The 59042-nt window shown below is 35.2% G+C and overlaps 1 protein-coding gene across 5 annotated transcripts; it reads left to right on the top strand.

Moving 5' to 3' along the window:
• The first annotated feature begins 15371 nt into the window (after window positions 1-15371).
• On the top strand, window positions 15372-55274 carry LOC136029423 (JNK1/MAPK8-associated membrane protein-like). 5 transcript variants are annotated; one of them, XM_065707800.1, is made up of 7 exons: window positions 15372-15503; window positions 20527-20620; window positions 33810-34044; window positions 36481-36693; window positions 42831-43003; window positions 51660-51736; window positions 54753-55274. In XM_065707800.1, the coding sequence occupies exons 2-7, from the start codon at window positions 20587-20589 to the stop codon at window positions 54966-54968; spliced, it is 948 nt and encodes a 315-aa protein (XP_065563872.1). In that variant the 5' UTR covers window positions 15372-15503; window positions 20527-20586; the 3' UTR covers window positions 54969-55274. The 5 variants fall into 5 exon arrangements, with proteins under 5 accessions (XP_065563872.1, XP_065563874.1, XP_065563873.1 ...); XM_065707802.1 differs by lacking the exon at window positions 15372-15503 and adding an exon at window positions 15615-15742; XM_065707801.1 differs by lacking the exon at window positions 15372-15503 and adding an exon at window positions 16384-16537.
• Window positions 55275-59042: the final 3768 nt, after the last annotated feature.

Below are 59042 nucleotides of genomic sequence, written 5' to 3'. Positions count from 1 at the left end.
CATTTGTTTTGTCAATCTGTCTCTCTAACTTCATCCCATGTAGCTGTAAATTAAACAAATGTGACAAACAATAACTAGAAAAACAGGTGACAGGAGGTTAAATGCATTGAAAATATGAAATTTGAGCCATATTTCTGCACATTGGGAGGGGGATTGAGATAAAGCATAGCCTAACTTAATGATTTTCTCTTGCTATGTAGGGTAATTGGAAGGTCACTTGTATATCATGCTGTCCTTTTCAGTTTTAGTTGGATAGAAAAAATCCAAAGAAAGTCCCCTTTGAAAAGATAGGAGCCACAAAGTGAGATTGTATTTGTCAAAGCTTGGAGGTTTGTCCCTTCTGTCTGTTTAAACAAAACAGAATCTTAATTGAAGCTTTGTTCATTTCTATCTTAAGGGTGCACAACAATTATGATATAAGGTACTTTTCTTTATTCAATTGTCTTCTTTGTTGTCTAAAAGACTTTTTTTTAATCTAGATGTTTCATAAATTGCTCATTTTTACCACAAGTTCATTTGACCTACTTTGAAATCCCTGGTCTTAAAATTACACTTGACTTTGTTAAAGCTAGGAGACATAGACCTTGTGTTTGTTTAAAGAAAGTGAATAAACATTAGTAATTTGTATTGCACTAAAGCCCTAGGGCCATCACAATTCCAAACAAAAAAGAAACTTCACTTTAGAATATTCAACATTGTCTAACATAACAGAAACAAAGAAGAAAAATTATAAAATTTTACTTCTGCACTCTGCTGTCAACATGAGAAATTGTCCAAAATTTTAAAATCTTGCAAAACATTCATCCCTCATCACATTCACCAGCATCTCTCATCAAACCTACACTTCATTTCTCATCTCACTCAATCCTACAAATGCATCAAATGACCCACTCTCTCATTAGTGCTTCCATAGATATGGTCAAAGTAAGAGCCATCTTGCTTACATTTTATTATATCTAGAAGTTTTCTGTAGCTAAGTCAGTACTTAAATATTTCATACACCTTTGTAAACAACCTTAAGATGGTAAAATAGGTTGGATTATCCAAATTTTTAGTTACCACAATATATTTCAATCATTATTGTAATATAAAGGGCAGCCAATAGTAAAGGACCTGAATAAATATTTTAAGGTAATTAAAAAGGTTTATTACTCAAAAACTTGATAAAACTAAAAGGGACTTCTTAATGATTGATTACTTTAAAATATCTACATTATACACAACAATAAACCTTTGCTATAAAGGAAAAGTCAGTAAGGCCCAAAAACTATTCGATACTAATTGTGGTTTGAGACAGTTTGCTGAATGTCTGAATGATTTTAGATAGTAATGAAGATAAAATGTGGGCAAACTCAACACCAATATGCAAGTAAGTAAATATGGCAGCACTGACACATCAAGGTCTAAACTGGCAGTGCTAATTTCCACTTTGTGACCCTTTGGCCAAGAATTGCAATTAAGGGCTGGGGGCCAGAAATCTTGTGCTTTTGTACACCCTCCCTGCTTACCTTTTGCATATTTCTCCATTTGCCTATTTAGAGCTGGTTTAGATCTGTCTAACATCACTGACCCCCATTTAAATAAAATAAACAGACAATACTTGGAATCAAACCTGTACCCCATGGACAAATGATTTCTTACTAAGAGTGCTTTCCACTTAGCCAAGAACATTATTACGACCAGAGTAGAACAACTATTAAAAAAAAAAAAATATTGAAAAAAACAACAAGATGGATTTGCAGCCATTTTCACTAATCTTCAATACACATTGTATTTTACTTAGACAAGTTATTGTAAGGCAGGTGTCAACAAAGCTCCAGCAGGGATTGCTTTACTTAAGATACAAACTAGCATGGTGAATACTTAGCTGGTAAAAACCAAATACACTAGCAATGCCAGGAATTAAACCTGTACCCCTTGGACAAAGGATTCCCAAACCAGAGTGCCAACAACTTAGCAAGGAACACAAATGTGACCAGAGAACTATTATTTGAAAAAAGAAATATTGAAAAAAACTCAATTCATGGTTGTTGCCATTTTCTCTACTGTCCCATAAACAATATATTTTATTTAGACAAATTAATTTTAAGACAGGTATCAACAAAACTCCATCAGGGATTGTATTTACTTAAGATACAACAAGCAATGTGATTGCATAGCTTTGTGATATTCTAGTCTTAAATAATGATAAAAAAGCAAATTTACATTTGCTATTTGTTTTCCAAACCATTTTAAGCAAAACCATTTGCAACAGCAATACATCCATGGTTAGATTAGTGTCTATCCAAAATGCTTTACAACAGAAGGGACACATTTCTTGCAAAGCAAATACTCAGCTTTAATGCTATTCTGTGTCATCTCTAAAAAATTAAACTGTATCAGGTGTATTTTGATATAAGATACTTCTAAGACTCTTAGCAAGGGGGCAGGCATTTCTTCACAATTTATACAATGTGTAAAAGAGCACCAGGGGTGAGAATGAAAAAAAACTTTCAGGGATGGGTCTAAAGGCTAAAGTATGTTCTGGGAAGGTCTGCTTACATGGAGTACAAAGAAACTGTTTCACAGCTTTCCTCAATCCACTTTATAAGGTTTTAAAGATATGCAAAGACATTTCCTAAATTTTGAAAAAAAAATATTGATATGGCTTAAAATGCTACTTAAATAAAAGGAATTGCATTTTAAGAGCTAAAGCCAGAGTAAAAGAAACTGATAATTAAAAATTAAGGTAAATCTTGTTTTGTCAAAATTTCAATAGTATAGGTACAGACCTTTTGAGTAAGCAATTATCTAAGACTTAGAAATCAGAAAAGGATTGACATAGAAGCCTGGCAGCACCTTCCCAGAGTGTTTTTGACCCTGGATTAATTACTGAGTTTCATTCTTGTAACCTATTCCCTTTCCAAGATAATGAAAATTAGCTAAACTAGAATTTTACGTATTTTTTGCTTTGGATTCATTATTGGAAGTTCTATTTTCCTGACTTAACCCATTTCTAAGATAGCAAACAGTAGCCAAACTAGAGTTTGACCTGAAAATTTATCCATGGCCCTATAGGGTAAGGCTGAAATGTAAAAAGTTCTGACAAAGATGCAACACATCTTGAAGCATCTAGTAAGAATAGTAATTGGATTAACAATGCTTTATAACCACTAGGGTCTTGCTTCATCAAGGTTTTGTCTCTGAAGCCAAATTACCAAGCTAAGGTCAAGCCTAGGGCATCAAAAGGATGAAACAAAGATTTCCAAGTATCTACATAAGTTTTCAAAAGCATATTCAAACTCTTGACTTCCTGTCTTAAGGCCTATGTGAATCAAATTGCAGGATATAACCCAACATTTATCCAAATAGCCCTAATACGAAAAAAAAAAAAATTAAACCTTACTTTTGCGAGGCTAGAATTCTATTTGTCAGCTTATAATTCTTATTTTATATAGACTTATTTATAGCCTACGAATTCTTCTTTTCGAAATCTACGCCTGAAAAGGTCAACCAACAATTATGAATGGTAGAACCCTACGGTTAAAAACAATGACAGTTCTGGTTAAATTAGAGTTCAACCAGTCAATTGTTTCACGCAAAATCACTTTTCATGACAACCTGGTTTGTCACTGTTTCACGCAAAAACAGCGGTTGAGCTCAACCACACCGAGTGGTTGAGCTCAAACAGTCTCTTTGGTTGACGCGAAAAAAGGCCTTATTTGAGGATTGTGACGTCAATGCTATATATTTTTTTAAATGGATAAACATGTGAAATCGTTAAGTCTAGAGAAAAGACAAGGAAACTGTAAATAATAGAAATAATCTTAGCTTTTCAGTGACCTATAAGTAATATTATGCATATTCCTTAGTATCTGAAGGGTTTTTGGTGTTCTAGGCCTGTCTTGCATAGGCTAAACTTCATAAGGAGTCAGAAGAAAAGTTTTTTTGTTATTAAAAAGGTTGATTCTTAGAGAGGCAGCTATCACATTGGTGAGTTAGTCAAATGTTATTATATCAAACAGGCCTAGTTTCTAAACCATCCTATAATTATTAGTTGGAAAAAATTTAGAATGATTAGGCCAATACCTATAGCCTTTTATATAGTCTGTATTTGTTGAGATTGCTATTTAAACTGGATTTTTAGGATACACTAGGGGTAAAATTTTACTTTAGCTACTTTTAGCTATCTTTGAAAGAGGTTAGGCTAGGAAAATGAAACTTTCAGGGACGTGTCTACAGGCTAAAGTATGTCCCAGGAAGGTATTTTGAAGTACCTACTTCTACATCTTTTCCCTCTAAAGGGTCCTGAAATTTTTGGGTGCCTTATTTTTTGGTTATCAGTTTCTTTTTCTCTGGCCTTAGTTCTTAATTATTCTGGCCTTAGACAACTCCTGTTGATTGAGCTGAACTTTAAGCCATAACACTGTTTTTTTCTAATTCTAGAAATAATCTTTTATGCCACCTCATTATAGGTTAAATATATGGCTTATATTATTTATTCTCCATGAATTTTTGTTTTATTTGATTTCATTGATGTCAGTTGCTTTCTGTTAAAAATACATTTATTTTTTTTTTACATTAAGCTTCTTCTTTTGTGAAAAAATTTGAACTGTTTTTCTTTTTATATATTGTATAAAATGTAAAGGAATACCTGGCCCTTCATTTCACAGTTTCAACTGAAAGTATTTGAGGCATCTTAGATCAAAATTCATTTGACACATTTTAATGCTTTTTTTTTATAGATGACATAGGACACCATTAAAGTTTTGCATTTGCTTTGCTAAAAATTGTCTTAAAAAGTGCCAAGTTTAGAGAGTTATGTTAATATTTTTCTTGCTGATGAGTATAATTTTTTTTTAAATTCCTTCTGTTTAAAGAATTTTAGAGAGATTCTGAGCCAACCATGGGTATATTGTTGTTACAAATGATTTTTCTCAAATGGGCTTGTGGAAAACAAGTAGAACATATAATTTCTCTTTTTTTATTATTTCAAAACCAGAATATCACAAAACTAAGCTTTAATATTGCTGATTGTACCTTAAGTAAATACAATCCCTGATGGAGTTTTGTTGATACCTGTTTAAAAATTTATTTGTCTTAATGAAATACATATTGTTTGTGGGACAGCAATGAGCAACTATGACTTGAGTTATTTTTTTTTTTTTCAATATTTTCTTTTTTCCAAATAATTTTTGTTCTCTGGTGACATTTGTGTTCCTTCCTAAGTGGCTGGCACTCTAGGTTGAGAATCCTTTATCCAAAGGGCACAGGTTTAATTTCTGGCATGAGCAGTTTATTTGGTTTGGGACAAAGGTCAGTGATGTAACTCTGTAAGTTCAGCCAGAATTGGCCCAAACTTAACAGGTTACCTAGAGAAATCTGGGGTCAGTAAGCAGGAAGGACATGCAAAAGCATAGGATGACTGGCCCCTAGCTTCCTATTGCACTTCCTGTCTAAAGGATTACCTGGTCCTTTACTAGGCTTCTGACTTAGCCATAGGAGCTTTCTTTTAAACCCATTAAATATAAGTACAAAGGAAGAAATGTCAGTAAGGTGGTCCTTCCTTTTCAATGAATTTTTGATGTACAGACAACAGTGTAGGTCATAAGAATTGGCTGGTGAATGTTTTGCAAGGTTTAAAAATTTAGGGCAATTGCTCAGGTTGGCAACTGAGCACAAAAGTAAAATTTTGTGAATGGTTTTTCTTTGTGAATGTTATATTTATGTCATGTCCAGAATTTTAAAGTTAATCTTCATTGTTTTTTTTTTAATTTCCATGGCCCTAGGACTTTAGTGTATTAAAACCTACCTATGTCCATCCATTTTCTTTTAAACAGAGAGGAGTTCTATGTTTTCTAGCTTCAATAAATTTATATGCAATTTTGAGACCAGGGTTACAAAGTAGGTCAAAACTTGCAAGTGGAACTGTGATATGACTAATTAATTTGTAAGAAATGTATATCAATTTAAAGATTAAAAAATTATGTAGAAAACAAACAAGACAAATAAATAAAAGTATCCCTTTACAACCATTTAATTAAGTGTAACAAATGTAGATTATCCCTAAGATTGAAATGAACAAAGCTTCAATTATGAATCTGTTTTCTTTAAACAGACTGAAGGGACAAACCTCCAAGCTATGACAAATTCAATCTCACTTTTGATCTCTTTCCTTTTCAATAGGAACTTTCTTTGGATTTTTTTTTCAACCAAGTAAAAACAGTAGGGACATGATCAGGTATAAGTGACCTTCCACTAAGCCTACATACCCAGGGGAAAATTGTGCAGCTATACTAATAATTGGTAAATTTTTTGTTGTTCATATGTTTGATTTACAAATAAAGTGAACATACTCCTTGATGCCCTTTTTTATTTTTTACAAACATAATAAGTGCTTCAAGTACAAGTTTTTGAGCTCTTGAAAATGACCAAAGTATACTCAAATAGTTTTTGGGTATAAGAAAGCTTAAAACATTGGTCTCAAACTTACTGTTTCATTATTAATCCATTTTTTACATGTTGTATAATCTATGAGCACTGATTTTCCACAATTAAGTTGGATTAATAAATTTTACAATATTATGCTGTATTTATTCTTCTTTGATGCCAAATTTTCAATTAAGGTACGTGTTTATGGTCATTTTTGACAAAATAATGTATGTTTTTCACTGCCAAAATTTGTTAGGTTAAGTAAGGTCAAAAAGTGCTTAAACTTGAACTAGCAAAATAAGCAATTATTACATTTGTAAAGAACATACAAAAAGGCATCAAGTGGTATATTCACTTTATTTGTAAATCAAAATATGAACAACAAGAAATTCACCTCTAACATGCCTAATTTGCAAACATATAGCCCAAATTATATATTTCCAATGTTTTCTGCCACCTGTTACTTGTTTTTCCAGTTCTTGTTTTGCCACAGTTGCCTCAATTAACAGGTACAAGGGTTGAGGGATAGATTGGCAGAATCAATAGAAAATATGTAATTTCAGCTATAGATTTCCATATTAGGAGGGTTGGGGCTAAAGTAGAGCAGGGCTGCATGTAGAAAGCTATAATTATTATGTAAATTACAAAGAATCATCTTTTTTTAACAGGTTTTCTTCTATAGGTCTACAGGTCCTTCTCTTGGCTTATACCACATCAAGCATTATATAACCAAAGAAGAATAAGTAGCAAAAAGCTATATATACATAAGCACATTTTATTTAACAATGACTTCTCTAGTGCTTAACTATGATCCCTTAGTAATATTAACAAGAAACAAGGGTAAAACTGGTGCAAACAGTATTACTGGCTTTCATTTAAAGTGAATATACCACTTGATGCCTTCTTATATGCTCTTTACAAATATAATAATTTCTTCTACTGCAAATTCAGATTTAAGCACTTTTTCACCTCTTGACCTCTTAAAAATGACCTATAAATAGTGTCATTACAAATCTGTAATAGTTTAGAAACAAATTTGGGCTATATATTTGCACATCAGGGGGGTGGGGGTAAAGCATAGCATATATTATATACGTAAACTAACCATTGCTGTTTTTTTTTTTTTTAACGTGTTTGTGCACATCAAATTTTAATGAAAAGAGAAATCACCAGTGCAACAGCACACACATAAAAAAATTCAAGCAATGGTTAGTTTACATATTTAATATATGCTACACTTTACCCCCACCCCCTGATGTGCAAATATATAGCCCAAATTTGTTTCTAAACTATTACAGATTTGTAATGACCCCATATATGGGTCATTTTTAAGAGGTCAAAAAGTGCTTAAATCTGAACTTGCGGTAGAAGCGATTATTATATTTGTAAACAGCATTACAAAAGGCATCAAGTGGTATATTCACTTTATATGAAAGCCAGTAATACTGTTTGTACCAGTTTTACCCAATGGTAAAACTGGTGCAAACATAAATAGGTAACAGAAAAAGTGAAATTTAGTGTAAATGACAATCAGGAACTGGATCAAGGGGGCCAAAAACAGGGCTATATAATTGGAGTTCAAAGAACATGGTGATTTTTTAGTGAAAAAAAAACACTTCCCTGGGTAATTTAGGACTTTGAATTAATTAGCCTACCAAAATTTTCCTATCCTATGCAATTGAAATAATTTTCCCTTTTCAGAGAATTAAGACAATTTATCACAATAAAAAATATCCAAAGCATCTTGAATGGAATGACTTAAAAAGGCAAATGACAACCACAATTTGAAATCTTACAATTAAACTTCTGGCCACACAAATTGTATTAGGCTACCCAGCTCTGAAATAATTGCTGAAGCTGTATTTGCCTGTAAAATTTGAAACAGGCCCAAAGTCCTAGCCTCTTCCTTGTCAAAACTTCACATAGCATTAAAACAATATTTACACGTGACCAATGTTGTTATGATTCGCAATTAATCTTGCCGTTTTAAGTGACACATGGCCAGACAAGTATTTGTTGCTATCTTTTAGGGGTTAAACCTCGATTAGTAAAAATCCCATTGGACAAGTAAACAAACGCACCCTTCGCTTTCTGCAGATGATGCTCTACAGTCAAAATTGGTCGCACGAAAGTGCTAGCGCTATTTCATCATGTTATGGCGCTGTGGTATGTCCTACATTGAATGTAGCACTTTTTTCTTTTACTTGACCAAATTGTAGCACTTTCGTGCTATTAATGTTTCTTTTATTTTGGAGGAAACAATAAATAGTTTGAAAAAAGGTGAAGAGCTACAAAAAAAGCGCGGACCGTGCTTTCGCGTATTTGTTTTGAAAGATTGGTGCGAAATTTGATATAGCCAGATATAGGTCCTAAAAAGAAAAACAGTGGTTTTGCTAGAGGAAAATATCCATTGCATTTTGTATTAACGCCCCTGAAAAGAAATCTATGAATAATTCAGGCTGTTGATCTATGAGTTTCAATAGAAAGGATTATTTGCATTGAGCTACAGAAAATTTACGCAACACTACACAAGTTTCTACATTGGTACCACAGGCCTAGGTTAATTCTCCAGAACTTAAAAAAATAAAAGAAATTAAAATGGTGCTGTAAGGAATCTACTTGGATCTTGGGAACATTTTTTCAATCTTCAAAGAGACTTCAGAGCATAATTTAACATGGTGGTAAATCAAAATGAGATGTCACTAAGACGAGCAAGACTACGATTCGGATCTCTATCCTCAAAAGACGTTGGTTGGTTAGACCATTAATTCAAAAATTTCATGGCATGCTTAGGGGGATATTGAACTAATCAAAATGCGCTCTGAACGTCGCGCTTTCAAGAGCTCAGTTTTCATGCATCACGAAACCAAAGCTTGCACGGGCTACAAGCCCTCCGATGAGCAAACGAAATGAGAAACAAAAAGCCAACAAAACCGTAGCTAATCCTTGATGTCGGATTCAAATCTTCCTCCAGAAAATTTGAAAGTTAATTTCTTATAATAGTACGTCCAACTATCTGCTATCTGAAAAAATGAGAGAGAATTGAAAAAATGAGACTGCAGCTTTTGTGCCATCTTTCCGTTTTCGGACAAGGGGGAACAGTGAACTGAAAAATCAACTTAAAAAGCCAGACGGAAAACCATAGCATTAAACAAATAGGACGGAAATAGGACATTAAAAATAAGACGGAAATGATTGGTAAGATCTCTGACATTTTGCTACTGATTTATTATTTTCCTTGAAAGCATTTAATTTGAAAATTCTTGACTTTCAACAAAGGAGACTAGGTCCTAGCAGTGCGCTCTCTTGCCTGAGGGGGGGGGGCTCTTTGATGGATCTCTTGGACTTTCTCAGTGATTTTAAGATGGAATCCCAACCAAGAAACCTAGCTCAGGGACTAATGTGGTCTGAGACCCCTCCAAGCTCTTCCCATGTCCAACCACAGCGTAATCCTCCATCAAGAAAGAGAAATCGAATACATTCATCCCCACCTCATCTTTCTCCAGAGAAGGTACCTGATTACCGAATTGTGTAAAAAAAAAGAAAAGAAAAATGATTCGCAACCTCTGTCAAGAGAATGCTCCCTTGCAATTATAAAATTATTTTCCAACTTACAAAAGTGAATTTTGAAATAGCTTTCCGCCCAAATGGATCAATAGACTTACTTTTGCCATCTGCACTTGCTGCAGACCCAATCCTGCAAAGATCAAACTTAAACAATATTTCAGAATATCTGATTACCGCTGCATCTGGAACAAATCCTAAGTTCTCTAAATACGTCATTTATGGGGTGGATCTGTCTATAGAAGAGACAGAAATCAAACCAGAACTTATTGATACTTTAGGTGCACTAATTGAAGTCTCGACAGTAACAAGACTGGACGTCAGAAAAGATGGTAATCTGCACCTAAGCCAATCAATTCTATTTACAAGAGACAAAGAATTAATAAAGAATTCTCACTATACGGAAAAACCATCTGGTATAAACTTTACAAATCAAAGCCGTTGCAGTGTAAAATATCCCTGACCCATGGGCACACCAAAATCCATTGCAAGCAATCTCAACAATCATGCACCAACTATGGAAAATCAGACCACAAATCAGAAGGCTGTGAAAAAAAAAATGATGCAAAAACTGTAATACCAGAGGTGACTCATCTTTCCGAAAACAGCTTTGCCCTGCATGCCAGAAGAGAGTTCAAATCCTTAAATTTTCTGATAAAATAAACCTGTTATATTCAGTTGTAGCAGCTAAAATTCCTAAGCCTCACACACTAAAGCAACCTACATCAGCAACAGCACCTAGGTGGCCCTCACAACTTACACCGTTGACATCAAAATCTAAACCTCAAAAAGTACGACCAGCAAATCAGTTAATAAAAGGGATTCAACAAATAAACCAGCCTTCCCCACAACAAATTCCAACACAAAACCCGACAATACCAGCCAACAAAGGAGTGGCAGAAATTAGCTACCTATCTAACAGTTAATTTTCTCATTAACAGCAGCAATGAAAGTACAGAAATGAAAAACATTCCCACAAGAAAAGCTATCAGTATGCTACTTGGAACAAAAATATGGAAAGCAGCTATGTAGCAGCTGATGGCTATCCTTTTAGACCCAGAAACCATCCCCGATTCAAACACCAAAGCTAACCCAGTCAAACGAGCAAGAAAATACTGCAGCACAGTCAATTTGCCAAAACATAAAAAAAACTCAAAACAGAAACAAATAGAACAATTGCATGTTGTTTCACCACTGAAAACCAACAGTTCTTCAGATGAAAAAGATTTTCAGTCCCCGGCCCAAGAGAAACTAAACTCAACCAGAATGTCAGATAGCTAAAATGGACATATCCCAAATAAATGTCCTGCAATGGAATGTAGTGTCTCTTAGCAAAATAAAACTGGACGAGATAACCACTTTTATTTCAAGACAAGATGTAAATCTAATATGGCTACAGGAAACTAACCTTCATAATACGAGAAAAAAAAATAATTTCATACATACAGGAAAGACAAATAAAAAAAAATAATAATAATAAGGTGGTGTAACCCTGATAATAAGAAAAGGGATCCCACATGGTCTAGTGGCCCAAAGGTATAGACTAACGAAGTTGATACAATTGCAGTTGAAATCCTACAACATAATGGAAAACTACTCAGTCTCACTTTATAACCCAAATGGCAGAGACAGTATATTTGAAATGATCAAAGAAGTAACCCAGGATCATAAAACCATAGTTTTGGGAGACTTTAATGCTTACAGCTATTTATGGGACAATACTAAACAATAAAATTCGGCAGGGAGTTACTCAATTAGGGAGGTAACATTTGTTATTCTGTGTTCACATCTGTCTGTAAAAACCACAAAGCTTTTCTACAATGGGCGCCAGATCATGTTAGGACTGATGGGAATGAAAGAGCAGACAGAGCTGCAAAGCAGACCATCAAAATGACAGGCCCCTTTAGTGAGTGTGATTCCCTCTAGGAAGTTAAGATGATCGAAATAGTGATAAAGAACCTAAGAAATTCTCTTATGGAGAGAACAGGAACTTGTCGGGTAACTACTTTGTCACTTGTAAAACCACAAGAAGCCATTGACTAAAAATATATGAGAAACTAACAAGAAAATAAGGAGTCATCATCTTTTGTCTAAGATCTTATTATGCAGGTGTACAGTCCTATCCTGCAAGATTCTTTGGAGAAGAAGAACATTGCAACAATGAAGAGACAATTAGACATGTTCTGCTAGATTGTGATAATTATCAACATCAGAGACAAAATATAACAAAGGTATTTGCATAGAATTCTATGTTCCCCAATATTGACATACCTTCTGGAAGTATTGCTGACGAAAAAATTAGTATGCAAATTTCTCAACTTGTAGTTCACTTTTTACAAGATATAGAGGCAGATAAGAAGATATAGTCCAGTTTGTTATTTAAATTTGGTGCATTTTGAATATGAGTGCAGTGAAAAATTATTGATGACCAATGAGCACATTGGTGGGCAATTTAGTCCTTCCTTATTCCATTCAATTTTTATTGTGATTTTTTGAGAAACCATTGAATGAGAACCTAAGGGACATCTAATGTCAAGAAAGGTCCGAAATCCCGCTGCTTCTGGCTTTTAATAAATAGCTGTTGGGCTATTGTGCTGTGGTTAGGGTTGCCACTGAGGTTACGTTCGTACCATTTTTGGTACGTTTCATGTAAAATGTTACTTTTTACGTTAAGGTCCTAAACGCGGTACAATTTTTACATTTTGGAATTTATGTTACACTTTTGAATAATGAATAACTTGTACATTTTCTGAGGAATCTTTTTTTTTTTCGTGATAAAATTTTGCTTTTCCCAGTTTAATTTCAATGACATAAGTATCAATATTTTTTCACATCGCTATTTAGTATTACTACCCAATTTTTAGGATGAGAAAAGACCCACTTTGCTTACTCACATAGTAGGCTAGAATAACATTTTCTTTCATCAGACTATCATTTGCAATGATGTGAGAATTCTGAGAAAGGAGACTGATTTTGCACAATTTTATCAGTATTCACCAGCTTGCATCAGTTGAATTTGAATCTTGTTCAGTCAACAGTCACACTAAAATTATATGTAGAAGGAGCAAGCTGAAGTCAGAAGGAAAAATTAATAATAAAAACATAGGTAGGTACTAAAATAAGCTATTTTCTTTCTAAGTCATTTTGAAAATGTGATTATAAGATGATAAATGTGTTTTCCTTGAGGCGACAACCCAAACTCCCTTCCGAATGGTTGGACATAATGTCAGGTTATAAACAAAATTCGCAGTTTTTATATGGGATTATGAGCAGCTGATGCTGAGAAAATAGTTGAAACTGTCAAAATGAGCCAATATCTGGCTGTGACTAAGGCTATATCCAAACTTTAAGGACGGGGGCAAGATTAGTTAAGCTGAAATTTTTAATTTTATGCTAGGCTATTTTCAAGCATCATGGTCAGATTTTTACATCGTAACCCCTTTTCCTTTTTGAGGTCCCCTATATAACTGTAGAAATTCATTTTTTTGTTGAGTTGAATCCCATGATGACATTTTTTCTTGTTAATACAAGTTTCTGTTAACTCAACTCCGATGAAATTCAGCTTCGTCTTCGTGATAACAAGATAATTGTGAATATGAGTATTATTAGAAAGGTTATTAGGAATATAGCTAGAAAAGTGGTATCTGAAATATTTTTAGGATACTATTCTTAGAAGGAAAGGACATGAATGCTGTCAATCATCATTTGGGTTTTGTCAATCCAAAAGTCAAATTCTTTCGTTTGTTTCTTAAATACGTTTTATCTTTTGCTAACAGGCTAAACGTCGAATTTCAGACTGCAAATATAGATTAAAGTCTAGTGTTTCATCCTTTCTTCAACAAACAGAATCTAATTTCATTAGTGAAATTCAGCTGAGTGATGCAATAACCAGTTAATTTATGATTTATTTTTTAGATCCTCGAAACTTCAGAAATATACAAGATATGCATTTTGGTTCAGAATTTCAACTATACGAGCTTGAACGCATCGAAAACGGTCGAGGAGTGCCAATTGCAAGAGTTGAATAAAGTGGTTTAGGATTTTATGTCAAACTCCAATTAAAAGGCCAAGATAAAATTACGAATCAACTCAAAAGGCTCTATATCGGATGTAGTTAAATATATTTCTCCAAGCGTCATAAAGTCCGGGCAGAAAAAGTCGATTGTTCCTCTGTTTAAAATGTTTAAAGAATGCTCCCTTCATGTCGATCTTGAGACGTTAAACGCAGAGTGAGGACGTCTTCCTTTTAATATAAGTAAGGCAAATTTATAAGTCTGTAGTTAATTTTTAGAAGTGTTTTGCCAATTTAAAAGATGGAGCTGACAGTCCTTCCTAATAATTTTACCGAATTTTATGCTGACATTAACGTGTTTGCTCGATTCCAATGCTGGAGCAGAGCGTGAGTTTTCTAAGTTAAAAATAATAAAAACTGCGCTCCGCAATAGACTCAATCCGAAAATTGTTCCTGATCTTCTGCACGTCAGATGATTTATTCTTGACCCAAGCTCTTGGGAAATCCCAAATACCCTTGTAAGAACAGGAAGTTAAATATGTTCCCAAATTGCTTATTTTTGCTTCGCTGTAAAAGTATCTAATACGTTGTGTCTTATATCTGGATAAAAAGTGAGTTTTAAATTGTCTAAAGCAAATTATAGAAGTTGTTTATATAGATTTTGCTAAATATAAATGCAATCTTTACTTGTCTTCTTCTTTAAAGTGTCCTAAAATATATTGAAAGAAATGACAAATTGAAAACAAACTCAGGCACACCTTTGAAAAATTTGACCAAATGCACTCTATGCATAATACGGACCTGATTTATTTCATTCCTTTACATTCTCGAGGGGCGGGGGCTGTTAAAAAAAAGATGATTGAAAATCTATTTAATGGTTTATTTTTATTTGTTCTTTCGTGAGAACCAAGTGCCATTCAAAATTGCTCGTAATAAAAGGTCAAATCGCACCCTAATCAACTCAATCTTTTTAAATACATGGCTATTTAAGCTGCAAAAACAAAAAAGGATTCCAAATCATTAAAATTAAGAAACGAGGGGGGAGGCAACATTTTTAAATTGAGATACAAAGAGGTATATCTCAAAATTTGAAATAGACATTTTTGTTAAATAAGATAATATAAAAGATATTTTTCAAAGTATACAAACAACAACTGCCCCACCTCTAAGTGCCACTCTTAATAGCGAATTTAAGGAAACCTGCCTTGAAAACAGATTTTCTGGGCAAAAGTTACGGAAAAGGTACGTTTGTAAAAGTTTGGACGTTACAAAATTTTCTGGTCTGGTGGCAAGTCTTTCTGTATTGGCACGGTGGGTTTGACCTTAAAGACGGCTCAGGGAGGGCTCAGACGGCGTTCGTAAAGTCGTTTGCAAAGTGGGTTTGAAAGTGTTTTTCTGTAAAGTTTTCACCGCTCATTTGAGCCTTGTACTTTACGTGCGTTTGAGCAGCAAACTATTCAAATTTCTGAAGCATTTCATCTTTCCGACTTGAAGAAATAAGGAGTTTCGGGCATAAGTATAGTTTAATGAGGCATAAGGGCTTGTTACGTATCCTGTTTTCAGAATCAAGCATATCAAGATTTCCTGGTTTTTCCTATTTTCTTGTGAAGTTGACAGTGGTGCCAGAAGTCCTGGCAAGAATTCAGTCCCATAGTACCCTAGATATTTAGTGCAAAATATTGAAACTAAATTCCAAACCACTGATGTCTACTACAGTTTGCCATACTCGAGAGAGACTTCCTGCCATTCCTCCTAGTAAGCTCCTAGCCATGTCAAGGTGTTGTCAAGCCATCACTAGCCTATAACCTTCAATTTGCTGTTGACAAAACAGGCTTATCATCTTAGTCCCATCAATGTCAAATCACAGAAATTAGGAGGATTCATTCAAATAGCTATCTGGATTATTGTCCTTTGCTTTTTCTAATGAAACCATAGAAGCTAGTTGATCATATTCCTGGAAAATCTTAGGATTTATGCATTAAGCCAACCCTACTTATCTTTTTTTCATTTCCAGGTCAAGATGGAAGAAGAGCTGTTGCTCTACATACTGTAGTATCTGATATATGGTCTAAAGTCCAACCAAACAACAAAAGTAGTGTTTAACTCACCTGTAAACTGATCACCAAACTGATGACACATAACACTGCTGATCTCTTTGAATATGTTTTCAATGCAGATCCTGTCTTTGTGTTTTCCTTGAGAAGACTAGTATATGACAGGCTTTTCTCAGACTAGAGAAATCAGCATATCTTCAGTCTCCTTATTCCACATTTCCAAATCTGTTTAAAAGTTTTGCTTTGGAACTCTTTCCCAATTGATCAACTTTATGAACTTCACAAAAAAGACTAACTAAAGTTTAACTTTAATGCTTGCTCATGTAAAGGTTTATGGAAGGTTAACAAAGCAAGTTTAAGAACTTTGCAAACAACTTTACAAACTTTACAAATGCTGTCTGAGCCATTTTTTAGGTTGGTAATGCAGGAGCTAGAGATTAAACTTGGCTGAAATAACTCACTCAAGGGCTGATGCAGGGACCTTAGTTGTAAAGAGGTGTTGTTAATCCCATTATTTTTTCCTTTTTTTTGTTGGGCCAGTTGTGCCACTTAATGGATAAAACTTCCAGCAAAGGGCAAATGCTTGAAATTAGGACCCTGGAAGGTGTTTCCTGTCTCTGGATAATAAGGCCAATTAATTAAGCTGTTCCTGACCTAAGGTCCTTGTGGTGTAAGATTTCACTCTTCTCAGAGTAGAAAAAAAAAAACAATTGTATGTAGCTGTTGTGACAGGAATTGTTGCCACTGATCTTCAAAAATCAGTGTGGAGTTGGGAAAATGTTCTTACCACTTTCTTTTAAGCACATTATGAAACATTTTAGTGCCATGTATCCCAAATGTATCCACATAGTTAATGTATCCACATAGTCCTCCACACAGTTAATTGAGCTTGTAACCTTCCTCTATAGCTGTCTGCATCATTACACGAAAATTAGTCATTTATTATGTGATATATTCTTTGTCAAGGGAAATACAGTTTCTGAGAAAGTAGGCATTGCAATGACTCTTGCAATTTCCTGTGACTAAGGAATTGCTAATTCAGTTGCTGCAGAAAGTTGTCCATAAACAGGATAAATGCAAGTTGGTAAGAGATTTCAGGATCCTCTTATGCTGCTGTGTAATTAATCCTATACATTTGTTTTGGAGCTCATCTGGGCACTCTAATGTTGATTTCTAAATTTTGACACCATTCAGTCTCTTCAGTATAAAGTGGGTAAAACATTAGCTTCATTCCTCCCTCTCATGACTCTAACTTTGCTCTTAAGATCATCAGCATGTTTAAGAAAGTATATGAGATCTGCAGTTTCTGATTGGAAAGATGTTGTTGACAAACTGTGTGACAGACTAAAAACTTTACTGACAGTAACCATAGCTGGCACAAAACTGTATCTCTCAATAGCAGATAGCAAAAATAAGCTTTGCTTGAAGATTCAGAGTCTGAATTAGGATGTCCTTGAATTTTTCCTCACAACAGTACAGATAATGAATATTTCCTTTTAAATAGAATGATTGCTTTTAATTGCTCCACCCATATAGTATCACTAAATTTGTTCAATCTTATTCTTTTTGTTCCTGTGATAAAATTAATTTCTTTGGCAATTTGTTTGAAATTTGCAGAGCACTTAAAGTGAAGTTCTAAAGAAATTAATTACTTCTTTGAAAGTTGTTAGACAATTTCTTATAACAGGTATGTTGTACAGATGACACAAGGTCAAGTTTAAGGAGTGACTTGCTCAGGGAACATAGACTACAAGGGGAAAAATTTCATGGAGCATAGCAGCTCAACCTTGAAACTGGCTGTTCATAAATCAAGTTCCATCAAAACCTTACCCCCTTAAGTATTTTAATTGCTTCCCATTGCAACTAAGGTTTTTATCAACCAATCAAAGTCTGCTATCAACCAACCAAAGTCTGCTATCAAACAACTGTTTCTTTTTAAAAAAAGTCTATAATTGTTGATTTCCATTTTGAAATGGTGGATTACTAATTAACAAACAGGTGAATAGACTTCTGTATAAACACTGAAAAAGAGCATGAGTGATTTAAATGAGGTTCAGCAATCTCAGGAGCCCAAGGTTATAACAGCACATGGCTTACTTGCCAGCAGCCTAGCATAATTCCCAACTGCATTTTCACAAAACAAAATTCCCATATGGAGAGATTATCACATGTTACCTACTTATTGAGCATAAATTACTCCACATCAATGGGATTAAACCCCATAATGAATTTGTTTAGCTTTTAATACAGTATTTTTTTCATTTTACTTTATAAAATAAGTAAGTCATCCAGTTTCTATCCTCATCACAAAAAGATTTACAGCATATATTATCCTTTTGTATTACTCAAGATTATAAGAATGTTGACCCTACAGGACAAATTTCCATTTTTTTCAGGGGGGGAATATCCATTCCCCCACTGGGTTTGTCCCTGATATAAACAACTATGAGGTAGGGGGGGGGGTAGTGTAAAGTGAAATTCTTTTATTAATGATGTAAGTAAGTATTATAGAATATCTTAAAGTTGTTGATAGAATCTCATAAGCTATTTGCTACAAAATTAAGTATTCTTTGTTTTTGCTACAAAGAAAATTACAATGACAAATGACTTCTGATAGTTTCAAAATTATAATAGAAGTTAAATAGCTGAACCTTCATTGTCCTAAAAGCTCCTTTTATTATTTAGGCATCTAAAGACACTATACACATATCCATATTGATTAATGTTTAAGCCAACCACTAAAAAGATGCAGTTGGTAAACTTTATAGGCTATGTTTATCCTTACAAGTTTGAGCTTGCTGCATTGTATACAGAGTGTGGGCTAATGTGCAAAAATAGCCTAATTATTGCACAAACAAAAAACAAATTGTGTTTTATATAATTAGTAAGCCTAAAAACTCTATTATACAAAGTTTTCAGCCATTGATGCTTGTAAATTGCATGATAAAAATAAGGTAAAAAGGTAAATATTGGTGAATAGTGATGAATAATTAGAATAGAAAAAGAAGGACATCTGATTTTGTAAATATCACAAATCAGTCCTCAGAACTGGTATTAGGAAGAGGATTTCTTTCTCCCACTTTTGATCACTCTTCAAGGGGCCTTTTCTTGTGCCATGGGTCTGTGTATCATATGTCCAGGGGGGGGGGGGGGGTTCTTCCTTCTCCAGGCATGATTTTGGCAGCCATTGGTGGCTGCTCATGTGTCTCTACTGCCCCATCCCCTAGGGGGCCAGTGCTTTGAGGTTATATCTTCCACAAGCATTGGCTCAGAGGATTCACTATTAAGCAGTCCATCAGAGTTCAAGTTGAAGCATTCAATTTACTGAAAGTTACTGATTTTGACATCATTTACCAATGTACAAGTTTCTATTGTTCATCCATTTTTCCTGCTATACATCTAGTCAATGGCACTCAATCCTTAGAAGAGAGTCAACACAACATTTTACAGGAGTAAAATGTTTGGATTTACTTTCAATTAGAATAAAATGAAGTATATATTTAGACCATTTGGTTGTCTTTGAGACCCTTTTTGACAAAGGTTCTTAGCCTAACACAATGCTTCCACAGTATCTCTGCTTCTGCCTGTATAAAAACAAGGTGTCTTCAGCATAAAAGAAACTATGATTAAAGAACTGAAATATACTAAAAACACAAACTAAAAACCTATAAACCACCACCAATATTAAACTACAATTATTGCAACAATTGTAGTTTCAGCCACTATTGGCCAAAGTCTAGTTTTGTCTGTTTTCTTCATTGAGTTTTCTCTCTTTGTTTTTTTTTTGTTATGGCTGGCCAGTTCAGCTTAAGTTCTTTAATTGATTCTTGGGAATCTCTAAAACAAATTACATTAACAAAAAACAATGGTTTGTGCTTTGTGTTAACATTCATATAGTTGAACATTTTTTAAAGATTATTGAACATTCAGTTATTATCAGAATTTGCATTTTATTTTAATATTTTTGTTACTATTGGCTAGAATTAATTCTTTCCTATAAACATTCCATGAAATCGTATTGCTGTAATAAAATGTAATTACCAATTTTAGAAAATAAGATTTTATAACTTTCTTCTTTATCTTCCACCTTTGAAAAAAAGTTTGCCTCAAGTAATGTTATTGATCTATGTACTTACATACATTAATTTTCAGGGAGATGTATAGATAACCCAAATTTTTGTGAGACAGGTAAGATGTCAAGAGTTGATCAATGCTCGACTTTGCAATAGGAAGTCATGATCTTGTTCCTCCTGCTGCAAGGTTGGGCAGTTGAATTGCTACCTGTAAAAAAAAAACATATACTGAAATGTCAACTCACGGCCCTCTTCCCCATCAGTGGTTCAGGATGATCTTTATCCTTTTCTTAGTGTAATTGTTATTGTATATAATTGTCTGCATGTATAACTAAAACAACTCAGATAGTAGCCTTATTTCTTTAAATCCCTGTTTGAAGTCCCTGAATTAAATTTGTGTTTTTCTTTTTAGATTTGTTACATGAATAAGGATGCCCGTTTTTGAAGAATCATTGCATATCAAAAACATAGAATGAGCAATATTGAGTATTATTTTTATGAAAAAGGTATGTCTATTTAGAAATTGCAGCTTTTATACATAAAGGAGCTGTTCATTTAATACTCTACTCCTGACAAGAGAAAAAATTGAAAAGAAACATAAATTTCAATGATATAATGTTGACAGGTTTCATTTGTCAGCCAAACCCTATAACCCACAGCTAAATTCTGGATAAAAATATCTCAAATTGGAATGCAGTTGGTGTTCACTGGTGGTTTCTTTTCATTGAAAACAAAGGATCCAAAAGTCAAACATTGAACGAAATATTGTTTTTTGGTTAAGTTTCCTTGGTATGCAAGATTTCATTTTTTTTGGGGGGGGGATGGGAGGTCAGATTTACTTGCCTAAGGGACAAGTTCTCAAACTGTTAATTTTAGTGCCCAGAGTTTCAAATGTATCTAGTGAAAAGATATTTACCTGGAAAGAATTGCAAGAAAAAATACTTTTTTTTAAACATAAAAAAAACCTAAATTACCCTAAGAGTAATTTAAGGGTTGAAACTGCGTTGCTTATATGTATCATCCACAACAAAACCGTTTAATTACCGAATACAAAAATAAATATATCTGCAAATTACAAGTCCCTGTTTTCTGGAAAATTATACAACATATAAAAATATTGGAAGACTCAAATAACCCTTGGCTTTTGAATAAATATACCAATTTAGAAATAATCTTTCAAAAAAGTAGTGCCATTCAGCTTCCCCTCTTCAACATTGTTTACAAATATAATGATCATTACCTTAATAGTTGTGTCCCAGCCTCTGCCTAATGGGATCAGATACAGCTCTAGGCTGCATACAAAACGTTTGCTGTCTTTTTTGTAATTGACATTATTTTCTATAGTAAACCAAGTGTTGGTCAAAAGTTAGTAAAGAAAAAGAAGAAAATAATACTGAAAACCAAAAGAAGTTTCACACTTCTGCACTCTAGGTAAGCTCTCAACAATCAACTAGCTGCATGCTGTTAGCTATCCTTTGTAAAATATTCAAAATTAAATAGAAAAATAAAACACACTAAGAAACAGAACTTCAGCCCAGGGAAATTCATTGAAGGAAACAAATTGCCTGAGTATTGAAGAAGGATTCATAACCTTGTCTGATGCTAAGCCTCAGCATTTCCCGCTGTTCTTTGGTACTTTTGTTCAGTGACATTGAATGACCAAACATTTTTAGAGTAAGAGAAACTTCCCTGTGAGTTTTTTTTATCTTGAACTCATAACTTGAATTTTTTATTATAGGCTACTGTAAAGTATCTTTATAGTACTTTTAAAGTATTATTACTTTATGGTACCAAACGGCTTATTTTTTTAGTTTCTACTGTCATTTTCACTTGATTTGGGAAAACTGGCTCCAACTTTGCCCCCTCCCCCAGGATTTTTGTGAAATTACGCCCCTGTTTGCCTCCTCTTAGATATTGAAAACAAATTTCGCCTAACCCCTAAATTTTTGCTTGTTGTTGTTCCTTTGTTGGACCAGCATATCCCTCTACCATATCCAAAAAGGACCTTCAAAAATTTCCTCTAAGGAGAGATTCTAGATCATCAGCGTAAACCTGAGTGTAACCAGAATAGTGTTCAAATAGATTCACCGTGTACCCGTGACAAGGTTCTAAATATATAGAAAAGCTACTCCTCCAGGGAAACCCATTTATATTGCCTTTGACCTTTTTTTATGCTGTTTAACTCCACTACTGCTTGCCAATTCCTAACCATGTGGGAAATACATTTTTGTATAGATCTTTCATTTTTTTTTACTTCCATGGATGTCTTTGTGGATCCATAAGAATCATCGTGAAAAATCCCTTCAATGATCTGAAATATGGCTAGAGTATACTCTTAGTTCCAAGAGCTTGTTCTATACAATGTACCACTTGGCGTACGACTGTTTCTGTAGATACTAATTAAATTTGTTGCTCCATCATCAAACAGTTCGTGGTAACGAACTGTAGTAAGGAGCGACCCGGCTCAATAGTAACCAAAACTCTAAAAAATGGAATTTTGATACCAATAGCTACATCAAAAGAATCGCATTTTAATGCTGGTTTTAAATATATAAGTTTCATCAAGTTTAGTCTTACCCATCAAAAGTTACGAGCCTGAGAAAATTTGCGTTATTTTAGAAAATAAGGGGAAACGCCCCCTAAAAGTCATAGAATCTTAACGAAAATCACACCATCAGATTCAGCGTATCAGAGAACCCTACTGTAGAAGTTTCGAGCTCCTATCTACAAAAATGTGAAATTTTGCATTTTTTGCCAGAAGGCAGATCACGGATGCGTGTTTATTTTTTTTTTTTTTTTTTTTTTATTTTTTTTTTTTTTTTTTTTTTTTTCCAGGGGTGATCGTATCGACCCAGTTGTCCTAGAATGTTGCAAGAGGGCTCATTCTAACGGAAATGAAAAGTTCTAGTGCCCTTTTTAAGTGACCAAAAAAATTGGAGGGCACCTAGGCCCCCTCCCACGCTAATTATTTTCCCAAAGTCAACGGATCAAAATTCTGAGATAGCCATTTTATTCAGCGTAGTCGAAAAACCTTATAACTATGTCTTTGGGGACGACTTACTCCCCCACAGTCCCCGTGGGATGGGCAACAAGTTACAAACTTTGACCTGTGCTTACATATAGTAATGGTTATTGGGAAGTATACAGGCGTTTTCAGGAGGATTTTTTTGGTTTGGGGGAGGGGTTGAGAAGAGGGGGATATGCTGGGGGAACTTTCCTTCGAGAATTTGTAATGGGAGAAGAAAATTTCCATGAAGGGAGAGCAGGATTTACTAGCATTATTAAAAAAAAAACAATTAAAAAATAAAAGTGAAAAAGCTTTTTCAGCTGGAAGTAAGGAACAGCAATAAAACTTAAAACAAACAGAAATTATTACCCATATGAGGGGCTCACCTCCTTCTAATACCTCGCTCTTTACGCTAAAGAATTTTCGGTAATTTCAACTACTTATTCTACGGCTTTTGTGATTCAGGGGGTCATTCTTAATGAATTGGGATAAAATTTAAGCTTTAGTGTAAAGAGCGAGGTACTGACGATGGGGCGAATCCCCTCATATATGTAATAAAAACATGAGAATACAAAAGTTCTTTACGTAAGCTAATTTATAAGTTACGTAAATCTTTTACCAATAAAAAGATTCGTAAAAAATTAAAAGTTCTAGTTGCCTTTTTAATTAACCAAAAAATCGGGGGGCAACTAGGCTTCGTCCCCCGCTCTTTTTTTCTCAAAATCATTCGATCAAAATTATGAGAAAGCCATTGAGCCAAAAAAAAATATGCAAATTTCGTTTTGATTATTCCTCTGCGGAGAGCCAAAATCAAAACATGCATTGATTCAAAAACGTTCAGAAATTAAATAAAAAAAACAAGTTTTTTCAACTGAAAGTAAGGAGTGACATCAAAACTTAAAACGCACAGAAATTACTTCGTATATGAAAGAGGCTGCTTCCTCATCAACGCCCCGCTCTTTACGCTAAAGTTTTACGCTAAAATTACTTCATATACGAAGTAATTTCTGTGCGTTTTAAGTTTTGATGTCACTCCTTACTTTCAGTTGAAAAAACTTGTTTTTTTTATTTAATTTTCAGTTCAAAAGGTAGTCGCGTGATATATACATAAGATTTGAGATTGAGTATTTATTTTTCCCAGGCTTAGTTGTAAAAATGTCCCTTAATTTTAGGAATATCTTGGGAATATGGCCTAAAATGAGGCTGCTATTAGGGGATTTGAAGATATCCCTCTCTTTTTGGAGTGTGATGAGATATATCGTATAATTATCAGGGCCTTAAGAAGGTCAAAATTCATCCACGGTTTTTAGACCCAGTTCCTCTTTGTAATATGATTCACCTGCCTATCCCTTTCATTGGGCGAATTTTATAAGCAGGCATTGGGCTAGTATCTTTGGGATCGTTTATTTGTATTTTGATTATAAGGTTCATGGTTTATTCGGAGCTCTTTCTGAGTAAGCCATCTATCTCTGAGACACTTCCCAAGTGGATCAAGTTGTCCATTTTAAGAAACTTTAGTAGCTCAATACTAGCTTCTTCTGACTTATTATCTTTACTGAAACTCCTCTATAAGATTATTTTTGCCTTCTCTATTTCTTTTTTGAAGAGTTTCACCCTTCCAAATATTATTTGAGTTTTTCCTTTTTGACTTAATTCTAAAGTCCGTCAACTATTTATTTGCTCACATTTCTCCCTTAGTGTAAGGGGTGCTGCTTGATTGAAAACACCTTTCATGTCTTTCCGCTTCTCTAAGTCTTTCCGCCTCCCTTTTCTGGCCCATATCACTTTCGCATGAGTTAGAGGGTAATTTTTTTTTTTGACTTTTATTGGTTAGTATTAGATTATAAATGAGTCAATTTCTTTTTTTTCTATCTCATTAGCCTCATTTTGCTGTTTAGCTACCTTGCCATTAAATCTCATCATTTGACTATCCAAGGCTCTCTCACCAATTTTTCATGCAGAGGAGGTACCATTAAGTCATACGCTTCCTTTTTTTCTTTTTTTTATGAAAGTAGGTGTATACCCTCAAGTACACAAGATAAGGGCTTCTTCATCCTTGAAAACAAGATGATCACGCCTGTTGGATTCATATTTGAACTTCTCCATAATTCGTGATGCGCATTGGTATCTCATGCTAAACTTATGGGGATTTATTCTTTCTTATATTATTCTACTAGTTCTGTTACTTCTAGTGGAGACGTTTTTTCATCATAAGGCATATATACAGAGCTAAGTATTATATGCTACAATTTTTATTTTTAACTGTGATGGCTATAACATATTTAGAATAGTAATTGGTTATTTCCAAGTGTCTAAGCTCTTAGAATGATAAGTATATGCTCTTAGTGTGATGCTTGCCTCATTGTGTTTATTAAGGTTTGGCATGAATATCTTTGCAAAAATTCAAAGGTCTTGTACCTTTGCTATAAATGTTTGAATTTTTGCCAGCAGCCCCAAAAGCTATATGATGCAATTCTTCTGACAGCATTTTAGCCTTGAGACTCATACATTGGTATATAGCAAACTTACTTGTGGGATAAAGGTACGACTTCGCCTCCCTCGGTGGGGGGGGGGGATTATATCCTCAATTTTAACGGTCTGAGAAACAGATGTGTCCTCCTGCTGGGAGTCAGAAGCTACCCTTCTTATTTTCTTCCTCTAGGTCCACGTCAAAGGCTATATGAGCATATTTCATGCCTCTCTTGATATAAGACCTGTATATATCAATCTTTCTCGCATAAAGAACCTTTAGTGGGACACTATTAGGCTCTCTAGCCTTTCTGATGGTCTGCATTAGAGGTCCTCCAAAGTGCACTTTTTCTTTGAAGGTGCGTCTTGTGATACCCAAAAATTGTGATGCCAAGCTTGGTGTCGTAATTTATCACCATTCATCACTTGCTTCACACAAGTGGGTGTTTTTCATCCCAACAGCGGATCGTGATTGAGTACCTGCTCCAGTCTTATGAAGAAAATGTCAGGACAGAAGTAAATTCATCTTACAATATTATCACCCTGAGCATTTATAGTGATATGGATGTCCTGTTATTGTAATCTTTCGTCTGTTATCTAAGCTTTTGAATTCTCCTCATTCTGATTGATGTGACCTTAGAAGCCTCTGTGAAGCTCGTTTTTTTTTTGGTAAGACAATTTAGGCATTTTTGTTTTGTTTTTCCGTGGTTCTATTTTTAGGGAACTCCCTTTATCAAGCCTAGTCTGCAGGACTATTGGTGCCACTCAGGTGTGCTACTTTGATGCAGAGCTTGTCTCTTTCTTTGTATTTCCTTTCTTGACGAGCCTTTGTCGGTAATGTCAAGATTTTCACCATTGTTTTCCCCCTTCTTCTGGAGAACCCAAACCGCCAGCAATGGCAGGCAGCAATCGTATGTCAGAAGACAGGGGAAAGTCACTCATTACTTACCAACCTTTTACAGCAAGGAGCATCCCGTCCTCAGAACTGATACTAAGAAGAGGATTTCTTTCTCTCACATCTGAGTGCTCTTTAAGCGACCTTTTATTGCGCCGTGGGTTTGTGCTTCTCATGTCCAGGGGGGTTCTTCCTTCTCTGGGTATGGTTTCATCAGCCATTGTTGGCTGCTCTTGTGTCTCTACGGCCCCATCCCCTAGGGACTGTGAGGTTATATCTTCCACAAACATTGGCCCAGATGATTCATTGTTAAGCAGTCGATCAAAGTTCACGTTCAAGCATTGGAGCTATTTAAAGTCCCTAGTTACTGATTTTGACTTAGCGATGTACAAATTTCTATTGTTCATACATTTTTTCTGCTATACATCCAGGCAATGGGACCCAATTTCTAGAAGAGAGTCAATACAACATTTTACAGGAGTTGATTTTGAGTGAGCCTCAGTATCTCATCTCAGTCTCCCCTCTGGTTTGCCAGCCAGTGTTTATTGATAGCTTACAAAATTATATGCCAATGACAGGACAGTGTTTGCATGGCTAAAAAAAGGCTTGCACCCATGTTCTGTTTGGAGGGCTTGGGCATAGACAAAACCGAACTTTAAGTATTGTGACGCTTCCCCCAATTTTTACTCAGAATTGTGAATGCTCTGTTGCACTTCATAAAATGGTATCAACTTCTAATCCTCACAGTTTTGGTGGTGTATTTCCCAAAATACCTCAAGTCACGGTTATATACTGGGTAGGTTAGGCAATTGCTGGGTGGTAACTGAAATTAGCAGCAGTAAGCCCATATACTTTCAGGGGAAACTCTCAGGGGTTGTCGCCATTATCCTGTTGTAGACTTAGGTTGTGTAGATGGCGATGTGAGTGTCTGAAATATAATTGCTAGGAAAATAAATGGATTTTAGAGATTCAGGATTCTAGAGGTGGTTTTGTAATTTAAAATTTAGAAGACAAAAGTGTTAAAATTAAGAATGAGTAAGGAGGAAGAATTGATATGAAGTGGCGAGAAAATAGACTGGCTGGAGTATGCCACTTACCTAGGTAGCATTACTAGCAATGATAGTGGATGTGGTGAACTGTAGAAGATAGAAAATTTAGGTTTGTTGTATTTTTTTCAGCTGAAAAAAAATAGAAGATACGTGTTAGAAGTGAGATCAGGACAATATAAGTCATGATAATGACACATGCCAAGCATGATTGTGAAGCACCAGTGCTTCTAAGGGTTTGGAAGATGAGCTAGGTGTTCTCAGAGGAATTGTCAAAGGATAGTTTTAGGAAATTGTTCAAATCACTGTATATTAAACAATAAGCTGTACAAAAAATGTGACTTATTCCTTCTTCAAATTTTGTATTAATTAAAAGTTTAAGATAGTAGGATCATTTTTTTTCCGAATTAAGTATGATGACTTGTAATAAAATATGAATTTTCGTTGACCAGATTGAACCATACGGAAAGCAAGGTGTCCTTCAGTTGCAGGGAAATATGTTACGAAAAATATCAGTGAAAATGGGATTTTTGTGAAAGGAGTTACGAGTGAAGTTCCAAACAGAGTGGGGCTTCGGAGGAGGTGGGGTGTGTGTGTACCTGTGCCGACCTCAGGTGGCTAGGTACTGCAGCCAGTTGTCAGAATAAGCAGTAGTATTCATCAAAATGTATTTGTACTCATTTTCACCTGCCTAAGAGTGTGACAGAAGACTCTAAATTAGACGTGTATTCTATTTGAACATCCACACGAATTTGAAAAAATGAATACAATTTAGTAGAAATCTTCTTTCCACATCCAGATAGTTGTTGTACAATTGAAACTTTATGTTTACTTAAACAGCTATCAGATATCAAAAGCTCTTAGCAACAATAAAGCTCTGGCAGCTTGTTTGTTATGTTAATCGATGAAAAAAAAATTGTTATCGGGGCAATTATTGTTTTTCATCCGTTTGGGTAACCCCAAAACTTCATTTCTTCGGCTGCCAAAATTGGGTTTGAAAAGCATTGAAAGCTTCCTACTGCTGCGCTGATCAATCAATCAATCAATATTTATTAATTCAAATTAAAAATGTACAATAACAATATTATGCCCCAACAGAGAGCAGAGCTCGTAAGGATGAGGCAGTACAAATGCATAGAAAAAAAAAACACAACGTCTCGTCATGCTAATAATTCCAAAAAGAAAAAAAAACTAAAAAAAAACAAAAAAACATACAAGGTAGGAGATAACCGAGGAGGCCACCCCAGCATGAGAATACCACAGCAAAATACATTCTAAAATCTATTACTAATCAATCCCGACATCCAGACAAAGAACTATTTTTGAAATATGTTTTTAAAAGAAAATCGACTCGTGAAACTTCGGGACATTTCTACTAAGTTAAGTTTATTTACAATATGAGGAATCTGGTATCTGATTGAGAATCTAGCTCTTTCTGATTTGATTGGCGGAAGGCGATACTTCTTTGAGCGGATGCAGTGGGCAGGAGAAGTGGGAGTCCCAATTATACCCAAATCATGGAAATAATTTGTTGAGGATCGGATATCATAATACCACATTGCTGTATGCACGTCCTTCAATTGTTTGAGATTAAGTATATTGAGAAAAATATACAAAGTTTGGGTTTCTGACAGATTTTTAAGTCTCGCAGGGCGATGAACAAAAGTACCCATAATTCTAATTGCCTTAATTTGAATTATCTGAAGAGGTTGCAGATGGACCATAAATGTGTTGGGATAAACTATGGGGTAATAATTAAGATATGATTCAATTAGAGAATGGTATAAAAAATCTAAGAAACACCTGCTTCAATCTATGAAGACAACCTAAGTGATGGGCAAGTTTCAATCTCAAATAATCAGAATGCTTACGGAAAGATAAAAGCTCATCGAGTTTACGAAATGAATGTGCTCTTTTTATCCTACAAATTAACTCATCTATGGTAATTTTATTTATCGCCCGCTGTGACCATCCGAAAATCAGGAATTCAGTTTTAGAAATTTCGGAGCTAGGCAATCACACGCAAACCATTTATTCAAAGATTTCATTGCTGTCACCATTTTCTCAACCAACAAAGATGGGGTTTTAGCTTTTACTGTCACAGTCGTATCATCTGCAAAAATTACTGCTAAGCCATTATCTTGGGGTAAACACCTTGGGAGGTCATTTATATAGATCAAAAATGGTAATGGTCCCAATACTGATCCCTGGGGGACTCCAATATCATCAATAATGATATGGCTTGACAGATGTCCATTTATTTCTACTTGAATTTTTCGATCATGCAGGTAAGATTTTATTAGATCTAGGCCTTTACCTCTAATATCTGTGTTATTAATTTTTCCATCAAGATTTCATGGTTTAGCATATCAAATGCCTTTTTTATATCATAGAAGAGAACAGACACATGATTATCATCATTTAGTGAATCATTAATCTCTAAGATTAGCGCAGGAATAGCTTGTTCAGTGGAATGACACGACCTGAATCCAAACTGCTTTTTAGTAAATAAATTCCTTTTATTAAAATACGATACAATTCTTTTTTGAATGATCTTTTCTAGAACCTTAGATATTGGGGAAAGAATAGCTATTGGGTAATAGTTGTTTACATCTGTCTTATCACCTTTCTTATGAATTGGAATAACTCGTGCAGATTTCCATACTTCTGGAAAGATCCCTGATAATATAGATACGTATAGAATATGAAGCAATGGGACATGGATTACACAAGCAAGTTCTTTCAGAATATTTGTGGAGAGCCCATCTAGACTTAGGGAATTACCACGTTTTAGAATCGTAATTACTTTCTGGAATTCAACGAAAGTAACAGGGGCCAGGAACATACCAGAATTTTCGGATGATGGTAGATAATCTTTATATGAACCAAATAAAGATTCAGGGGATTCCAGATCAGGTAATTAAGACTTAAATTAAGGTAATTGACTTAATTGACATTAAGTCAATATTGAAGTCCCCAAGGATAAAAAATGACATTCGAAAATTTGATATCATGCTTAACATATTTTCAAATTCGTCAATAAAGTCTGCCATGCTAGATGAGGGAGGACGATAAATTACAGCAATTAAAATTTTTTCATTATTTGGTAAAAAAACATTCAACAATACAGCTTTCAAAAACCATCTCAGTATTCAGATAAACAAATTCTTCTCTCAGTCGCGCCGGAATATAATTTTTAACTAGTATTGCTAAACCACCTTGTTTTTTTTTTTATTTCTGCTTACGTGAAAGAATTAGAAATCGCTAATATTAATTTTATTTGCCTAGTTTTCATCTAAAAATGTTTCACAAACCCCAAGAATATCCGTACCCGATTCAAATAAAAAAAATTCAGTTGCACCTTGCCCACTCCTCCAACCACGACAGTTCCAAAAAGATATTCTCCTCATATTTTGGTTTTTATGAGCTATTTCATGAGAAAAAAAATTATTTGGGGGGACTAAAACAGAGTTTAAAATTCCATTATTGTCATGGGCTAGGGGCGTTTGGAATACAATACTAAAGAGGGCTGATTTTCTTTCAAATTCTTCCAGTCTAGATGCAGGGATACCATGAGCTTGATTAACCATTATCATGCATTGATCTCACGCCAAGGAGTACCCCCCCCCATGCCTCTCCCACTGAAAAATAAAAGCACTAAAACTCACAGATAATTCAACATGAAATATGAAAGAAAAAGCAACAAGGGAATCCATGGACACTGTAAGTACCAAAATGCAACAACCAAGCAAATACTCTCTCCAAACTACAGCTAAATGAACAAAACAGAAAAAAGCACACAAAAAACTTTCTTCACTCGTAAATCTGTTAATACCCTTCATTTCATTCAAATTATTCCTTCGCGCGTCCAACCAAACCTTCAGACAAATCAAATACAGAAAATAACTGGAAAAAAGGAAAACATTTCACTTTTCTATAGAACTTCCACGTCCACCCCTATGAATATCAACTCTATGAGGGATATGCGCCGAAACTGAATCCATAAAATCCTTATTTACCTTGTCAACGGTGACTTTTAGAGGCTCAGTGTTTGGACACTGGCGTATACACAAAAGTGGCGGGATTGATTTCGTCACCCGAACATCACCACGATTAACTCCATTGTTGAGTAATTTTAACCTCACAGCAAATAATTTCCTTCGAACTTCTCGGACCGATTGCGGGGCATTATCCGTCACAACGATATTAGAATACTGTAAAATTGACTTGTTTTTCAACCTCCTAGCGTTTTTCAATATAAGAATTCGGGCTTCTTTTCTTGCAACTTCCACTTCGAAATTTTTTTTTCACGGTGAATGTCTACCACTGAATTTTCAAAATCCAAATTCAAGCCAATTCCATCAGTAATTACTTTATCAAAGATTTTTTTTAGCTGATTCGTCATCATTAACTGGGACACTCCAAAGCAGTAAATTTTTTTCAGTATCTCTGCTTTCTATTCTCATAGTAATCCCTTTCAATAATGATAGCTCAGATGTTAAACGAACATTTTCTTCCGCTAATAGAGATAAATTATTTTTTATCATTTTTGACTCACTTTCAACAGTAGCTATTCTAGGTTTTAATTCGGAGACTTCCTTTTGGGAGGTAGCAACAAAATTCTCAAGGTGTGATAATCGGTGTTCAGTGGACCTAACTGATCCAGATAAATCATTCTGAATTTCAGTATTTGACTGAATTGTGGCCAAAATTGTGCTAATGTTGTCAGATAACGACCTCAGTGAAATATTTTCTACTCTTCGTGAATCGGGCGAGCTGGAGTCATTCAACATTGAATTATCCGATGCCGATATAATCGCCATAGCTTTTTCTCCCTGTTTGACCTTCTTCCTTTTTCCAACCATTCTTAACACTAAATACAGCACCAAAAAGGGGTTGAAGGGGGACCAAAAATTGCAAATCGCCTACCTTAAAAAGCTTTAAGCATAACCACGGCAAACCGCTTTAATCAATCTCAGTCCAGCACTACTGCTATAAAAGCTTCAATTTTTCTTTTCCTTTTTTTCAATTTGTCATAGAAAATTCACTACAATTTTCAATCTTCCAATCAGTATTGGCTAACAAATGAACAAAAAATACATCAAGCCAGGTAACGGACGCGCGTTAGGCTATTGTTAGCCGGTCGAATTCATTCAGGTAATATTTTGTTACAACAGAACAAATTTAGTCTCTAATTGATTAAGAATATAATCCTTTTTCCACGCTTGTTCAAAAGCTGGTTATTAATCCTTTTCAGAGAATGAATTGGTCTTAACAGGTCAAAGACCAAATAGCAACTGATAAATATTTACTATGGATATTCTCATGTTCTCATGTTTTACTTGTCTGCAAAGCTGTGAGTCATCCTTTTCACAGCAGGATTTACTTCTTAATTACATCTCAACTTTCTCGATTTTAAGAGGATGAGTCACTGAGTCAGCACATGCAGGTGACTGGACTTGATAGTTGAAGAATCGGCTTCCAGAGACATTGATCTCCTTTCGTGCAATCAGTATTTTGACTGATCGTGCCCACTGGTTTCGACTACCTCTAATTGGTCGCTTTTCCTACGCTAGTGGTGTTTGAGTAAACACCAAAAGGGATGTTTTAGATCATTGAATTGAATAGAAGTAAGCCCTTTCTTTTACCTTATTTTCTGGCTTGAGTTGTAAATTCTATAAGGTTTAAATTGGTGTAATTCGGGAAAATGAAGCTTCCAGTTTTAATTTTAGCATTCCATCGCAGGGGGATACCAAAAGAACCCCCTTAATCTCGTGATTGAGATTAAGGGGTTCTGACTCCAGGTATATTTTCTGCTCGGTTATACTTACGTACGTACTCCCCTACTCTACGCGATGTCCTAGTGTAGTGGTCAGAGGTAGTTCTTCGAAGTAATACCAAGGCTTGGTTTTGACGGTTTTAGGCTAAAGGTGTAACCCTGTAATTATAGCTATACCTATTCTCATTTGGATCTTAAACAGACTTACTGTGATTTCGTACATTTATTCAACAATGATGGCACCAGGTTGCTACTGGGCTTAATATTTTTGTTCAATAACATTTTTTTTTCTAGATAGGCATTCAAAACAGTATTTTTTTTGGGAAATTTTCTAGAAAGAGTGGGTAGTATAGCTTTAGAATCGATGATAAACTGTGGTGTACGGGGGTATTTTGTGCGTTACCAAAATACTGTACAAACACGAATTTATGATAAGTTAACACAAGATCAAAATATCCACAAATTTGTCCTTGTTTTATATTTTTAATTCCTATTCTAGGTCGGACAACCATTCCAAAGCCTTGTCCCGGATTGTACTGTGGCAGAATTTATTCTAATGGTGTATATTCAGGATGTGGAGCATGCCCTTGGGGGTATAGAGCAAACTTATCTATCTGTGTTCCTTGTGACACTGAACTGCCAGCATATGACTCCTTCTATCTACTAACTGTTGTACTAATGACAGTTCTTCTACATTTCTACTTTATTGATAAGTCCGTTAAACTAGCATACAGGTATGTTTTTCGAGTTTATATTCTAATATTTGTTCCTAATAAGTATTCTAATGTCGTTGCACTGTACCCCTAAGGTATGTATGCAAATTTATCCGAGTTACAGTATTTTGCTTTAAAGTGAACTTAAACTGTGGTGTAGAACTTATTGTGGTACAGATAGATATAATTCACAAATATAGCCTATTTAAAATTACAGCATTTCCAAAAATGCATTATTTTTTGTGTTTGACTATATTTTGGTGTTATTTATTTCTGGAATTTTTAATTTCATGTGTGTTAAGAATTTTATAAGCGATTGAATATTTTGTAAGGAATTAATTATGCAGAATTAAAGATTTAAACTGAGATTTTTAAAAAACTAACGTCTTGCAGTAGGCACTTAAGTTAACTTAAGGCACTTAAGAAACACTTTACTAGGATAAAACTACTTCTCCTTTAACGAATATCGCTTTTCATAGTGGTCATAGTGTTGAATGGTATCCTTCACGGTAAAGACCGGCCCTTGGTAAATGGAAATTGAAGCAAGAAAAAATGGAGTCTTTGTTTGTGAGGACCCAGAAACCTTTTGGTTTCTGAGGTCTGAAGCTCATTTCTTCAAAATTATGAAAATCGATTTTTACTCAAAAAGATGAGGAAGGATGCACTTTGTTTGTTTTTTTTTCGTTTTTTTCTGGTGCGATTCTATTGAAAATGGTCGTATATTATCTTGAAAAGGCACATCCGAACGAAAATTTAGAGTTCAATTGCTATTTTAGGCAACATATTGCATCGTGCCATAACAGATCATTTTCTGCCCTTTTGTCTGCAAAAAAATACAAACTTAGCCCAAATGGGGCCAAAATATTGTCCAACAGAACTTATAAGATAGCCAATCGGCTTAGAATTAGTGAGCATCTAATGTATATATATATATATATATATATATATATATATATATATATATATATATATATATATATATATATATATATATATATATATATATATCAGTGCAAATAATTGTAAAGCTTTGCATAGTTGCACCGCAACTATTAAACTATTGAATCTTTTTGTAGGAATTCCTATCCCTTTTTTTGGAGATGAACAATTAAAATTATTTTTTTATGATACCTGGGGGAGGGGGCTGAAGCTTCAAAAGGGTATTTTAGGCCTAAAATACCGAACTATCCATGAAAGATCTTTCAGGTCAATACAAAGGGGACGGGGGAGGGAAAATGCAAGCAATACTAAGCATCAAGAACAGCGTTTTTAGGGGGGGGGGGTATGGAAACTCTTCTCGTAATCGCAATAACTCTGAATATGATATTGAAACTCACATAAATTAAAGTTAAATTTTGCGCTTGTTGCTATAGGTCAAAATCTCTATCAATTTACTTACCATATAACTGGTCAGGTTTGTAAAACTGAAGTAATATGTGGGATTAGCCTGTAAAGGGTTGCCATACGGTGTAACATTTTGTATATTGATTTAGTGGAGGGAAGATATTCAGAAAGGGATCTTAAATATTTCCGAAATTCGCCGGATGGGGATAAAGCATAAACTTTAACTAGGATAGGGTGGATCAGGAATGCTAGATAGTGATCTGGTCTCCCTAAGCTAAACGCTGTACCGGGTTTTTAGTAGTAATAGCACTAAGTGGAATGTGGTGATCTTATTATTTTGATTGATCTTTGCTCTTAACACGACGTTAAACTAGCTGGGTAAAAATTGAGCATCAGAGAATATTCAAGCACAGCTCATAGGTAGCTTCTAAAAGATTTGGTGAAACGAAAGATCCAACTGGAAGGAGAAAAAAAAAGGTAAAAATAAGTTATGTTTTGTATTCGTAGATTCTCATATTTTTAATTCTTTTCAAAGGATCTTCTAGGGAGGGGGAGTTATTAAAAATATCAACAACTATGTTTTGAGGCTACAATTTTTTAGGGAATATACTCTGTCTGGGATGAAGGGAGAAATCCTAATTTTATTTTTTGCATATATATATATATATATATATATATATATATATATATATATATATATATATATATATATATATATATATATATATATATATATATATATATATATATATATATATATATATATATATATATATATATATATATATATATATATATATATATATATATTGTTATCTTGGTTAAGAACAAATGGCAAAACAATGTCAAAACTACCAATACCATTTATGAAGTTAATTAATTAATTTTATGCATGTATTCTTTTTCTTTCAATAAGAATTTGTTTTTGGATAGTATATCTTTTAAAATATAAATAGTCACCTTAGATCAAATTGTTCAAAATGTAAATCTGTAATAATGGCATAAGCTATCCCTGGCCTGAAAATGCGGCTTTCGAAACTTTTTTTTCCCTAAACCGGGAAAACCTAACATAGGGCCAATTATAATCATAAATTTTATCCCTTTTTTCTGTAGGAAAAAACCCCAAGTCATGATCCTTTATCTTTCTGCCATCGCTGAATCCAGTCTGTCAGTCCTTATCTCCATGTTTCTCTACAATCCATTTGGAAGCTTGAAATTAACTGGCTGTGGGGTGAAACAATTATCTGATTTCTACACGGTTTTCAAGAATCCTAGACCAAATTACGAAGAAAAGCTGTATTGCACCCAGGAGGCGGCTTATCCAATGTAAGTTTTCCACACATTTTAGATTAGCACCTTTTGGAGGATGAAGCAGGTGATGGTCGCTCATTCTTTTGAGGTCTTCTCGAGGAGTTTTGCTGTTGGAAGAAACGAGGGTGGTCAATCCCCTCCCCTTCGTTTAATATGGTAGTTTATACTCGTTTTATTTTTTTTATTTTTATAGAAAGTGTTTCTATGCTGAACTTTCAAGTATTGGGATATCCAGCCGAAGAAACCTCTCTAAGCTGAAAAGCTGTTGGGTTGGAACTTTTGGGTCTGTACACTCGTCAACGAGATGTAATTTTCTTTTAAGCTTGCCATATAAATTCTTGCAGTTTCATAGGAGATCGACCATTGAGTCTCAGCCCAGCACCCTTAAACCCTTTTCTCATATTTTGTAAGCTTTTCACTGCTGGAGAATCAATTCGCCGTGTTCGCCTCTTTGGACCAAACACGCTATGTGTTTTTTTTTTTTGTATTTGTATTTCGTAAATGTTTTTTTTTTCGGATCTGGTGTTTTGTCAAAATCACTGTCTCCTTCCGAGACATAAGGCTGATTGCAGCCAATTTATAATTTTCCTTGCTTATCAAACAGTTCGTGGTAACCAACTGTAGTAAGGAGCGACCCGGCTCAATAGTAACCGAAACTCTAAAAAGTGGAATTTTGATACCAATAGTTACATCAAAAGAATCACATTTTAATGCTGATTTTAAATATATAAGTTTCATCAAGTTTAGTCTTACCCATCAAAAGTTACGAGCCTGAAAAAATTTGCCTCATTTTAGAAAATAGGCTTTTTAATCTTCATCCAAGGCTTTTTTTAATATTTTCTTTTGGGTTTAAAGTATCCCGTTGTACCACTAGACCCTTCGATCCATTGAAATCATCGAAAAAGATCCATTGAAAAAAAAAACGCATGGAAACCCCCTAAAAGTCATAAAATCTTAACGCAAATCACACCATCAGATTCAGCGTATCAGAAAACCTTGTTGTACAAGTTTCAAGCTCCTATCTACAAAAATGTGGAATTTTGCATTTTTTTTTCCAGAAGACAGATCACAGATGCGTGTTTATTTGTTTTTTTGTTTGTCTTTTTTCTTTTTTTCCCCGGGGGTGATCGTATCGACTGAGTGGTCCTAGAATGTCGCGAGAGGGCTCATTCTTACGGAAACTAAAAGTTCTAGTGCTTTTTTTCAAGTGACCAAGAAAATTGGAGGGCACCTAGGCCCCCTCCCACGCTCATTTTTTCCCAAAAGTCACCGGATCAAAATTCTGAGATAGCCAATTTATTCACCATAGTCGAAAAACCTAATAACTTTGTCTTTAGGGACGACTTACTCCCCCGCAGTTCCCGTTGGAGGGGCTGCAAGTTACAAACTTTGACCTGTGTTTACATATAGTAATGGTTACTGGGAAGTGTACAGACATTTTCAGGGGAATTTTTTGGGTTTAGGGGGGAGTTGAGGGGGGGGTTACGTGGGATGATATTTCCACGGAGGAAATTCTCATGGGGGAAGAGAATTTCAATGAAGTGGGCGCAGGATTTTCTAATATTATTTGAAAAAACAATGAAAAAATAAATATGAAAAGTTTTTTCTACTGAAAGTAAGGAGCAGCATTAAAACTTAAAACGAACAAAAATTATTACGCATATGAGGCGTTTACCTCCTTGTTATACCTCACTCTTTACGCTAAAGTATTTTTAGTAGTTTCAATTATTTTTCCTATGGCCTTTGTGATTCAGAGGTCATTCTTAAGGAATTGGGACAAAATTTAAGTTTTAGTGTAAAGAGCGAGGTATCGATGAGGGTTGAACCCCCTCATATACGCAATAAAAACATAAAAATATAGAAGTTCGTTACGTAAGTTAATTCGTAAGTTACGTATATTTTTTACCAGTGAAAACGTTTGTAAAAAATTTAAAGTTCTTGTTGCCTTTTAAGTAATCAAAAAATTGGAGGGCAACTAGGCCTCCTCTCTCGCTCCTTTTTTCTCAAAATATTCCGATTAATTACAACTAATTAATATGCAAATTTTGTTGTAATTATTTATGTGCGGAGAGCCAACGTCAAAACATGCATTAATTCAAAAACCTTCAGTAATTAAATAAAAAAAGAAGTTTTTTAAAATGAAAGTAATGAGCAAAATTAAAACGTAAAACGAACAGAAATTACTCCGTATATGAAAGGGGCTTTTCCTCCTCGACGCCCCACTCTTTACGCTAAAGTTTCTTACTGTTTTAAAAAGTAGAGTTAAGAGAAAGAGTGAAACTTTAGCGTAAAGAGCGACGCGTTGAGGAGGAAAAGCCCCTTCTAAATACGGAGTAATTTCTGTTCGTTTTAAGTTTTAATGTTGCTCCTTACTTTCATTTAAAAATCTTGTTTTTTGTTTGTTTAATTTTTAAAAATACGAGGTCTTCTGAGCAATAACTAGTGTTCCGAAGCTTTATTTTCAAGGAAACTTTAACCACATATTTCAACTTCACCTCTGACATAAGCGAAGATAAAATCCGCAGAAGTGGTTGCGAAACCATGTATTTAACCATCATATGGTTTCTAGTGTTTCTTATTCTTATTTTTCTCCCTTTTGAAAGATGGAGAATAGCGAAATTGGCAAAAGGGTGGGAAATGCATGTCAATTTAGAGATCACCCAAATGTTCAATATTATTATTATCAGCAGCCATCAATTCCTATTTAGGAATCTTTAATTACTTTTTCGTATAATTTTTTGCAGGTGAATTTTTTTAACTTTAAGTCTGAAGATAAATAAAGTTTCTTTGGATCGTGGGTGGTGAAAACCTTACAATTCATCAAAAATCTCAAACTTACAAAAATTTACCTTCTATGTGGATTGTGTAGGACCATTTTTCTTTGAAGATCATGGAGGGAATGCTGCAACTGGGAATGAAATATCGTGGTCATTAGCTTTTGGCCAGAATTGTTTTCAAATAAAATTGCTTTTACTTGAATAATAGATTTCTAAGGAACAAAAGGGTACTTATAACAATATCATAATTAATGATTACTGACTTCCCCGAAAACTTACCAAATGGTATTTCTATGCCAGAATTGAGAAAAAAAATGCCTGTTATCTTTCTTCTCAAATTTGCCATCGCAATTTACGAATTATACTCGTAACAACTTATACTTTTTGTATCAAGAGTTCTGAAGTCATGTGATTTTGTATCACTAATTTCGTTTGGTTTGTTTTTGGAAAGCCGAGTAAATAAAAACGAGTCAAAGATAGTGTATGATGTAAATAGTGATACCGGAGTTGCATTTGCAAAAATGAAGTAAGCCAAAGCAATATCAAAGGCAATTGACAAATATGAACATTTCAATTGAACAAAAAGGAGTGGTATCACCCTGCAGCACCCATATTACAGGGGTAGTCCAAAAATATTTTCCAAAACTAAGAGGACTAGATAATAATTTGTACCCTCTCCCCTCCCCCCAGAAAGAAGATATTTAAACCGACACTCTTGGAATTCAAACCTAAAATGTATTTACTTTTAACCTATTTGGCAGGTATTCCCTTAGGGGCTCGTTTTGCTAGTAACACTTATTACCGTAACTACTTATTTTGGAGCTATTCTTAAAGTATCAAATACATCAAAATAAAAAAAAAATTATCCTCTGGCTCCATCTGCTATTTTAAGATCTCCTATTTTAAATCTCAAGCGGATCCAGCGTAATTGGGGGGCAGTTGGGGGGGGGGGGGACCGGAAATCTTAGAAAATATTTAAATAAATATTTTAAGGGAAGAATAAAAACCTGTATAAGATACGTGACTGACATAACCGGACCGAATCTGCTCTCTTTGGTGGAGTTGGGGGGGGGGTAATTTTGAAAATTAAGGTATTTTTAACTTACGAAAGGGTGACCAGATCTTAATGAAATTTGATATTTAGAAGGATCTTATGCTTTAAAGCTCTAATTTTAAATTCCGACCAGATCCTGTGACATTGGAGGAAGTTCGAGGTAGAAATCGGAATTCTTGGAAAACGTGAAAATTGGGATATTTTTGTTCTGCGAATACGTGATCGGATCTTAATGAAATTTGAAATTTAGAAGGAATTCATGTCTCAGAGCTCTTATTTCAAATCCCGACCAGATCTTTTTACATTGGCGGGAGTTGGAGGGGGAAATCTTGGAAAACACTTGGAGTGGAGGAATCGGGATGAAGCTTGGTGGATAGAATAAGCAAATTTCCTTGATACGTGATTGACGAAATCGTACTGGATTCGCTCTCTTTGGGGGAGCTGGGGGGAGGGGTTCAGTGATTTGGCGAGTTTGGTGCTTCTGGACGTGCTAGGACAATGAAAATTGGTAGGCGTGTCTGGGAGCTGCACAAATTGACTTGATAAAGTCGTTTTCCCAGATTCGACCATCTGGGGGGCTAAAGGGAGAGGAAAAATTAGAAAAAATGAGGTATTTATAACTTACGAATGGGTGATCAGATCTTAATGAATTTTGATATTTAGAAGGACATCGTGACTCAGAGCTCTTATTTTAAATCCTGACCGGCATTAAGCCTCTGATTTTCCTTTTAAATCAATCTATTGATTCTTAGAATTTTGTTAGAGCTCATACCATATGAACTCTTGGCTCTTAGCTCTTCTTGCCTCGTCACAAGTGCCATATGAGCTCTTAGGTCTTGTTACGTTTGCATTGAATGGTCATACGGCTCACAGAAATTTACCACTGCAACAATGCATTTGTCAGAGGAATAACCCCAGAAGCGCTGTTCACTGCCGATTTATGGCTGTGTTTGTCTTTTGCTACACCAATCAAGTTATTTTTAAACTTGGCGCGTCTTTTTCATAAAATCTTGAGTTCCCGGGTTTTCCTAATTTTTTAAGACATATATGGTTGCGTTAATTTCCACTTAACAAATTTAAAGGATCTTAATTCATTTTTACTGCCCTTGGTACTTTAATTTAATAATTTATGTGAAATTGAAGTTATGTAGTTCTCTCTTATTTTTACATTTTACCTATTGTTGCTCTTATTTATACCTGTTTTACAGTCTTTTATTTCTCTCTTATTAGACAAGACTGATATGAGCCTTTAACTTGGGATTCTGTCAGCTTCCCAGTCATTAATTAAAAAAGATTATCGGGTTTCAAGGATTCTTATTTTTCTGCCCCTTCTGACTTGTTGGTTCCAACCGACTATCTTACTTCCTAAAAACACACTCATTTAACTGCTTAAACTTGAAATTGAAAAAGGAAATAATAGAAAATAAACATTTTCAACAATTCTTTCTTACTTTCCTATGGTTTAAAGGGTTGAGAATGGTAGTACAAGAGAAAATAAGAGAGATTACTTTCCTATCATTATATTGTAAAAAGACTATTTTAATTTGTCTGAGACGATTTTTGTCTGTGACGTATTTTGAGAAGCCAAATGCGTTGAGAGGCAAAGCTGGCATAAGCCTTTTTCAGAGTTGTATAAAAATGGTGCCATTTCACTTGTTGACTGATATTCATGACTGATGTTTGACTAAATGTAGATAATGCAATAAGGATAATCCAAATAGTGTATGAGTTCTATAAGCCGTTTGAAGGCAGTTGGACACCCCGAATAAAAATTTATCTTGAATTTATGACTGACCATGTTCTCAGGACTTGCAGGCAATTAGGCAACTTGGATTGTTCATATTATATAAGCTTCGCCTACTGTGAAACCCCACTGGAATTGCAATGGGAGTGACCTATATTTTAGGTTGAAAAATGACAAAGAATGTCCACTGGACTTGTATGCAAACCGGGAAACTGAATTTGCTTGGACTCGCAGACGAACAAGCGCCTTAAGCCTAATAGGGCCCGCCTGCCTAGGATGGATATCCTGTATAGTCCTTCTTATAACCTGGTTTGAACTCGTGTAAATTTAAAGTCACTAAAAAGAATGGGTTAAAATATTTTGTTTCAGTTTGTCAATTACTGAATTTTTTATTTTATTTTTTTTTATTATTATTATTATACAGAAATAAGAAGAAGAAAAAATCTGTTTCAAGATTCATTTTTCAATTTATCATGTTATTTTTCAAGTTCTAATTTTTGCAACTTTCTGTTTCTAGGTGTTAGTACTTGATAGTCTGGTTCTCTCAAGTGCCTTAGAACGAATTCTCTTTTTCCAGATATTCCATTGTCCTTGTCTATATTTGTCTGTCAATTCTTGCCATTTTAATAATAAGGATTCCGCTGGTGGGTATATTTCGGATTAGAAGAGATTCAGCCAATTCGATCTATGCGGCTTTTTACTTTTTTCCAATCATGGCAGCTTTCTATGCAGTTCTTGCTGGTTACTTGTGTAAGTATTTTTCTTATAAGTTCATGGTAAGTAATCACAAATACTAATAAACGATTTCTTGAAGAGTGAATTTATCTCTCTAGGAGAGGGAAGTTAAATGGGATAATTTTTTAAAGTGTGGATCCCATGGAGCTTCGGTTGAATGATATTAATATGAATCAAAATTCGTCACATGAAGTATTTTTAGCGATGGAAAAGAGTATTTTTGAGGTAATGTTGAGAAAATATTATGACTATGAATATTATTTTTGGAAAAGGAGATCTACCTAGCCATTCTAGGAAACCCTAATGAAACCCCTCCATAAGAAAGGTGATAAGAAGGAGTGTGGTTATTATAGAGGCATTAGCCTGGATTCTGTAGGAAGTAAACTACTTAGCATGATGATACTTTTAGACTTAAAGATGCCGTAAGTAAAATTTAAAGAGAAGAACAGTATGGTTTTAGGAAGGGTAGAGGATGCGTTGACCAAATTTTCACTTTAAATTATAATTTTTGATTAATAAATGACAAGTGCCTGAGTCATCGAACGCCATTAGCCATTGCTTCTTTTGATTATTAACAAGCATTCGATTTTGTTGATAGAAGTGCTTTAGCGAAGTTCTGATCCTTGTATGTTATACCAGATAAACATATTAAAGGGATTAGTGCTATGTTCGAGAATAATCAGAATTATTGATTTCCGTTCAAATGAGCCCTCTCAACATCTTCTAGGACTTACGGTTCTATGCGGTCAACCCTGGGAAGACCAAAGAAAAAAATAAACGAAAAAAACAAATAAACACACATCTGCGATCTTTCTTATGGCAAAAAATACAAAGTGATTAGTGCTATGTACGAGAATAACATTGCAGCAGTTAAGGTTGGAAATGAGGTTAGTTGTTGGTTTGTATTAAATCAGGAGTCAAGCAGGGCTACGTTCTATCTCCATTTATATGCATCATTTTGGTGGACTTTGTTCTAAGGAGCAAAGCAAAGGCAACGGGAGAACACGGAAACCAGTGTGGAACTAGAAATCTCCTGAACTTAGATTAAACTGATGATTTAAGCATCCTAAATGAAAATGTTAGCAAAATTAATGGACTTTTAGAGGTTTTGCGAGTTCAGGATGCTAGAATAGGCTTGAAAATTAATGTTAAGAAGACTACGTTGCTTAGCTGGGAATAAGTGAAGGGGAAGAGATGATGCTGGGTAACCAGAAGATTGATAAAGTGCATAGCTTCACTTACCCAGGTAGTATTATTAGTAAAAAAGGTTGTCGCAAAGAAGATGTTAAAAATAGAATACCAAGGTGCAGGGTTTTTTTTCCCACTTAAAAAAAAGTCAATAAGAATAGGAAGAAAAGTCTACGACCTAAGATTGGAATATTAGAAACCACAGTGGTGAAGTATAGTTCTGAAGCGTGGATGATCCAAAAACGGAGGAGGGTTTGCTAGATGTTTACCAGAGAAATTGCCTAGGGATTGTTTTGGTTACCCGAATGACTGACCTTATCTCAAATAGTAACCTGTACAAAAAATGTGATTAAATCCCTCTTTCTCTGGCTATAATAAGGGAAAATTTAAATGGCTTGGGTATTTTCTGCGGATGAAGGATGACAGATTGCCAAAAACTGTTCTCGTCGGCCAATCGTCTATGGCAAAACTAAAAGTAGGTCGTCCCCGAATGGGGTGGAATAATGTCGCAAGGAAAGATTTAGGGGCAATGGGAGCTTACTAGGAGGGTGTAAAGAGGAACACTTTGAACAGATTAGGGCGGAGGCCAACTCAGCACGCTTAGATGTGCTGGCCTCAGACGGCTTGATGCTGCAGTGAGTTGTGAGTAGTATTAGTAATGTTAGGAAATATAATACAGCGTTTTATTTTAAAGGACTATTTCATGTGCATCAAGCAATCACTGTGTCTTATAATTTTCAGCCGTGCCATTTTTGTAGAAAAATATATTTAATATGTAAATACATAAGGACTAAAAGGGGGTTATAGTTATCATTAATTTTTTCAGAAAATGTGTGTTTTTCGCATTTTGCTGCCCTCTCCTCCCTAGGATAAATCTATTGATTTCTCAACTAGTGTTTAGACTTCTGCATATCATTCTACATTTTCATTTTAAATTCATTGTTAAGCATTGGTAAAGAGGTTCCCGAAGGCTCTACTTTTTTTGTGCTGTTTGTGCTTTTCCAGCTACGTTTTAAATAATCTTTCGGCAAAAAATATGGTCAAAATATTACCCAACATTTTTCTCAAAATTTTGCGAATATTGTATATTTACGAAAAAGAAGCAGTTTCAAATGAAAGCCTAAGTAGTGACATTAACACTTAAAATTGATAGAAATTGTGGTGTAAATGAGAAGCGCCGCGGTCCCTTTCACCCTTTGCTCTTTACGCTTAAGTTTGACTTCGCTTTCTTTGAATGTATTATAGAGTGCAATAAACGCTACCAATTAGTAACTGAAACTAGACCTATGTTGCCCAGGCAACGTGAAGTGTTGCGGCAACCTTTGCTTCGCCGACTAAAGTGTTGCGAGAGCAACACTTTGGTTTTGTTTCTTCGTTATCGATCACTGATCACATGATCAAAGGCTATTCCTCAGCGTTGAAAAAACAACAACAAAATAGTATCGAAAGAAGGGACTAAATTGACTTTGCAGCCAGTTGAACTTTATCCTTTTCAATCGTAGAAATCGTGACGGATGAAAACTCGGAACAATATCTTATATAATCTAGTTGGTATTATAAAGCTGTCCCTAACTTTTCAGGATCAAAATACCATAGATGACATTCTAATAATTATTACGAAACTATCTCATTGTTTTATATTCTCGTTTGTGCTTGTTTATTCACTATCGGTTAAATGATGAAGTTGTCAGCCTATCGAAGTTTTTAAAACGGTATGTTCAAACAAGAACGCAATCAGTTATCACATAATCAAAGCTATTCCTCAGCGTTAAAAAAACAACAACTACAAAATAATATCGAAAGAAGGGGCTAAATTGACTTTGCAGCCAGTTGAACTTTATCCTTTTCAATCGTAGACATCGTGACAGATGAAAACTTGGAACAATATCTTATATAATCTAGTTGGCATTATAAAGCTATCCGTAATTTTCCAGGATTAAAATACCATAGGTGACACTAATTATTACGAAATTACCTCATTGTTTTACGTTATCGTTTGTACCCGTTGCGTAAACACTTAATTCTGTCAGATTTAAAGAGATCGAATACAATTTGCACAAATTTCTAGCCCAAAGTGAACAGATTCTTACTTACAAGTCCCTCTCCCGTGATAGACATCAAGTTCACCGGAAACAAATAAATGGGTACACCAACTAGCAAAAGTGCAAGCCCCTCATCGCTGAAGATGATTGTTGCCCAACAGCCGATTATTACTTACAAGTCCCCTACATGTCTTACCACTGGAACCAAGTTGGTTTAACCATCAAATACACCGGAAGCAAATAATAGGTACACCAACTAGCAAAAGTGGCAAATCCCTCATTGCCGAAGATGATTATGAGCTAACAGCCGTTTCTCGCCCAAAGTGAACCGATTCTTACTTATAAGTCCCTCTCCCTTTCATAGGCATCAAGTTCACCGAAAACAAATAAATGGATGCACCAACTAGCATAGTTGCAAACCCCTCATCGCTGAAGTTGACTGTAGCCTAACAGCAGATTATTACTTACAAGTCCCCTACCTGTCTTACCACTGGAACCAAACTGGTTTTACCATCAAATACACTGGAAACAAATAATAGATACACCAACTAGCAAAAGTTGCTAACCCCTCATTGCCGAAGGTCATTATTACCTAACAGCCTACTGTTGCTTACAACTGTTCCTCTATATGTCTCACAGCTTGTATCGGCCTAGGTTTCGTTTCAGTGTGTACCTTACTACTGGAGTTGTTAACCCCTTGAAACTTTCAAAATGGTATACCTCATGAAGGAATTCTTGTACCAAAAAATGGAGGTCATATAGTTTGATCAGCTCATCAAGAGCTATTGATTGCCGTCGAAATAAAATTCTATCGGTCTTAGTTCAAAAGATGATTTTTTTTGCCGTAGCCCAACTTTCTAAGGTCACCACTTAGAAAGGAGCAAAGGATGAGCTCCGATTTCTTTAGCAATGAGAGAATTTTTAAAGTTTATTAGGCACATTTGATACCATTTCTCTACCGCAATCCCAAGTCCGAAAAACCGAATGATAAAGTCAGCTGAAATCATGAACAGAAATGGGTAGAAACAATAGATGGCAGCACTTTCGGAGCCGTGGGAAAATGCCACTTTTTTGCTTCTGTAAATTTTTCTATTTATCACTCAAAGAAGATATATTGGCTTTGGGGCCGGGTAACTGCCGCATATATTTAACACTTATAGATTTTAGTCCATCTTCAATTTGAAAGTGGTGCCTGCCTGCTAGAACGGAGCTTTACACTCGAAAGCAAAAACATGGTTTGATGAAACGAAAGTTTGGCTTCACAACTTCAGGTACTCCTCTCTGACATAGGCTATATAACTCCACCTCACTTCACACACCATAGGCTCTGGCTCGTGAACAAGCCAAAACCATCCTTTTTGGCCCCAGGCAAGAGTTCTGCGGAGCTTTCCAAAATGTAATGTCATATTCATCAATCCGGCCTGAGGTCCACACTTTCCGTAAAAACCGCACAGGTTAGACCCTTACCAGTTTCCAGGAATAAGCTGAGGTCGGCGGCATAGGGAAAAAAAAAACCGGGACAAAACCAAGGTGTTGATTAGTTTTATGAAAGAATCGAAAGAAGAACAAAAAATAAAGAAGAACACACTCACAAAGAAGTCTATACTACCAAGAGTAGATTCAAATATTTTTGCTAACACATAGCAGGATGGAGGCTGTTTGACCTATCAAACTTAGAAAAATAGTGACCGCGACGCTGCTCAGCCACTGTTAGTCGCTCAGTTAACCCGTTGCTTAACACTAGTCTTTTGTTTCTAGCCCCTAGGGGTATACACATGAGAAATTTCGCGAAACAAAAATATATAAATCTAATAGTCTTCTTATCAGTAGCCGTAAATATATTCCGAAATGGAGTCAATGCGAGGCCATAAGGCCTCCCAAAAGCGTTGTTGACACGGACGAGAATATGCCTGCTGTAGCAACCTTTACAGTGAATTAGCATACCAAACACTTTTCTAAGTTTCTCACCTAGATGAGAGATAAGGAGAGTCAATATCATTTTTACTCTAAGCTCTATCGGGAGACCGAGATACTTAATGCAAGAAGATAATTAAACACAAAGCAAGGATCTCGCTTTTCGAAGCATTAAGATTGAGAATAATCTCGGAATATTCCTTACTAAGCACAGAAAAATTGTCCTCAACCGACAAAACGGTTTTACTCAATTTCAGGATGTCGTCAGCATAACTGAGTATGGATAGGTCCAAACCTTTAAAAATAAACCTAATTCTAACCTTTTTCTGGGGTGCAACCACACTATTATTATACAATGGTGGCAAAGTTGCCTCACCCTGGTGGATTCCTTTCCAAACTTGACTTACGGCTTTACACATTACATAACCATGACAAGTAGGTACATTCACAACAACACATAATCTCGTATACGGATTTTTAAATACCCACACAACTGAACGATTGAGACTTGGCTGCTGCGCACTATACAAGAAATGGGAATGCACAACAGAATCGAAAGCACGAGAGACATCGTGATCTGCAAGGACGAGAAACTTGCCACAGTAAATTACTATTTACAACATTTGGTCTCGCGTTCATTCGAAATTTAATGCTTAATTCATTCGTTAAATTGACATATTTTTATCCAAGACTGTCAAAATGCTGCCCTACTTAATTTTTTCGAATTAAATGCAAAGGTATCGGTAATATTATGTTTTGAATTAAAACTGTTAGCTTGTTTCTGGCTATATTACAAGAATAATTGACAATGTTAGATTTTATTACTACTCTTTGAATTGAACAATAATAAAGCTGCTGGTATCTGTGGCTTAAACTCAGAGCTGCTAAAATATGGTGGTCCTGCAATGCTCCTGTTTCTACACACCCTGTTCTCTACAATCTGGCAAACAGAGATAATTCCCGAGGATTGGTGGAAGGGTGTCATCATCCCCTTATAGAAGAGAAAAGGCTCGAGAAGCGACTGCTCCAACTACCGGGGAATAACCCTACTGTCAGTCCCTGGCAAACTGTTTTCAATGGTCCTGCTGGATCGATGTCGGAGCATCATTCGACAAATCCGGTGACCGGAGCAAGCTGGTTTTATGTCGGATCGTTCAACCATCGAGCAGATTTTCACGATTCGACAAATAGTAGAGAAGACCACAGAGTTCCGACAGAAAGCATTTATTGCCTTCGTTGACTTCCGTGCTGCATTTGACTCAGTCGATCGAAAAGCTCTTTGGCGGATTTTAGAGTTGGCGCTGCACCATGGGACGGAGAGCTGTGTACAAGTAAATGGTTGGCGCAGCCCGTTCTTTCAAATCACGACAGGGGTGCGCCAAGGATGTGCAGTGGCCCCAGAGGTCTTCAATGTCATCATAGATTACGTTATTACAAAAACCATTTCACGTATCAGCTTTGGGCTCAAATTCGGAGATCATACCATCAGAGATGTCGATTTTGCCGATGACTTGATCATTCTGGCGGACTCCATGGAGCAGCTGCTGGAAGCGCTCCGAATTCTGCGAGAAGAGGCTGCCAAAGTAGGACTGCATATAAACTGGAACAAAACTAAAATTATGGCCATAGACCCGTCTTCTCCTGCTAGCCTGGACAGCACCACTAGCATCGAGGTTATTAAAGACTTCACCTACCTGGGCTCCGTAATTTCTTCAAATGGCTCACTTTTCCCCGAGCTGCAGGCAAGATTATCTAAAGCGTCTTCTGTCATGGGTAGACTGAATCATCACCTCGGGCGAAAACCAAATATCAGTCGCACAACGAAATTGCGGATCTTCGACGCTCTAGTCGGCTCTGTGATGCTTTACGGAGCTGAGACATGGCGAGTATGAGCTGCAACCCTCAAGAAAATAGACGTATTTCATGCAAAGAGCCTGAGGAGGATTGAGGGCCTACGATGGTCCGACCTCGTCAGCAATGAAAGCTTCTGCAGCTCACAAAGCAGTCTTGGTTTTCGACTCAAGCAGCCGAGCGAAACCTTACGATGGTTCGGGCATCTGCTTCGAATGCCACCACATCTACCCGCAAAGATGATCTATGACTTCGACCCTATCAAAGTTGGTTGGAAGCGACCTCGCGGCCGACCGAAGAAACGTTGGTCCGACAGCCTGTCCGAGTTCTTGGTGATGACAAACATCAGACAGGGCGAAGAGCAAATACTCGCCCTGGGCCGAAGTGGGTGGAGGAGGCAGACGTCACTCTCTACGCCGAGCAGTGCCCGGCAGGAGACTTAAGTAAGTAAGTTTGAATTGAACTGGATTCATTCCTCTTTATTTCCCATCACGACAGCATAAGGGTCACTTCTAGTGACCCTTAGTCCATCTGAGGATGAAGTCAATCAAGATAGTAATGTTAGTAATGTCTATTCGAGAGGAAACAATCTTTATTGTCTTCTAATGGTAATTTTATGATTGTTAAGCTGTTCAAATAGTGTAGACAACCTAAAAGTGGAAAACTGGTGCTAGTGTCTAGAAAAAGAAAACCATCGCCATCTAGCGTTTGGTGTTTCTTAAATTTTTTTCAAGCTTCATAACCATAAATAAAAATATAGTTAAAAAAAACAAATTGAAGTATCTTTTTTACAGTATAGTTATGAATTGTAGTAATAATAGTACTTTCATTTCCACACTAATTTTCGATGCCAGTGATTTTACTAAATCTGCCTTATTACTACATTACAAATATACCAAGAAACGCCAAAAGCTAGAATGTGTTGGTAGTTTTTTTCTCGACTGTAGTGTCATATTCCGCTCTTGTAAGTTACCCGATCTCTTTAGGGTAGTTCATCAGTTGTGGATATAATAAATATCTAACTTACTAATCTTACTCTGTTCGGGACAACTTTCTTCTCTGCAAATGTTATGGTTGATTCATGTTATCAAAGACGAGTTATGTATGTAGAATATGACAAATTCAGCTTTGTTTAGGGAAATGAACCCTGTTTTAATTTTCAGCTAAAGATTTAAAATTTTTAATCTGCAATATCTGATGATAAGATCAGATATTTAATTTCGAAAAAATGACTATCACAAGCCCCGAAGGACCGAATTTGCATTTCGGAGTCATAATACCGTAAAAATAATAAAAGTCATAAAAATAGCACAACAACTAAAAAACTGGCTAAACAATATCAAAAACAACAAAATCAGAAAGGCAAAGCCATTCATTAGTTAAAAAAAAAAAAAAAACACGCCAAATTATCGAAAGTTAAAAAGGTAAAACTAAAACAAAACTAAAAAAGAGTGAGATAAAATTAGCGTTGAAAAGGTTTAAAAGAGAATGTATAAACAAACTTGGGTATCACCAGTACCAAAGAAAAAAAGAAGGAAAAACTAGCGGTTTATTTTTATCAATAATGAAGGGGACAAAGGTTGATTAAATGGGAAAAAAGCAAGCTAGTCTGCAAGTGGTGCTGATCTCATGTAGGGTCTCTTATCTAATTTAATATTTCTCTTGCCTAATTCCAGATTATTCATACCCTGTACTGATGCTAATTGGAGCAGTAGTTTCTACTGCATGGTTTCTCGCTTCGCGACCATACCAGGTAAGTAAATGTTAGGAATACGAATTCCGGGTAAAAACTGTGTATTTGGTAATTGGTATCTAATGAAACTTTAATTAGTTTTAATACCTATACATCTGACTTACAAGCAGAAGCTCTGTGCTACTCGAATAGATCTAAATTAGAAGGATCAGTGTGTTTCATTAGACTAAGACTGGATATTAGGGGGGGGGGGGAGGTTGCTGTTACTTTGGTGTTTGAACTCATGTTGGGCTCAGGAATATTTACTGAACCAATTGTTAAGTTTCAAAAAATAAATATTACTAGGTTCTCATTATTGCTTTTAATGTGCATTTGTTTTTATTTTCTACCCTTTTTGTGTCTATCTATTTTCGTACGTCAGTCATTTCTCAAAAATCGCTAGTTTTTTCAATCAAAGTGTTTAGAATGCTATGCTACTATTACTACTGACATCTCAATATCGAGCTGAATTTTTCTTGAAACTATTCAAACGTTTTGGTCTTTGATTTCTCAATGAGGATTTCAGAAACATCAATTGGTAATGAGATAAGATAAGATAATATTTATTTTCAAAAGGCTATCACAAGCTCTATAGAGCCGAATTCGCTTTATATTTTTTAAGAAAAAAAATTCAAAACAGTACATTAAGTCAATCACTTAAAATTAAAAGGAATTAAAAAGCAAAATCATCAAAGATAAAGGGCAAAAAAGTAAACTTAACAATTAAATTACAAAAACATTGCAGTAAATAAAAAAAAGAATAAAAACGGCAATAGAGGAAAAGGGGAATTTGGAAAGTACATAATCACGAATTATTATTAAGGTGTTCCAGAATAAAGGGTATAAAACTTTTGCGAAACCTTTCTGTAACAGTATGGATCGGAGAGTAAGTTGGGATAGCTAACGAGGCTGACCGGGGGAGTCGGAGTCTAATGGGATTGTGAAAATCTGGGAGTAAGTCCTCAGTACGGGGATTGGAAATGACTGATTTAGCGAAAAGCAGGCAAATTTTTTCCCTCCTTTCTTTTAAGGTGGTAATGCGCGCAGCTTTAAGGAGGAAGGAGTATGGAATTTTGCCTTCTTTGTAAAGGATCCTGAGCGAACGCTTTTGGACCGACTCGATTTTGTCACTAAGTTCATTTGAAAGTTGCGAATGCCAGACCGGACATGCATATTCCAATAACGGCCTGATAAAGGATAAGTAAACACAGAGGGAATGTATCTTAGGACAAATAAATTTGTTTGCTTTAGGCCATTGCTTAGTATTAAAAATGAAACGAGGTATGCTCTTTCAGTTGGCCAAAAAATATGTAATGTCTTCACAGAATTTAAGCTCTTGCTAGTTCCACGTTATTTTCATAAAAGATAAATGGTTATATTTATTTCATTGTATTATAAAAGCTGTTTTGCCAGTATCTAGCAAGCTTGCAATATTGGCAATTGTCTTATTTTTTTATTTTTTTTTAGCTAGTGCTGTAGTAAAGTAAGTAAAGAATGTTTACCAGTGTAAATATCTTCTTTTAAATTTTATCCATTCATTGCTGTATGAACTGAATCATTATAGGATTTGAGCAGGTAAATTGGGTTTTTAATGGTTAATTATTCAATTAAATTGACTTTAATCTTTCTAAATCAAATTTAATCAAGTTGATTATTAATTAAATCGATTTTGTATGACTGTGAAATTTTAGAGGAGGTTCGACTCGTTGTTTTAGTTTACTTTATTTAAGTTTGAAAATGATGCCAGTAAACAAAAGAAGACAAACTAGTGATTTCAGTCACAAGGTTTTGTCTCTCCTTAATCTTTCACGTGTATACCTGACAGTCCAATACTTGATTGAACTTAATATTTTGTTCAGAAACCAAATATTTTGTTTCTTGAATTTAAAATTATCTAAACCTTTATTTTGAGCTTTTTTGTTGAGAGCTAATTCAATAAAAAACACGTAGACTTCTGTATAACTATTGGTCTTCACGGTTGTATCTACTTTTGAAATTTCTTAGTTCTATAGAATTTTCACTGGTTTTAAATTACCTTTTTGTATCTGTTTGTTCACGCTATATTGTCTTAAAACATTCATTTATACAAAAACCTAACGCCTCTAAATTTAATTCCCCAGTGAATACAAACAGTATCTTCTAGCGTTTAGTTCAACATGTTCTTAAAACTGATATCGCTCATATTGCATATTATTGAATCTGCCAAAAATCAGACTAAAGTTTTTTTTTTACCTTTGAATGCTTCAAATATCCGGTTTAAAGTCATATAGACAATTTTAGAATCCTCATAATTCTGCTCAGTATTTTAATTCGTAATCCCTAGGATTTTAAAGGTATATAATTGGCCTTAAAATAGATTTTGGGTTCACTCAATTTAGAGAATTTTGAAATATCATTTTAGATACGATAGTCGCAAGATGGGTGATCATAGGAGGTAGTGAGTAGGCCATTATTATACCCATACTTAAATACAAGGGATACCCCCCCCCTCTTGGATTGGTGAAATGGTCACTTCCCTGGAAAAACTGAAAAATATTTGCTGAAAAATGAAGCTGCTTCGTGCAGCTTCATTGAGGGTGCAAGACCCTCACTAAGGGTCTTACTGTGTGTCTATCTATGAGCAGCTCCAATAATTTAATTATACGGAAGAGTGTCTATCAGAATAAAACTGTTGACTTTTGAGGAACCAAGTGACAGGCGTAAATACAATAGTCATTAATTTCAAAAATTCCTAAATTAGAATAAAGAAATATTTGTGTTAACCTCAGGAATATTTAAGAAGGGAGTGTAAAATCCATAGCACACGATTATCGAGTCCATGTATTGTCGATATCAGTTCTTGTTTAGTTTTATATTTATTAAATTGCTTGTATTCTGGCCTTAAAATAGGTAAAGGGAAATAAAATAGAAGTTTTAAATAATGAATTAGCAAAACTCTACAATGTCTAGGAAATTACGCTTTACAGCTATGTATTGATTTTTGACAGTGTTGTTATGTAAATAGGAATATTTATATGATAAAACAGTATTATTCTAGGAACCGAAAGAGATGCTGGTTCACATCATTACAAGTCCTCGTTTACTAATAATTTTGATTGGACATTGGCTCATTACCAGCTTTGGAATTTTATCCGTTTCTGAATTGAATGGTGTGCCCTTTACTTGGGAAATGCTAACTTTAGTTTTTGTTCCCCTGATTTTTTATCTGGTTACGTTAAAACTCACGGACCCTTCAAAGTTCCATAGTGACTAATTTGTGCTTCACTTTGTTTAACCTCCGAAAAGGTTGTGTAGTTGTCCTTCAAAAACAGGAGAAATGACTCAAAATCAGAAAGAAGAAACTGAAGGCGGTGTAGAGAAGATTGTGTCTCAATCAAGACGTGACTCCAACTTGGGTATGTTTCTTCTCAAGTGCAAATTAAGTCGAACGAGGTTAGGACTTTCCTGCGTTTACTTAAGTCAAGCCTTCCGACTCTTCGTCGCTTTAACAGCCATGGGCATATTTTCTATATCTATTTGTTTTTTTCTTTTATTGACAATACACTTGTTCATGTACCTATGCGAGGATTTATTTTGTTTGTGGGTTTGGGGGGAGGGGTAAATCTTTTGGGTGGGTCGAAGGGATATAACTGAGGAAGAAAAAATATTCATATGAAAAGTAACAGTCATAAAAGTATTCCTATAGCTTTTGAAACATTAAAAGCAAGCAGTGGCTGCACTTGATGATGACTTGAAGATTACCAAATGTGTTTTTTTTTCCATTTTAACCACATTTAAAGGCAGCTGAGCTCAAAGTGGGAGTTTTTGACTCGCTATCTTCTTAGCACTGAATACAGAAAAGACAGGAAAATGGTCCAAAAGATCATTTACTAGGACAAGATTCTACACCAAATTAAGAGAGGAGAAAATATTTTTATCAAGGATCCCAAAGAACAAAGAGATACACCTCAATGAAGAAACAAACAAAGTGAGATTACGGCCAGTAAAGAATTGACAAAAACCGAAACGACGCGGATATTTCGCCCGTATGAAAACGAGGCGTTTTTTAGCACAAAAGAAAAAAATATTAGAAGAATAAAATAAACTAAAAACACATAAAAAACACCACCAATATGAAACTACAGTTGTTGCAGCAGATCCACATAGGTCACTGTCACTAATAGAGTTACTTCCATGATAAAACCAGAACAACTTTGATCTTCTCATCGAAGTGACTCTATTAGTGACAGTGAACCATGCTCCACCGGTTTAGTCGTTCCATCCCATGTCCAGGCATATCCAGCAGAATTTTATTACTGTTATCAAAAAAGTTTACACATATTCCAATAGCGTCAGGGAGTCCATCACCTACCTATAGGTTCAACTGATCAATCGATGATCAAAGACCATGAACATTAAGGTGAAGGACCTTGAAATACTACTAGTAATATCAGTCTGTGCTAATTGGACATTTAGCGCAGTTATTTTAATGTCAGTTTCTGGCTTTTGCTTCCTGTTGAAAACAAGAATGTCTACGATATTTTATTAGTGTATACCATCAATTTTGATCTCCATTTCTTCAATTTGGTTGTCCATATTACGAGTCTGCATTCTATAAGCTCTCGCTCAATACTGTCTCTGATAGGGTTGAACTCCGGCAACAAGAGTCACTAATGATAGCCTCAGCAAAACCATTAAGACCCGGTCGCGCACTCGCACCGCACTTAGCAGAAACCTGACGACTTATCTCTGAAACTATAGATTGCGAAATTCATGCAAATACGACAGACTGTGAACTGGGTACTGCAGCAACTTCATAAGGTGCTTCTAGCGCAGCAAATGATTTTGAAGTCGACCTGTACATCTCAAGAAACGTTTATGTTCATCAAAAGCGTGTTTCATATTCTTCGCAGGTTTAGTAGAAGCTACGTGTACATCGTCCTTATTCAGGTTATTCACTAAAATAATTTGCTTGCTATGAGCTCATAACAAAAAGCAATTTTGATCAAATTGCTTGTTCACTTTCCATATTTTTTCGTAATTCGTAAATGCTTATAGGCCAAAATGGATAGCCAGCCAATTTTGCTAGTGCAAGATCAAATTGCTTGTAAAACGGAGTGATCAATGTGAGAAGAAAAAATCTTTTATGACTTATCTTGAAGTGCATTCCCACTATTCTCTTACATCTAAAACAGCATAGCATCCAACACATATCATTGCACACAGTGTCATAACGAATTATATAAGCTCTGAATTCTTAAGAGAATTCGAACTATCCTATCCAGCAAAAAACATTCAGACTATTCAACTATTAATCCTTTTTGAATTACTGGCCTTATGCAGGCTATTCACTGAAACAATTTGCTTGCTATGAGCCCATAATAAAAGATCAAACTGCTTGTTCACTTTCCATATTTTTTCATAATTCGTAAATGCTTACAGACCGTAATGGATAGCCAGTCAATTTCGCTAGTGCAAGATCAAATTGCTTGTAAAACGGGATGATCAATGTGAGAAGATAAAATCTTTTATGGCTTATCTTGAAGTGCATTCCCAGTATTCTCTTACATCTAAAACAGCATATCATCCAACACATATCATTGCACACAGTGTCATAACAAATCATATAAGCTCTGAATTCTTAAGAGAATTCGAACTATTCTATCCAGCAAAAAACATTCGGACTATTCAACTATTAATCCTTTTTGAATTACTGGCCGAACAATATAGGTTTTGGTTTTCGCAGCTCTAAGACTAGATTCTTACTAATTAAAGCCTTAATTTTAATTTAAGCGACGATCTAAGAAAGAAATCTATTTAGTATGATTTTTAAAATAATTGATTTAAAAAAATTTTCCACAAAACAAGTTTTTCAAAGTAAAGAGCTCTATTAAGCCAAAAATGAGCAGAAAAAAGTCAAATGAAAAAAATCAGTAAACAAATGAAACTCAAAACGAACAGGAACTACAATACATAGCCGAGTCAAACTCAAAACGAGAAAAAATTAACGTGAGTAGGGCTGATAAACCCCATGCCTTCTCAAAACCAGACCGTAATTTGCGCTTTACTGAAAAAACAAACAAACAAGTGACCATGGATTTTCAGTTTAATTGACATATACTGATATTTATTCCTTAGAGTTTTGACAATTTTTAATTTAAGAAATTTAAGAAAAAGTAATAACATTTAAAACGTATTTTGTTATCAGTAAAGCACAAACTATGTTCTGGTCTTGAGAAGGCATGGGGGTTATCAGCTCCACTCAGGTTAATTTCTGCTCTTTACTTTTCTTTGAAAAACTTGTTTTGTTTAAATTTATCTCAGTTCTTTTTTTATTGACATAGTATTTTTCATGGAGAAAAAATATGCTTTGTATCTTTTCGGTTTCTTCTATAAGAATGCAAAGTTTGGGTTGCTGTTTGTATGTTGGAGAAACTTTTTCAAAATTTTTAATCTTGACATAAACAATATTTTATAATCTAATTTTATAACTCTTGAAGTTTGCCTGAAAAATTTTATTTCACATCATTCCCAAAAGATTCTACCTGTGCTCTTTGACAACCTCGATACACTTACAGTCTTTTTATTTATTTAAACTACAAGAGCAGAAGTAGTAATAGTAGTAGCCCCAGAAGTTTCAACTTAATAACCCCAGCCGTTCTCCATATATTGCTGAGGTGTCTTACTGGCAACCTTAAACACAGTGTCTTTTGATATAGTTTAAAGCAACATTTAGTTTTAAAGCACAGAGATCCATTTGCATAATTGTGGGGGTAACATATCCATTATCTTTAAAGATAGGGGAGACCGAACGCCATCGGTCACTTTTTCGATTACCAGCCACCAAGAATTTTACGTTCGTTATTTTGAAAAATCTTGCTGAACACAGGGAAGAGCAACGTTTGATCTACCAAATCTAATTTGTAGTTTTCTTAGAACTCAACCGGATTGTAAGAAAAAAGTGATCCCGCTGAAGCCCCATTTTGACCGGAGGTGCCCCCAACCCGGGGCACCTTCGGTCGGGCTTGGGGCACCTTCGGTCAGCCTTGCAATTATACGAATTACCTCCGTTATCCTGTCTTTAGATGGCTAAATATACAAAGCTTACTTATGTCTTCGTTTATTGTTTGTAAAAATAAGCCAAAGTAACAAAATCACATCATTTATTACTGTCGGAAGGAAATTTTCGACATCACTTTTGATACAGAGGCAGAGATGGTTGAGTTCAGCGACTTCACTTTTCAGCGGAGACTTGGAAAAAGTGAAAAATCGACGTCGCTGAACTCAATCATCTCTGCGACACGTGCCGTACCCCCACTTCTGCTAGGAATGGGCAATTTCATCTTAA

Source organism: Artemia franciscana, chromosome 7, assembly GCF_032884065.1.
Source record: "Artemia franciscana chromosome 7, ASM3288406v1, whole genome shotgun sequence".
Lineage (NCBI taxonomy): Eukaryota > Metazoa > Arthropoda > Branchiopoda > Anostraca > Artemiidae > Artemia > Artemia franciscana.
This window is presented reverse-complemented; position numbering and strand designations above follow the sequence as displayed.

What these genes read in the sequence shown, in the direction of transcription:
- LOC136029423 (XM_065707800.1), top strand. Translation starts at nt 20,587, where the DNA reads ATGAGCAATATTGAGTATTATTTTTATGAAAAAG. An exon ending in TCCGTTAAACTAGCATACAG is followed by an intron (nt 34,045 to 36,480) that starts GTATGTTTTTCG and finishes TTTTTTCTGTAG; the next exon opens with GAAAAAACCCCAAGTCATGA. An exon ending in AGTTCTTGCTGGTTACTTGT is followed by an intron (nt 43,004 to 51,659) that starts GTAAGTATTTTT and finishes GCCTAATTCCAG; the next exon opens with ATTATTCATACCCTGTACTG.